Here is a 64143-nt window from a genome sequence, read left to right as displayed (position 1 = left end):
CCTGCCTTCATACCTGCCACAATGGCCGGGTTGTCTCATATCTCTTTGCGCGCATCTCAATCAGTGAAACTGCAACTGCAAACTACTCGGGTAAATGGATAAAAGCGCGAAAATTGCATGCCTTTGCTTTATATATCCTGTTAATTATACCCTTGAGTGTGGCTCGGTGGCTTGCCATGCCTTGTGCCTTGGTTATGGTTATGGCTGTCCCAAAAATACGACAATGACAATGGCAGCAAAGTAGAGAACACACAGTGTGGAGCTAGGGTAAAGAGAAGCGAAAGCGGGAGCAAAAGCACCTTGCGTATGTCCAAATGCTGCAATTTACGACATAATCCTCCGCTTAACCAGTTCCTCAGACAATGGTCTACCCTTGGAACCAAAAAAAAAAAAAAGAACGCAAAAAGACAAAGGAAAGGAAAAGTTGAAGCTGATGATTTCATCGCAGGAATCGAATCATGCTACTGCAACGCTGCTTGATGCCTGCTGACTGCTGCTGCCTTCTGCCAGCTGCCTGCTGCATGATGTTGCCTGCCTTTCGTCCTGCACTCGTCCTTTTTGTTTGCCGATTGCATTACGTTGTCGCTGCCGCTGTCGTTGTCGCTGGCGTTGTCGTCCTCATTGTTGTCGTTGTCGAGTGCCTTTTGGCAGAGTGCAAAACTTTTAAATTAAAAGTCTAAAGCTGGCTTATGGCTCAGTTTATATCCGCTTAAGCCGCTTCATTACGACTAACTCAAGCGAGCCCCACACTCCTACACATAAACACACACATACTGTGTGGCAGTAGAAAAATACAGAAGTTTCATATTGCAGCGTTGGGTTAGTCGGTTACTTGGCTTAGTTATTGTGCAGCAAAATGGCGAAACAATGCAATTAGCTGGCCAATATCGATAGCTTGTTAGCTTGTTTTCCACCCGGAACAACAACAACATTTTTTATGCAAACTAGCCAGGGTAAGCGCAGCCATCGCCCGCACGCTGCCTTCGGGGCTAAACTTTTCATTACCCTTCACAACAATGATTGCTTAATTGCTGATGCTTAAAGTGAAGTGACTGCATCGAGTTATTTTCAACTCGAACGTATGATGAATTGCAAAAGTTTTCAACAACAACAGTCCCAAATATTGTACATATTTATTTATAGAACATTTTGTCAGTTCACTGCGACCGAAAGGAGAACTCTAAAGCCAAACATAAGAATAAGAATAGGCTCGCTTTAAGGCATTTATTAATAAGAAGAAACATTTATAATATGAGCCGGAAAAGGCTGGGCCACGTGTGTGTGTTTATTAGGCAGCTAATTTGACATCTGTCGTTGTGTTTGTCTTGCCAAAAATAAATTAAATTCCTTGTGTGTCAGTTAAAAGAACATTTAACATTTGAACTTCGACCCCAACAAAAGAAAGTAAAACAGACGCTGCTGCCAGCAACTCGCAACCTGCTGTGACACTTGTCAAAATCAGGGCTAAAGGTCGAAGCTCTACATGAGCTGAGCAACCAAATGGGTTCGCTTTACGCACACACAGTTGCACACACATAGATACGATACACAAAGCAAACGCTACTAGACAGCAGTATTTATATCAAATGTGCGGACGCCACAACCGTTGACAGCAACAGTTGCAGCTTGCCACATCAAATGGCAGCAACAGTTACAGCATTTGTGCATGCCTCAAACCGCAGTTGAGTTCTGGGAACCAGCATGCAAAACAAGTGGACGTCTAAGTTAATCGAACGACGCTGACATACCCTGTAATAGCTGCTGACTGTTAAGCAATAAGACAAAAAACTTGGCAACATGTTTAAGAAACATTCTCGCTACCTCCAATTAGCGATAAGCGAGAGCTTTTAAAATTGCCTGACCAATTAAATAACATTTGATACTTGCTAACTTTTCCTTATCTTTAAAAAGCTTTTATCAACAATGTATGGCAGTGAAAGAAATATTGCAAAACTTGTTTATTTATTTAGCGTTACCTATAAATGGTTTACAAAAGAGAAAGGAAATAAAAAATTAAATTAAATTAATGTTATTTCCTTACAACTAAAATATATTTTAACGATATTAAGTATTTTAGTTTTAAATTTAATGCATATTAAAAATGAGTCTGTCTTTAAAATATTTCAGATCTTCGCAATTCCCATTGGCTTAAGCTATAAGTGGTTGTCTAAAGAGAAAAAAAATAATAATAATTAAATCATAGCCATTTGTTTAAACTAATAAATAATAATTTTTTGTATTAAATATTGCATTAGCATTTAAAAGCGGATTCACATACCAGCTAAGAATTTCTCAGACTTTTTATATTATTTATGTATTTACTTTAGATACAATTGGTAGAAAATTGAGAAAAAAATAAATCAGAGCCATTTATTTTCATAAATAAATAATTCCAATAATATCCAATAACACAGAATACAAATAAATTTCATTTTCATTAGATATAGAACGTAAATTTTAAATACATGAGACCGTCAATTAATAAACGTAATAAATTTAAATTAAAGTAAAAATATTTAAAATTAATTTTATTATTCTAAAACTCTTCCAACATTAGGTCACATATTCCTTAACAACACTCAATGTGTTGGGTATAGAAAAATGTGAAAATCATCAAGCTGCAGGCCGCTTACAAATGCAGACAAGTGCGACTGACGATGTGGCCAAGGGCAGGGCAGCAGCTCCGAGACGAGCAGAGCAGAGCAGCCTAATTAGTTTTCATTGGGATGCACACGTGTCCGCTAACCTGACGCAATGGTCAGCTGGTGAGACAAACATTTGAAGGGGCAAGATAGAAAGAGAGAGAGAAAAAGGATGTTGAGGCAACCAGGCGATGGGGCATCAACTGAGCGTTTCCTCTACGTGGCTTGGCGCCTGCCGGAAACGGATGAGGATGCGGATACGGATCCTGCGTGCTGCACAGCTGCAGTCGCAGGTTGCAGGTTGCACATTGCAGTTGCAAGTTTGGTTTTTCGCGTCGCCAAGCTTCAGTGATTGCGCACACCGGTTCAGGTGCCACAATGGGTTAGAAACAGAGAGGGAGAGAGAGTGAGAGAGAGCGTATGTGTATTCGTTGGTTTAAGTGCAAAACGCATCATGTGGTTAATGGACTTTAATTGCTTTTAGCGGACTGATATCCATGTATGGGGTGCATCATCTAGGTAGGCAGCAAGTGGCCTCATGCGACCCATTTAAGTTGATTAAAGTTCATTGAAAGCAAACGCAACTAACTAACTCAACTGCGCGGCTGAGCTTTAAATGCGCTTAAAATGTAACAAAAGCAACGCACTAAAATGTAATAGCCCCTCTTATCCAGCCTGCAAAATCAACTGAAAACTCGAATAAACTCCAACTGTAAATCTACAACACACAAAGGCCATGTTGGCACCCTCTCTACTTCGCTTCGCGTTATCCTAGCAACCGGTTCTAGGTCCTAGTCCTAGTCCTAGTTCCAGTTCCCCAACGTGCAATGAAAGCTTTAATAAATTTCCCGAACGCTGCTCGCATAAAAACGCGCGGCGCTTTCAAATGCAAATCTCATTTTGAAAACAGCTCCTCTGACCCTCGCAGCTCTCAGCCCTCGCATCTCTATCATTCTCTCGAAGGCTCCTCTATTGGAAAATTTAAATCACATTTTACAATCGGATTAAATCTAAATTCAAATGCCGTTTTGCCATTAGGCCACAAAATGTTGTGTTGCGTTCTAACTAAATCAGATTCAAGCAACCTTTACAGCCTTTAAAAAAATGTTTGCGTATTGGTTACCCAAATTTCCACATTTTTTTTAGGCACACACACATGTGGCGCATTGTTGTAACTATTTAGACGAACATGCAACACGGCTGGGCACAGCAAATGTTGTATTGAATTAACATACAACAATTCTATTACATTTCTGCTAGCGGCATCCGAACAAAAGTTGCGTGCGTACAACAAAAACAAAACGACAACGAAAAACGACAACAAAGCTACAAGTTACACATTTTAAATGTTTTGCATTTTGCATTTTACATACCCTGTAAAAGGGCTAAGCATTGAGAGAAGGTAACAACTTTAAAGTTGGAAAGTACACTGAGCAAAAAGAGAAGGTAAATACATTTTTTTAATTTAAAAATCACTAGTTTTAATTTACATGATTCGTAATTACAATTGTTGAAAATGAATTTAAACACATTTTTTTATATTTATGTTTTCCATTTTTTAAATAATAAATATATAAAAATATTTAATATGACATATATAGTAGTCTATATAATATTTAGCATATAACATATAGTTCATAAATATACAAAATGTAGTAGTATAGTATTTGGTTGTAAATATAGTATATAGTAGTATAAATAGTATACCAATTTCGAAGAAACGTTAATAAATATTTATCAACCGCAAATCTTATCAGCAACTTTCCCTTTCTTAAATTTATAGCATTCTTTAAATAATAAAAACTATAAAGTTATCAGCCAAAGTAGTTCATTATTTGATAATACGTTTATAATTTATTTTGCGCACTTGTTAAGCTGATAAGCGAAAACTAATTGTCTCAATATGTTTTGAGTTCCCATTAGTTCGATTATCGCAACAATCCATCAAATGAGTGCATAGGATATCAACATGTCTAACACGCAATTGCCAAAAAAACGTTGCCACATTGTTATTATACTTTATAGAACTGGGGGACAACAAAAAAACAAACTCGCATAGTATAGAAATAATTTACAATGAAATAAAATGTGACAGTCAAAAGTTTTACACGCCAACGCCGCGAGTAAATTTGCATAAAAAACTCATTATGAATTTCAATTTAGTGACCGGCAGGAACTTGCAAGGATGCAGCAACAATACCAGCAGAACAAAAAAAAAGTGCGCGAAAAATCCCGCAGTGAAAACGTGAAAACTCAATGTCGTTTGCATTAGCGCATGTAATAAAGAAAAAAGCGAAACGAGAAGAAATTAAAATAAAACTGTTAAAATATGTTTTATAAATGTTTGTAATTGTGCAAAACAAGATATATAAAAAATGTTGTAATGTTGGCTTTTAATAGTGAAATTTATTTGTTATTTCTGCTAAATTGAATTACGTTGAGCTCTTTGTGGGTATTTAACAGTCACAAGTTCATTTCACAAATGTTTAATAATTTAAAGTTGTGCACATTTTATATACAGTATCTTAAAGGCGGGCGAAAAGTGGTGATTATCAGAACAATGGCAGCGTACATTTTCCATTATCTAAACACAATAGATATGTATATATGTATAGGTAGATGACTATAATCGAAAACTTTTTTTTTGTGTAAACACACGATTTTTTGAGTTGCTTTTAAATCGAATTTAGCTACGCTTTCAATGTGATTTTTGTTTTTTTATTGTGTATGTATTTTCCGAATATTTATTCTATTTATTAAACTATATAAATTTTTTTTTTAACTGCTGACAAAATTCGCTCTCACATTCCTAGTTGTAACAACAATATTCGCACTACTTGTCATTTTGTTGTTGCTGCTTTTTTGTTGCAGCTGCTGTTGCAGCAACGCGGCCGACTGGCAGGCACTTTTCAAATTAAAACTGCCATTGTGCGTGCCCGTCTAGACCGCCCATTTATTTGCATACAAAGCTGCAGTAAACAAAAGCGAGACCCCATTGAGAGCACCAGAAAGAGAGAGGGAGAATTTGAGTGTGTGACAACAACAACAACAGAAATGTGCAATGTCAGTGTTGCTGGTCTTGAAAATGCGCAACACTTATAGCGGTGTGTGTGTGTGTGTGTGGCATGTGAGGCATGTGAGGCATGCGGCATGAAATGCCATTTTTTAATGATAAACTGGCACAGACCAAAGCCGAGTCCGAGAGAAGGCTGAAGGAGGAAAGAAGGGAAAAATAACTGAAGGAGGAGGCGCAGAAAAGGAGAGGTAACAGGAACTGGAGAAGGTGGCTCGTTGAGAGAGTGAGCATTTAATCCGCAGCAGCTCGCCGCATAAATCATTGTGCATTTCGGCGTGTGTAATGAAAATGCTTAACAGCTACTTAAAAAGCAAACAGCGACCCAACCGAAAAAAAGAGCCACGCAAGCGGCTGGCAGCTGTGGCAGCCACAATACAATGCGCGTGTAAATGACACTTCAAGCCGCATTACATGAGGCCCACTCGACGCAATGGCAAGTGGCAAGGTGGCAGGCAAGGTGACAATGGGTGTCATTAAAAGTGTCAGACATTGAAAATCAACAATCCTCTAACGGAAGCAGCAGCTGTCACATTTCAAGGGTCTGACAGCTCCGCCTAATAATCTTGCACTCCAACTCAAACCCTGGCAACACTGGAAATTAACCAAGATTGGCAAGCGTCGGATACATGTGGTTTTTGCCTTTTTTTTTGCTTGCTTTTTGTCTAAGTTCAAGTCTTAATTTGCTTCGCTGTCACTTTCCCTGTTGCCGTCGGCACTTGAGTTAAGCAGCTGCTCGTGGCATCCACAGAGCTGTCTCCATTCCTTCCGCACTCTTCATCCACCCCTTTTAAACAAAAGTTGCACCCCGCTTGCATTTTATACTTTTGATTAATCGTTTGAGTTATGCGACGGTGCCAACCCGAAAAATACATTTTCTTTTTGGCCTGCGTCGACTTTATTTCTCAAGAGGTACTGCTCCAACAATGTTTTACCTTATAAATCTTGTTTGGTGTTGTCGCATGATATATGAGACTCACTCACACATCTACATATGCCTTCCGCATACGTGTATGTGTGAGTGTTGTGTGTGTTTGCGTACTGGCATGTCGTGATAAATTTGTTGGCAACTGTGAATTCAGCCACTTTTCAAAATTGTTTTGCCAGACTTTCACATCACAGCTATCGCTGGCACTGATTTCTACACCCCCAAGCTATGAAAAATGAATTGAATTTCCTTCCTTTAGCGCTTTGTTTGCCAATTGAACTGAACATTGAAAAGGTAATTCTTCATTCAACTAATGAGTTAACACACATCCTGATTTATAGGCAATGTTACTAAATTAAAGTCTAATTGTCTACATGTATAAAGTTCGAATGAATTTGCAGTGACAGCATAGAAAAAGGTTAGTACAGTTGCTTTCCGGTTTTACTGAGGTTAAATATCTGGGAATAAGGGTAGATTATTTAGACATATATAAGTAACTTAACAATTTACAAGGAAGACATTTCATTTCACTTCTTTCCCATTTAATTACATTTAATGAAAATGTGCCGAGTTCGTTATATGCTTTTAATTAAATTTAGAATTTAATTTTAAAGAATTAGGGTAACTTTTAAAGGCGGGGTTTACTAGATATGAACTAGCATTTTAAGCAATATCAACCATATCGATTCACAAATAAACACATTATTTCATAAAAGTTTTATCTTATAGCTGTGTATCTATATATAACCGATAATTCCTAGAAAAAATTGTTGGCATTATCTGCACTTGAACAAAAAACTGACCAGACTTTGCAGGCTTTTCATTAATTATGTTGTGAGTATCTTAAGTGGTCTGTGTAATTATCAATTGATATCCGGTCAAAAAGCAAAGTGAAGCCGTATTTTCCAATTGCTCATTCATAATTTGATAATTGTAAACATCAGATGGGGTCCCGATTACAACGACAAAAAAAAACCCGAATACAAAATGATAAGGAAATTCATGGAAATTATTTTTGCGGTTATCGTGATTAAAGCTTTTAAATGAGTGTTATCATACAATGGGCCTAGTGCTATCAGTTCTGGGAAAGCTGCTTGATAGCCGCTTGATTGACGTTGCAAGCGCGGGGAACGATTTCATCTAATTTATGACCCAATAATGTAAGTGCTTAAAACTTTCAATTGACACTTGAACTAAGCGATTTAGTAGACTACTGCCACATTTTGTTGTGACCGGGTGGGTGAATCACCGACTTGGAAATAATAGCTTAAAATAAATTCTTATATCATATGTTTGTTTACGATAAGAATGCAGACATGCAGACACCATATGGCAGCACCTTTGTCTACGGACTGTACATGATAAGACCCCTATTGGGACATGAGCACTGATTAGTCCCCACAGACCCCACAGTTGAAAATTTGTCATGCCTAACAATTTGGAATACGACGAATAACCTCGAAACAAGTGTAATCATCTTAAAACTGCAGAAAGCCAATTAACTTGTACATCTTCGCATTTATCTTATCACAATGCTGCAGAATTTTCTGCACTCTACCCAGCGAAAAAGTTTGCTATAAAAGCCAATCAATTTGGAGATGAGCAATTAGTTCCCAATTGATACTAACTGAAGCTTCATCTTCAATTCAATTCCATTCTACAAAGATGCAATTAGTCACACGTGTTCTTTTATTGGCCGTTACAGTGCTCGGTGTAAGTATATGGCGTCAACGCAACCATTTCGAGTGGCACTTGAGAACTAATCGAATGAACTGTGATTACAGGCCAGCGCGTGGCCACGTATGGCCGATGAGCAAAGCCTCTTTCGCATGGTGATGGCTCAGGTGAGCTCCTCCATGATCGATGAGCGCGCTCTGTCGCCAGCTGAGACCGCTTGTCTCAATGCCTACAACAATGCCACCAACCACATTGGCAACAATTTGAGCAACAGCACCAACAAATGCGAAGACGCTGCCAACAAGACCGCAATTGCCAACAACCAGAGCTCCAACTCCACTGTGAACTCCATTCGCACTCAGCTTCTTACTCTACAGCAAAATGTGCAGCGTTGCCTGAACGAGAGTGATGCTAACCTTCTGACCAACTGCACCACATCTTACGTAAGCGTTCTGCAGGAAAACATATTTGTGTAACATAAAGTAACGATTGTCTCTGTCTAGTTCTCTGCCAATCTGCAACTCTTGGACACCACTAACTCGAAGAGCTATCAGGTCCAAGCCGAGTCTGCCGCCAACTCGACCAACGCCAATCTGAAGCGTGAAGCTTGCATTTTCGCTGCCGCTGATGAGGTCAAGATCCAGTACAACGGGGCTGTCAATGACTACAATTCTTGTGTGAAGAAAATCGCATACCAGCGTGATCAAACTTTGCAGCAAGATAAGCCACTGCTGCCCAGCGAGCAGCGACCGGTGCTGCCAAGTGAGCAACAGCCAATCAGACCAGTCCCGGCTCAAACTCAGTCCCAGTCCCAGGTTCAGTCTCAACCTCAGTCGCAGTCACAGTTCGAAGTCGAGGACCTGCAGCCCGTGCAGCAATCCGAGAAGCAGCCAATCAACTAATTGAGATAGGGTATAAAATATGGTACCAATCTTAATTTTAATGAGCGCAGTGAATAAAGAGCTTTAAAAATCAATTTACTTGACCTTCTCAATATCCCAGCAGCTACCGCAAATCTTGATATCGCTCTCAATACTTTTAATGGCTGCTATAAATATTTCTTGAGTGCCCTCACGTTCACAAACGAGTAATCTATATAATGATTGTCAAAATTTGAGTGTCTTGGCAATCTCTATTCCCAGAATTTGCCTATAGTCTGCGTCTTACTCACCCAGAAGCAGATATGATATCTTTATACAGTCTATATGTGAATTATATATACATAAGGCTCTGGACTGGTATGCAGATAACTATAATCACTCATCAGGTGCTTTTTGCTACCTTATCGCTGAGCGGAAGAACCTGAAAAAAAATTCTATTGTGTGTGACTTCAAATTGTTATTGATATAAACTAATTGAAACGTCATCATTTTATATTGTTGCGAATTTGATTTAAAATGGACGGCATAGACATTGGGGAACTCAGAAACGAACCGAACCGCCATTATGGAGGTTCTCCGCAAATTTTTACTGCTTTGTGCAGTATTCAGTGTAAATGTGAGTATTTTGACTATCAGTAAAACTTTTCCATTGCATAATATGACTCAAACTATCTTAATTAATGAATTCCATTGTTTTCATAGACCTTTACGGCTGCAGAGCCCGTATACTCGAATGCCATCACCAATGAGTTGAGTTTGGGCAACTTATTGTTCGATGCCATCACTGGAGATTTGATTATTCCTGGTCTTGGCATCTTGAACAATCTTGATCAATGCGTCGCAAATTATGTCTCGAAAGATTTTGAGATCTTAATCAGTACTGGCGCCAAGATACGTCGTTGCAGTAATCTGAAACGAAATGTCCTGCAAAACTATTTGCAACAGAGCAGCTCGTCGGGTGTGAAGACCTCCTTCAACCAACAGTCGGCTGCCTGTAACTCCCATAGTTCCTGCTATACCGATCTGGTAAGAAATAACAATGAATTATTTAGTCATTAATTTTTTTACTCACGAAATAATATCACCTTCAGGTGATGAACCTACTCGGCAGTGTGCAAAACCTGGAAAAGAATTATGGACAAATCCGTCATTGCATCCACAAGCAAATTGATAAAGCTGAATTCCATTTGAGAGTCGAGTACATCAACTTGCAAAACTGTTTTTCTGGTATAACAAACTTGAACGTTACAACCCCAGCACCGGGTACACCAGCCTGGAATGTAACAAGCCCAGCACCCGGAACACCAAGTTGGAACTTTACCACTCCAGCACCAGGAACACCAAGCTGGAACGTTACAACGGCTGCTCCTGGAACTCCAAGCTGGAACGTTACAACGCCAGCACCTGGAACACCAAGCTGGAATGTCACAACCCCAGCACCCGGCACACCCAGCTGGAACGTTACAACCCCAGCACCGGGAACACCAAGCTGGAATGAAACAACTCCCACCTGGAGCCCTCCAATCTGGAATAACACTACCCCCGGCTGGAACAACACCACCCCTGGCTGGAACGAAACAACTCCCACCTGGAGTCCTCCCATCTGGAATAACACTACCCCCGGATGGAATGAAACAACTCCCACCTGGAGCCCTCCAATTTGGAATAACACTACCCCCGGCTGGAACAACACCACCCCCGGATGGAATGAAACAACTCCCACCTGGAGCCCTCCAATCTGGAATAACACTACTCCCGGCTGGAACAACACCACCCCTGGCTGGAATGAAACAACTCCCACCTGGAGTCCTCCCATCTGGAACAACACCACCCCTGGCTGGAACGAAACAACTCCCACCTGGAGCCCTCCAATCTGGAATAACACTACTCCCGGCTGGAACAACACCACACCTGGCTGGAACGAAACAACTCCCACCTGGAGTCCTCCCATCTGGAATAACACTACCCCCGGATGGAATGAAACAACTCCCACCTGGAGCCCTCCAATCTGGAATAACACTACTCCCGGCTGGAACAACACCACCCCTGGCTGGAATGAAACAACTCCCACCTGGAGTCCTCCCATCTGGAATAACACTACCCCCGGATGGAATGAAACAACTCCCACATGGAGCCCTCCAATTTGGAATAACACTACCCCCGGCTGGAACAACACTACCCCTGGTTGGAATGAGACCACTACCACCTGGAGCCCTCCAATCTGGAATAACACCACTCCTTCCCCAAACTGGAATGAAACTACCTGGAGTACACCAAGCTGGAACAACACCACCCCTGGCTGGAATAACACCACTCCAGGATGGAATAACACCACTCCTACTCCGAACTGGAATGAAACCACCTGGAGTTCACCAAGCTGGAACAACACCACTCCTGGCTGGAATAACACCACTCCTTCCCCAAACTGGAATGAAACTACCTGGAGCACACCAAGCTGGAATAACACCACTCCAGGATGGAATAACACCACTCCTACTCCGAACTGGAATGAGACAACCTGGAGTACACCAAGCTGGAACAACACCACTCCTGGCTGGAATAACACCACTCCTTCCCCAAACTGGAATGAAACTACCTGGAGCACACCAAGCTGGAATAACACAACCCCCGGCTGGAATAACACCACTCCAGGATGGAATAACACCACTCCTACTCCGAACTGGAATGAGACAACCTGGAGTACACCAAGCTGGAACAACACCACTCCTGGCTGGAATAACACCACTCCTTCCCCAAACTGGAATGAAACTACCTGGAGCACACCAAGCTGGAATAACACAACCCCGGCTGGAATAACACCACTCCAGGATGGAATAACACCACTCCTACTCCGAACTGGAATGAGACAACCTGGAGTACACCAAGCTGGAACAACACCACTCCTGGCTGGAATAACACCACTCCTACTCCGAACTGGAATGAAACAACCTGGAGCACACCAATCTGGAATAACACCACCCCTGGCTGGAATAATACCACTCCAGGATGGAATAACACCACTCCTACTCCGAACTGGAATGAGACAACCTGGAGTACACCAAGCTGGAACAACACCACTCCTGGCTGGAATAATACCACTCCTTCCCCAAACTGGAATGAAACTACCTGGAGCACACCAAGCTGGAATAACACAACCCCCGGATGGAACAACACCACTCCAGGATGGAATAATACCACTCCTACTCCGAACTGGAATGAGACTACTTGGAGCACACCAATCTGGAATAACACCACCCCCGGCTGGAATAACACCACTCCAGGATGGAATAACACCACTCCTACCCCGAACTGGAATGAGACTACTTGGAGCACACCAATCTGGAATAACACCACCCCCGGCTGGAATAACACCACTCCTACTCCGAACTGGAATGAAACAACCTGGAGCACACCAATCTGGAATAATACCACCCCCGGATGGAATAATACCACTCCCGGCTGGAATAATACCACTCCCTCGCCGAACTGGAATGAGACCACCGTTAGCTGGAATACCACCACCCCCGCCTGGAATCAGACAACTCTGACCTCGAACACCACCACTCCAAGCTGGAGTACTACTACAGAGGTTCCACAGACTACAACCACACAGAGCTGGTGGGACAAGCTTTGGCATGACATCTTCTAAATGATGCCATAAGCGCTGTGGCAACAGCATTTTGAAACTCAGCACTGAGTTAACTAAGTAATAAATTGATCAGCATTAAAATGTATATAGTAGAATAATCTTAATTACGAGTATGCCCAAGCGGGCCAATGAATGTCCAATAATATGATAAGTTATCAGCTTCAATTGCAAAGAACACACAATCAAAACGAATGGTTAGAAGGCAAAAACGAAGAAGATGGCGACTACGATGAAGAGAAAAAAACTGTTTATGGCAGTAAAAGCCACAAATTGGCAACGCCCACATAGCTGTGGCTTGACTTGGTCAGCGCCTGATTAAGATTTATTAGCCAACTGAGAACCACGTGTCGCAGACGGCTGCACAAAATGATGGATCTGAGTGAACCGTCAGCAAAATATTGCACAATGCGAGGGGTAAGCGGAGAAATGCTAAGCCAAAGGAATTGAAAGGCATGGCAAGGCAAGACTGTCAATAAGTTGAGGAGGGAATAAAGGGAAAAAGCGAAAGCGAGCAGCAATAATTAGTTACACTCGGCGAAGTTAAATAATGAGCTGGCTGTCAGCATCTTGCGGCACAGCCTGGACATCAGATATTCTGTTAAACGGCTAAGCAGTTTTCCCTCGCTTTGCTCAAAAAAACCAAAAAAATAGAGAAAAAGACCGATAAAATAATCATAGTTAAAGCAAAAGTTAAGAGAGATGAAGTTGCAAGCATGGCTAAAGTTTAATAATTGCGGACAGCATTCAACCTTAGCTGAAGGGCTACCATATTATTCAACGATGTCTGACAGGACACCACGCAGAGCATTTGCATAACCCCAGCACGTATGTGTACCCATCCAAATGTGCGCGTGTATGTGTGTGTGCGTATGAGTTTGGTTGCAAGCATTGTGCATACAAAGGCAATCTGACCTAAACAATGAGAGTATGCGCAAAACTTTTAACCTCAGCTCTAGTAGATAAATCAAGCTGGATCATCACCCTCGGCATTCATTGTCCGCACCACAGCGCCATTGTTTCTCTATTCCTCCTCTCGTCTCTCTGTGTCAGTCTTCGTAGGTGTAAATTTCACAATGTGTGTGCTATGTAGTAATGCGTATAGATGTGTGTACAGCAGCTGCAGGTGCTGCAGATAGACTGCGATTTGCGGCCTGCTCTGGTGTTAAAGTTGCTGCCAACATCACTGACCACCACATAGACAGCGTCCAACATTGTGAATCTGTGACCTGGCCAACAGGCTATAAATTATGCCAGGACCTGTTCAACTCCCCTTCAACCAGCAGAACTCTGTGAAAACATTTTTTCTTTTATGCCTTTGGATATGTATTTGTGTGATGGCAACTTGAGTAAAGTTTTAATGAAAATGCTTAAATTAAAGTGATCAATTAACATTAATTGCAGGCAAAGTTCATAACATAAAATGTGATTCGCCAATCACAAGAAAAAAGTATTCAATAAAAAGAAAAAGCGATTAGATTATGCACAAAAGGGGTTTTTGCTTCGAATGTATTTAGATAAACAGAAAAAGAAAAACACAAAGAATGACCACTTGCTTTTGAGGGTAGCCTTCAGACTACCCTGTAAGCAGACAGCTATCATAACGTAAAAGATATTCTACATAAATTGTAGCGAGAATTCCAGTGTAAGCCTAGCAAACGCAACGAACAGAGCGCTTATATGATGAAAAATTAAGCAATTTTTTTTGTAAATCAAAAAAACTTCAGTGAGTCAAGCATAACCGTAAACTTTAATGATATGACTAGCCAGCGGCTAGGCAGCCATATCTCTTAAATGACCAATTAAAATTTCTTTTTTCTTTGTTTTTTAAATGCTTTGCACTAAGCGACGACAGCACAAGTTAAAAACAGCAAACTGAAAATTAGTAAGTCATTAAAGTAAAAACGCCTGCCCGTTAAAAAGGCCAACAGCAGACTGAGCAAAAAAAAGCAAAAAGTTGAGAAGAGCGTCGACGTCGAAGCTTAACCAGGTGGCGGAGTGGCTGCCGCTGCGCGTACTGACAGACTGACGTTTAGGTAACTAATAGGCCTTATTTGCATGTTAATTGCTCTTGACTAAGTCAACAGCAGCAACGAGTCGACGGAAACGACGAGCGTAAACGACAACAGAAAAGTATTCTAATAACGGCAGCGCAACGCGAATAATGAGAAATGGGGCAAATGGTTGAAGTGGCAACAACAGACAGCGCAAAAAGACAAACGCGAAATGTTGCATGAATACATCAAGTACTACTGGTGGGCAGGCAGAGAAAATAACGCGGCGCTTAAAAGTAGGCAACACTCATTAAACGAAGCCATTACATATTTGAGGCCGCCGTAAAGTATGCAACACTTTATTCTACTCGAGCAATACATGCCTTGCTCGGCATCGAGGCTGCCAGAATGTGTCGTGTCATTGCCATTAACAGTTAAATGTGCTCAATGCGCATGCAAATAAATTACGGTTATGTATGTAAGTTGTAGGTATTGCGCTTCCCCGTTTTACCAAACGTAATTGTTTTGTTTGCATTTTCGGGAATGCTCCGAATATTTATGCATTTTTCGGGCGCAATCAGCCAAGCGTTAAACATTTGATGGGGCATGGTAGAACGGAAAATGTGCAGCATTTTTGCATTTGCAGCAAGTATTTGGGTGCATATTTAAAATACGTTATAACCGTCACCACACATATACAGAAATGCAAATGGAACTTTTCCAAATACTATAAATGAAAAGTTGTGCACAACATTATTCAAATTATTCAAGATATGCAAGTGGAGCTACAACAAATATATTCGTATAGAATATGCCATTATACCGCAAATAGAAACGAGTTTGTAATATGTATAAATCAAAGCTACTGACATTCTAATTAAATTTGATTTCGTATGCTTAACTTTTATTGTTGTTGTTGAGTTCTTTGATAACAAGCGCCCGATTGTCACATCACACAATCAATTTGCCGGCTGGCTCTCGGCTCACGGTTTTCCGGTTACAGCGACAATCACGAGGGTCGCACTCATGGCGGTTGCGGTGGAGTGCTGGTAACCACATTAATTGCTCATAAAACGTTTCCTCCCATTTTGTTGAATCGATCAAAGTTAATTGGTCTGCGACCGCCATTTGCATGTCATGCATATTTAATAAACAACAAAAAAGTCGACAAAAAAAGCGGAGCTCAAAAAAAAACTGCAACACAGCAAATTAACATACAGAAACGACAAACGACACGCAATCACACCAAAAAAAATTGAATAATTTAAATGATAACGGTTCAGACGATCAAAGCACACCCTGTACAGAGTAATAAAGAAAAAGAAACTGATAATTATAAATTGAAAAATAAGTATATGTCAGCATGTCAAACAATTGATTTATTTAATATACCTTCGAATCATTTTTTATATACACAACTTAATTATACCCTATTGGCTCGATTGACATGCACAGGGTATAATGTACTAATAAAAAAATTGGTACCCTGCGTGCTTTGTTGCAATTTGCGCATAGCTTTGAATATGTAACTGTGAAAAGAACTACAAAACTAAATTATGCCGCATAAAACTAAATGTCCCCCCATCCACAATCCGAAAAAAAATATGTTGCTTATAATTTGGCAACAATTTGTGTGCACGGAAAAATCATTTGAGAAATGGCGATGAGCAGCAGGGAAATCAAAAGAACACAAGAACAAGCCTGTAACTACACCGAGGTTGTATTCAATTTTAGCACATCATAAATAAACCATTAATTCACAATAAGAGAACAACAGGAAAGTATTGAAAAGGATAAGGAGGGAAAATATCAACCCTTCTTGCAGGACGTTGGAAGACAACTGCCTTTGCAGTTTTAAGTCTTCGGTTGTTGCCACGTGTCGTGGTCGCTTTTATGTGCCGCATACATTTTTAAAAATCACATGCTATAAAAATTGCAATTTGTATAGTGTGTGTATGTGTGTTGTTGCGCGTGTGGCAAGGTGTAGTAAGGTGTAGCAAGGTGCGAAGCCTGCCAAGCCCATAAAATAAGTGCGAAGCTGCTAAATGTATTCCACACGCAGCTCCAATACAATCACAACAATATACGAGAACTTGAACGCTCAAAACTACTTGCTACTTGCGAGGGTTGCTCACCGAGTAATTAAATTAATTAGCACAAGAGCTTGTGGGGCAACATCAAGATTGGAAGAAGTTAGCATGCGAATATAATGCAACAAAAAAATAGGAATAGGATATAGCTACTCCATGCAGTAAACAAATTAAATTAAATAGAAAACAGACAAAGCTAATTCATTTGTTTAATAAGTTAAATTATATCAAAGCTATGTATGTTAAATATGAACTTAATAATAAAAAAAGGTATCTATATCAAAGCAAGTTTTATAGATTACCTGTTTATTCAAATTTTATTTTTTTTACTTTACTTAAAACAATATCTGACTAACTGGCTTACTTCTATGTAAATCGACATTTCATTTGTTGAAACTTATTATATTCGAGCTGCCCTCGTTGTCCACCGACAAACTTTCTTTAGTTCTTCACGAAACTTTGAAGGCCTCCATGCTTCAAAAGATTCTGTGAGACTGCGACATTTAATGGGCGCACTTGTGAATTTATGGGCATGACCGGCAGCTATCTTTAGCTTTTAAATGCTTAAACAGCGGATGAATAAAACCATTTGAAGAGTCGTTCCTTTTCGAAGCTCAAGCTCTCTAGTGCTGGACTTTATCATGAACATGGCTGGAAGCAATGTTTATAAACTAGTGGGAAAAGTGCTCATTGATTAATTAACTATTTAGAGAGCCATCTGTGTGGTTTATCAGCTGATTGTGCATTTGAGCCTGAAGACCCCCGCAGGCAGTGTCCATAAATTCACAAGTGCTTGGCTCAGACTCAAGCTTCGCGAATGTCTCTTAAAGCATAGTGCTCGTAGACTGTATTTGCCGCTGTGACACCGTTGCTGCTGCTGCTGCCGCCGCATTGCCATAAATTTGCGAGCTTAATACAATGTCGCCTCAGCCGGGCCCATATAATGGCCTAAGTAAGCGGTTAGCGGTAGTCAACACTTGCGGACCGCCATCTTAGCCGCAAATGCGCGAGGCTTCAACTCCATTAAATCGCGAAGGATGCGCATAAGGAGGCAGCAAGCAGGAGCAGCAGCAGGAGTGGCAAACAAAGTAAAAGAAAATTAATGCCATTGGATTTAAATGCGCAACAGTCGTAATCGTAGTCAAGTCCAAATGGGAAACGAATGAAAAAGACAAATAGCGCAGATGCGTGACTAAAAAGATATCCTAGGAAATAAAAACTAGATCTGAATACTTTAATATTTTTGAAGTATAATATTTTGTTATTGTATCTAAATAATATCAAAGAGAGCTTCTATACATACATTGGCTTTATTGCAATTGTAGAATACAAAAAAATATGAATGGTAAAATAAAATACAAAATTTCTTATAACAATAAATCATACATTTATTTATTACTACGATTTATTCATTTAAAATAGATACTCCATTTGTTTTTAGGTAATTTAGACTTCCACACAAATAGCGCTTAAATTTAACTGTATTATTTATTATATCAAAAAAAAACAGTGTAGAAAATGATTACGCTCACATTACGCCGCTAACGCCTGCTCATTAAATTCACTTGCCCTGTGCACAGTACCACAAAAAAATTATATAATACGTAGTACGTAGTATATCCTACCGCATGCATATCGAATCGAGCGTAATTTAACTTTACAACTGTTTAATTTACTGCAATTTTATGGGTCCAGAGTCCAGGGTCCAGGCGTGGCGCAAATGCTGCACGTTGATTGAAATAAATCGAAACTTAATGCTGCTGGCATTGAAAAAGTTATTTCACAGCCCTGGCGAATGTACAAGTATATTGAATTACGTATACGCCGCATGGCCCACACGAACCATTTGCTTTGGTTCGACGCGCATTGGTTTTCAATTAAATCATAAAATATTATTATATATATTTTTAGCCAATTTATGCATAAAAGTATTAATCAAAATTCATGTGATTAGCGCATAAGCTGATCGAATTATGATTTTCCCCCGTAATGAGAGCACAAAAGTTTCAATCAACAAAACCGAGAGAGAAATCTGCTCATAATAATCAACATCGACATCATCATTATGAGCGGTAACAAAAGGTCAATTGAATCACTTTTAATAGATGGATAACTAGTTTCAGGTTCTCTCTATGTGAATTGTGAACACACACAGAGAGTTTCACATAAATTAGCGAGGTTATAACTGCAACGCGGTAATCGCTTTTTGGTAATGTGGTTTGATATTTGTTATTGTTCTTCTTCTATGTTTTCCCCTCTTTCAATTGTAACTGTAATATATGCGCTGGTGTGGCAGACTTTTTGTGGCTCGTGTGGCACAATAGAATAGTCGTCGTCGTCGTTGTCTGCCCGGTTGTTGTATGTGCATGCGGTTGACTGCATTTGTTTATACTATTTTGTGGATTGCGGCCATTTATGGTTCAGCTTTGAGCCGACTCAGCGGAAGCCATAATGTCCATTTAATGTGCCCGCAATAATCGTAATGCAACAAAATACATGATCCCCACCGTTCACGTTCACATTTGCATTCCTATCATTCGCACCCATTCATTATCATTCACATTTCATTGAAGCACTTTACCAAAAATATGCCCACTGAAGCTGCTTTTATTTTCACAAGCTTAATTCAACAAATATTTGTTGCATTATTTGCATTCCCTTTAAAACTTAATGGCATTATATTACAGTTATATTTGTTTTAGGATTGTGTATAAAATTATTTTAATTAGCTTTAGTTAATTTTAATTAATTAATTTTAGTTTTCAAAATGTTAAAAAAAGGGTTTCGAAACTAACTAAAATAAAATAAAAAAAAAAAATCGGAGTTAATGATCGCGATTATTCATAGCTGTCTCCTTGTTAATGTGAATCGTGATTATTTATATAAATTTTGTTATTTTGTTCTTGTTAATCTACTGAAATATGCAGATTAATCTCATTTATTAGTTTCAGTTCTGATATTAACGTACATTTTGTTGCTGTTATTTTAAGAAGGTAGCTCGAGCTATATTAGTTGTAATATTTCCTTCCCATTAAAGTTTAATAGCATTATTGTAAGGATAGATTTGTTGCAGGAATTTGCATACTATAGTATTATTTTAATCATAATAAATGTTTCAACATTCTAAAAAAAAATTGTTGAAATAATTCATAAAACAATAATTAAAGTTAAAGATAATATATTGCAATATTCACATTGAACTCAATTATTTATTGCACTTTTCTTGTTAGTGCACATTGTAAGGAACTTGTAAAAATCAAAAGGCTGCTCGATTAACGGGCATTTTTGTTGCTGTTATTTTAATTAAAAATTTGCTTGCTGCTGCTGTAGTTGTCGTTGCTGCTGTTGCAAGTAAAGGACAAACTGAGCAGCAGACTGACAGGCTGTGCAGTTTGCGCCGAGATTAAAATCAATGTCCTGCCTCATCACACCGCTCTCTCTCGCTCTGCGACCAGTTTGTCAGGGCCAGGCGGAAGGCCGGCTGCCAAGCTGAAGGCTGAAGGCTGAACGCTGATGTGGCACAGTGGGCCAGAGGGACAGTGGGTACAATGGGGTGGTACAATAAATTTCATATTGCCATAGGACATAAAAGGGCGTGTATAATATGCAAACACAATCAACGCGTCAGGACAGTTGTGTTAGCTGCACACGCACTGCGGGTCAGAGAAGGGGTTACAAAAAGGGACTCGAAATGAAAGAAAGTCGCCGGCAAACACACACACACACACGCACAGAAGAGTGACAGGGAGAAAGAATGTGAGAGAGTAAGAGAGGTAGCATGACAATTCAAATGGAGCTGAGTACGAGGCAAACACACAGATAGAAAACGAGAAAGAGAGAGCGCAACATAACACACTTACAACTAACTGTAAAGCTAAACTTTGAAGTGCCCAAGCAGGCACATATTGTGCTTATATATGTATGCATGAGTATTAGTAGTATGTGCGTGTGTGTGTAAGAGTGTGTGCGCATAAAGCAAAGCAATATAAAAGGAAATAAACCGGCGACAGCGCTGCCAGGCAGCCAGCCTGAATATGAGCAGAAACTAAACGAAAGCATAAAAAAAACGAGAAACAAGAAAAATATATAAAAAAAAAATATAAATGCAGAGAAAGAACGACAGAGAGAGAGAGAGAGATCCAGAGAGAGTTGGGGAAAGAGGAGACAGAGAGAAAAAGTTTTTTATGTAGAGACGTGCAGAAATTTTTAATTTGCGGTTTGCTGCTGTTGCTGCCGAAGGAAAGGGGGAGGAACTCAGCCTTTATGCGTGCCCAGAACTCCGAGCAGCGCCCAAAAGTAAAGCCAGTACCAAGAACTTGACTCAGCTCAAGCGGTGGGCGTGGCGAGCGAGAAGGAAGAGGGAATAGTATGCCGCTTATTATGATTTACATATTTTCTATGCCAAGCTTTGCCCAGCGGCTGCCTTCGAGTGCTTGAACACACACACACACACACACACACACACACAGCCAGATGGGGCAAATGCAAAGCGTAGATTGTAATTAAAGTTCACGAGGTCAAAGCAAGGAGCAAGCTGCTGCTGTTAGCATCGATAGACCAGTTGCTGTCCCTGCCCCAGCTACAGCTTCATCTCGCATTGCATTGTTGCATCCTCTTGGCCTGGCATATTCATAGCATACATTCAGGCGCGCTATGGCACAATATCCTTCGCTCTGCTCCTTCTTAGCTGCAAAACGAGTTAAGTGCACTCTAAAATATGTGGCCTCGCGTTGAGTCCTTGCTGTTTGGAGTTGCAGTCTGTCGTCCGTTTATCTGTCCCGTCTTTCCGCTCATCCACCACGCAAGAAAACGCAACTCAACTCAACGCAACTATGCGGGGTGTCTGCTTCGCTCTCTAGCTGTCTGTCTCTGTGTGTGCGTGTGTGTGTGTGTGAGCGTGGCATGTGCAACTTCCGCAACGTCTGTCATTTGCATATTTAAATTGCAGCCAAGCAGATTGTCATCAGCGCGTTTTAAATGTTGATAAATGCGTGCCATAATTTTATGTCTCACCAACAGTGCAGCTCTGTCTTCCGTCCTCTTCCTCTTCTCCATGCACATTTTAAACACTCAACACAGCGTATGAGTAACTTGCGCAAACAGCTGTCATTGCCAGCACCGCTATCGAACCCACATGATGCTTCGTTGATTAACAAACTCGAAACTTATGCCATTTACTTGTAAGCAGCATCGGGAAGTAAGCTCTCTAAATGCCAATAAATTGCCTTTAGTGACAACAAGCTGACATTGCGTTTGATTAAAGCCAAATATTTGCACTACACCAACAATCAGAATCAATAAGAAAGTATTTAAAATTGAAAGCTCTGCGACTCTTAAATACTCTTAAGTAACTAACTGACAAACTGAAAATCAAACAAAATTAAAGATGATTGAGGAAGCAACACTTCTATACAACAAACTAAATAATATATAAACGCAATTGGGACACTTACAGCGGCCTAATTTGCTCAAGAACTTTGCTTCACCAACAAGTAAATAATTTTTAGAAAATATTCATAAAACTTCGGGCGCAACCTAATTAAAGAATATTACTTAGAAGAGATTCTTAGCATTTAAAATTCTAAATATTATTATCACGAAATCAGAGATAATTGTGGTAGCAACACTTATCACACATAACGCAAGTTGGGCACTTACAGTGGCTTAATTTGCTTAGAAACTTTGCCTTACTAACAGGCAAATCATTTTACATAACTTTTGGGTGCAACATAATTAATGAATATCGAGTTAAAAATATAATATATTACTTAGATGTATTTGAAATTAATAATATTATTATTCGCAAAATTAGAGATGATTATGGAACACTTGAAACCAACAAATTAAATAATTTACAAGCGTAGTTAAGACTCTAACGAAACCTTAATTTGCTCAATAACTTTCCTTCATTCATTAAATTTTAAGTTCAACTCAATTAAAGAAAATTAAATTATTGCTTCTATGAAATTCATAGTATGAATCTAAAAATCAAAATATTAAGAACAGCTTCTAAATTTTAAATTCGAAATATTATTTATAATAGCTTCTTCTATATCACAAACTCCTTTTTAAAGAATTTTCCATGACAAGCACCGCCATCAAAGTTCATTTACAGTCCCTAAATGCCAAGCTCAGCTCGTTGTGTAAACTGATAAGATTTTCTCGGTGAGGGTATAAATATGTCATTACCAATTGCAGATTGCTGACTGCAAAACAATCGACTGTCAAACGGCTCGCGAATGCTTGGCTGCTGCCACAACGTTGTTCCCTATGGCGAAATGTGCTTTGAAAAATTATGCAGACATTGTGTTAGGTCCTTGGCGCTGAGTCCTTAGTCCTCAGTCCTTGGGCGCTTATTTAACAGTTGTGACAAAAAAGTTTGTCACGTCACAAAAAGCATTTCAAGCAGCAAAAATTCAACACTTTGTTAAAATGTCAAATGAAACATGTCATTTATCATGCCGGCGCTGGCACTTACAGTTGCCTCCTTTCCACACACGTCCCATGCCGCACATAGAGCGCTACAGAGACACCTACCGCATTGCGTTGCGAGTGCATATATCCTGTGTCGCTCTTATCTGTTTTAACAAGCGTTACACTTTCAGCAAATACGTTTATGCCTCGCCGAGGAGGACAACGACGACGACGACGACAACGATGAGGACGACGTCGACGACGACAAACAACCGCACGCTGTTCCGGCTCTTCCGCTTTGTATTTCTTTTGCTGCCGCTACTAGACAGCTTCAGTTACAGCTACAGCAGCAGCTAGGATATATGTAGTAGGAGAGAGGTAGGTAGCCGTTGCCATTGCCGTTGACATTGCTTAAGTGCGGGGCCAACCTTTTCGCACTCGAACGCAGCGTCGAAACATTTTCAGTGGTAATTTTTTTGAGTGCGCAACAGAAGCAGCAACAGCAACAGCAGCGGCAACGGCAGCGAAATGCCAGCGCAAAGGCACAAAGGCACGCCCACACACAAACACACATACAGCAGAGTGCCCGCTAAAACTATACACACACACACACACACTCAGCGTTTTGTACCGCAGTCAACATTCAACATTGAAGCAGCTGCTCGTCGTCGTGTGCTACCCGCGACAAGGCATTTAAAATTGAAACAAATTGTGAATGATGCTGTGGGTGAGCCACCACGACCAGAACCAGAAGCAGACCCAGAGCCATAGCCACAGCCACAACTTCAGCTGGAGCTGAAGCTAGGACCCTTGTCTACTTTCTCTCGCCTTGGTTTGCCTCAAAGTATACCCCATTCAGCTGGTGTGTCCTTGTACTCCTCGTGTGCTGGTGCTCTGTTTGTTTCTCTAACTCTCTTGACGGTTTGCTTTATTGCTGTTTGCTTTTTGTACACCCGACACACACCCGACACTCACGCTCTTAACACTCTATGAATATGTACGAGTACATTCATACTATTCATTCATTGCAGCATCGTTCCGCCGTTTGCTGTTAACTTGAAGAACTTTGTTACACAAGCGCAACTCGGACTTGCGTAATTGCGAATTTAGATTACAAAATGTAACACGAGAAATTTGAAAACCTCAAGAACTTACTCTATATTCGTGAATATTCATAAGCCACTCAACTCACTCACTCACTTACTCACTTACTCATTCGTTTGCCAGCTCGTTCGCTGCTTTCTGATAACAAGCAAACAAGACAAAGCATGTTCCACGTGCAATACACTTTTGCATTGTTGATGTATGTGTGTAAAGAGGATTCCCTGTCCGTATCTGTTACGTGAATATTGCGAGTGTGTTGACACTTGTTCATTTGATGCTTTCCATCGCAGTCTATTTATTTTCTCTTTTTCTTCCAACATCAAAGTTACCAAGACAGTGGAATGAATGTCTTATGAAAACATCAAGTTGTCTAGCCCAAAAGTTTCATAAGCAAAAAGGAATAGAATAGAATAGAATAGAATCGGGAACTTACAGCGAAAGCCGTAATGTGCTTGCAAAGCAAAATTATAAAAAGCTTGTAACATGATCTTGAATTTCCTAAATTTTTTAAATATAAATAATGTTTGCAATACAAATTTTATTTAGGTTGCTTTCCTTCGCTTACATATGTATAATCATTAGATGTATAAGCTAAAAAGTGTCCCTTATTTTCCAACTACTGCAAATAATCAATTAGCCTAATATACTCTTCAATAATTTTAAAACTTTTGATATGAGCATTTTTAGAAACAATGAATTTCATATAATGAAGCCATATTTTGTGGGAAATATGCATTTTTCAAGCACTTTTAATCGCTGGCATTCCATAAATGCCACAAATGACACTGCATACCTATCTGACTAAGCCACCAACTCAACCAATCACAACAACAGCAAGAGCAAAAAAATTGAGAAAAACAAAAATAAAATCGTCTAGGCTATCGCACATTTAATGCACTTCAAATTGACAAGTAAAACCGCAAACATTTGCTGACCCAAAAAATTCATAGCCAATGTGAAAAACGTTTGGCCAATAAAGTAAAAATTGCCAAAAACAAAAGAACCGCCGACGACAACCAGAAAAATGAAATGAAAGTGCGGTACAGTTTAACTGGGCTGCAAATACGCTTACAAAAAAAAAATGAAAAGAAAACAGAAAAAATATAAATAAAGTCGCGCGCACACGCACATTCACATACACATATTTTGTAAAATGGGCAACAAAAAAGTGCAAACATTTAAGTGGCATGAGGCACACACACTGAGGCATAGCGACTGATGCTGTGGCAAAGACTGTAGCTGAAACGTTGCCAACTCACTAAAAATGTTGAATGCTGCAAATAAAGCGCGAAGAGACACGCAGCGTGCGCTGCATTGAAACAAAGCCAAGCCATAAAAATAAATATAAATTTAACAATTCAGCTTCCCTTTTTTGTTGTTGTCATTTTTGGGCTCGAGGTGGCTCGGCGGATGGGAAGGAGGCACACAACACGCATACGCAATGTAAACGCTGGCGGCAGCTGCCACGCCCCAACTGTCGCAGCCGTAACGCCACATGGCAGTCGGTCAGCCAAAAGTACGTAAGCCTGCCTATACATACTTGATAAGTAAACGACTAACAGATACCCTATTTCTAAAGTTGATAAAAGGTTATTGAATGGAAAAGAGTTACAAATTTAATTTGCAATAGAAAAATAATCAGTTATTTTAAAGAAAAAGATAAAGCCGTTTAACAAAAGTCTTACAGGCTACCCTATAGTCAGTTCCTGAAGACACAAGTCCGGCTTAACATCGAGAGCTCGGCGCGAAGTCACGCCTCAGTTCACAGAAGGGTCGTCAAATAGTTCAGGACTTTCTTATATCCTAGGGTTAAATTTACTAAATTTTTCATCAAATTTATGACGTTTACTTATATAACGTGAAGACCACAACACAATACTCATTTTTTAATTTATCCAAGAAGTAGAACTAAAGGAAGCTACAATTAAGCTTAAAGGTCGTGATAATTCTTTTCCCCTAATAGTAATCATAAATATCTAGTGTCCATAGAATTTTAATTAGCTTAGAATCTTAGCAGCTGTCATTGCGATGATATACAAAATATATATTTATAAGGTACTCCACTGAACGTATCCGTATAAATTCAATATTACAGAGTATTGTAAAAACCATTGCTCACCTGAAGCACCGGGCGGCTGCGGGCAATGGTGTGAAGCGTAGCCACATGCGTTTTTATGAATTATTTCATAATAAATTTTCAAAAGGACTTTTTCGTTTATGGCAGGGACAACACGTTGTGGCCAGTCCAGTTGACACCGAGACCAACACCTGCACTTCCAACACCACCGTCACCAACAACTACGGCGCGATGGACGACGATGGACAATACCAAAAATTTAACAACGCATTGACTTTGTTGGTTCCACAAGAAAAACAGCAAAAGCTAAAAATAAAAACAAATCAAAAAAAGAGGAAAACTGACAGCGGGCATTTTTGGCGCGACCAAAATGTGATAGAGTGGCGTTCGAGTGCGCCACACAAAACAAATATTTAAATTTAATTAACTATATTTACAAAATGCGAAGCGACGGCTATTAAATTGCCACACGCATATGCAAAGTGTTGATTCTAAAACTTTGCGTCAATCAAAGCGAATCGAAGCTATGTTGCAAAGGACAAAAAACAAGCATCTCAAGGGGAAATGGATTTTTATGCTGGCACACGCAGAGTTACAAAAGGTGGCGATAAAGCACGGCTATTGCATACCCTGTTGAGTTCGATAATATTTATTGAGTTGTTAAACATGTAACGACAGGTTTATTATGAGAGCTTTATCGATAATAATTTTGTATATGCACTTATTAATCTTCATGACTTCTTTAAGCACTGCAGATTACGAATACGTATTTTAAGTTCATCAAGTTAATAAAATAAAGTTTACTATCAAGAGCATTGTTAATTCGGAAATGACTTTTTAGATATAAAAATTCCTTTAAAATATTATTATATGTTTTTCATTGATATTTTCCGATAAAGAATACGAATTGTAAGTTTTCACAATTAGCAAAATAGAGTTTGATTTTAAGGACATACCTTAAATATGGTAATCAGAAATAACTTTGCAGATTAAAGTTAAAGTTTAGTTTTGTTCATGTACTGTACTCGCAATGCTCTGAAGTAAAAGTGTCGTATATTGAGTAATAGATTTAATAGTTGATGGGTACTGATATGATGGAACTTGCTCTGTTCATTTACAGACTAAGCAAGCTTAAGTTTCACACTTCAGAGTGCACATAATGAACAAGATGTAGTTTTCTTTTTACGACTTCTTATCTCTCCATTTATGTTTCGTCACTAATTTAGTGGCACAAAAGAGTATCTAAAGTGGCTGAAATTTGGTTTAGAGTAGCGTCAGCTCTACTTCTATTAGCCTGCCAGCCTGCCGTATGCATAAAGGATACACAGAATTAGCATTAAAATCAAATGCAGGATATGGGCTGAGCAAAAATGTGTGTGTATGTGAGTGTGTGTGCGTTAAACAAATAGGCAGCCAGGCGGGAGGCTAACTTATCCCTTTGCCATAAATGTGCGTTTTTGGACATTTGGAAATTGTAATACATCCGTTCGAACGCACACACATTTCTACACACATACGCAGACAGTTGTGTAGACTCGGCATTTGTTTAACTCAAAACTGTAGCGGAAACGGAAATAAATGCTGTCAGCATTTTATTTGTTTGGAAGTGCGTGATTTTTATGCCTACGCCCAGGCAAACAAAGCACACCAAAAGGACTACAAAATACAACATATAATAAAAAAATCGAGCGAAAAAAAAAAACCCAAAAGAAATAATAAACGACTGAAAGACGTAACGGAAAACGGAAAGCGACTTAGTCAAAGCCAAATGCTGCTGGTAATAGAGATGGTGCATGGAAAGGGATGAAAAGGGGGGAGGGGAAACAGCTGGGACCATTGTACACAGCCCGAGGCGTCACTTTAAGCCGCCATTTGCGGAAATGGTTCTCATAGTTTGCAGTTTTTGTTGCCGAGCCAAAGGCTTGACATAGTTTTATATGATTTCATTTTCATTTTAGAAACTTCAATTTACCCATCTGCCATTTGCAGGCACTGTAATCAGCAATGCAAATGTGAGCCCCTCCTCCCTTTTGTCCCCTCCAGTTACCACTTTTTCGCTATATTTTTCACACATTCTATCCTGCTCTCGCTTGCTGCTGTTAAACTGCAATTGATTCTGAAATTAAAGCCAGTTAGTAATGCCATAAAAAACAATTTAGTTGCTAGCGCAAAGTGTGTGAAATGCAAACAAAACGTGCAAGTATGCGACAGTCGAGCATGCTCTCAGCTAAGAGATACCCAGCATTAAGTGTGGCCAAAGCACACAACTTCAGTTAAGATTGCAAATTTAATCAAGTGGATTTAAACATAGTTGTTGCTGCCGCTACACGCTAGATGGCGCCAGCTTACTCTCAACTGTGGCAACTCTGTCATCCACCTATTGCCCACATGCTGGCAACACCAATCGATTAGTGGTTTAATCGTTAATCGTTCGCAGCCAACTTCACTTAATTTTGTGCTTTCAATTTCATCAGACTTATACGTATATATTAATCAATAAAGTTAAGTTGAATACAACGGCGTTTTCATCAAATCTCTCACACCTATGAAGACGCCAAAGTGGTGACCCCGAATGCAAAAACACAACTACAATTTACGTTCAGTGCAATTCCAAGCTCAAGACACTGAAGACGAATTTTTTGACGCAAACATGCAGGCACACGATCAAGACCTCGCAGAACAACTGCGGGATGTGAAACAGCAACTCGAGCAACTGCAGTCACATGGCCAACCAGCTGGATTGTCATCGCAATGCGTGCAACTTCGCATTCCGAAATTCAACAAAACAAATCCTCAGCTTTGGTTTTCTCAGTTGGATCGCCTATTTCATCTGCATAATGTCACTGACGATAACAAATTCGACATTATATCTGTGAATTTGGAGGAGGATGTCATTGCCAAACTGGAGGATCTGATCGCATCGCCACCGCTGACAAACAAATATGCCATTTTAAAGCAGCGCGTGCTCGACAAGTTCGCAGAATCATCTGACTCAAAGCTGAAAAGACTTTTGCGTGGCGGCGAAACTGTTGGCAAGAAACCGTCAGACATCCTTGACCACATGCGGCGCTTAGCACCAGCCACGGGCTGCGAGGCAGTTATTCGATCGTTGTTTCTGGCGGAGCTTCCAAACTCGATCCGACCGCTCATTTCGGTATGGGACGAGAACAACCTTGACAAATTGGCGGAGATTGCAGATAAAATGCTTGAAGCTAGCGAGCCAGGTTCTGCATTTGTTGAGTCAACGGCACTAACAGAGCAGCAGCACCAAGTTGATGCTCTGAGCGGCAAGCAAACCGGCATGTCAGAAGTAACATCGGCATTACGAGCGCTCACTACAAAAGTCGACAAGCTTCAGGGCGAGCTACGCCAATCAAAACATGCCCAATCGTCACGGCATCCACATGATAGCTCTAATGATGTCGGTTCGAAACTATGTTTCTACCACACTAGATTCGGTGAGAATGCTCGCAAGTGCCAGCCAGCATGTCCACGCTACCAGTCGTCAAACTAAAGATGCTACCGTTGACTCAGCTGGTAAACGGTAGCGCAGTAACCACCAGCAGCCACAAAGCTCCAAACATTCAACAAATTGGCCTGGACCGGCGTCTACACATCAAAGATCGCTTGTCAAACCAATCATTCCTTATTGATTCCGGATCAGTGGTGTCAGTGATTCCACGCAGCATGGCACCGCACACACGCATCAACGGCAGACTTTATCTGTATGCCGCCAACCAATCTACAATCAAAACCTATGGAAATTGTACTCTTCAGCTCGACCTGGCCCTGCATCGCTCGTTCACATGGCCATTCATCATCGCTGATGTACAAACACCTATAATCGGCGCAGACTTCCTTGCCGCACATCATCTCCTCGTCGACGTCAGTGAACAACGATTGCTTGACAACTCAAAGTCAACTCCTCACCATGGCACCACTGACCCGTCACACGACTCTGGATCTCTGGAACTCAAGTCCTCGAATATGTCAGCTGATGTGCAAAAGATCGACAAAATGGTTTGTCTCGAGCGAGTCCATGCACACAACGTTTGTCACTTCATTAAAACAAGCGGCGCACCTGTAGCTGAGCGACCTAGACGATTATCTGGCGAGAAACTTGCTTCTGCCAAATCGCAAGTCAATACGCTCATTGATAAGGGAATTTGCCGTTACTCCAAAAGCCCATGGGCCAGTCCCTTGCACATGGTGGCTAAAAAGGATGGATCTTGGCGCGCCTGTGGCGATTACCGCAAGCTGAATGGAATTACGGTTCCAGACCGTTATCCGATTCCACACATTCAGGATTTTGCTGATCGCCTTCACAATAAGAAAATTTTCACAACGCTAGATCTCGAAAAGGCTTATTACCAAATTCCCATGGCGCAGGAGGACATAGAGAAGACGGCTATTTGCACTCCATTTGGCTTGATTGAATTTGTTTTTATGCCATTTGGACTAAAAAATGCAACGCAAACGTTCCAGCGGTTCATTGACCAGATCTTCCGTGAAATTGATTACGTGTTTTGTTATGTTGATGACATTCTCATCATGTCGAGCTCGGAAGAGCAGCATAAGCAACACGTGCAAAATGTTCTTAACATTCTTAAGAAACACGGATTGGTCATCAACCGAGACAAATGCAATTTTGCTCAGGCAGAGGTACAGTTCCTTGGCTATGTGGTCAGCAGCAAAGGCATAAAACCACCACAGGACCGAATAAGCGCGATGTTGAACTTCCCACAGCCACAAACAATCTGTGAATTGGGCCGATTCCTGGGAATTTTGAATTATTATCGACGCTGCATCCCTCACGCCTCGCGAATACAGGCTCCCCTCAACGACTTAACACGCAACATGAAAAGAATGATAGGCGTCCCATTGATTGGAATCCTGAAACTATAAACACTTTTCTGGAATGCAAAAAAAGCTTGGCAAACGCAACCACGCTCGTCTACCCCAATCCACGCGCTGATCTCTGCCTGGTGTGTGACGCATCGGACACAGCAATTGAGCTGTTTTGGAGCAGAGCTCTGAACATGGTTGGCAACCTCTTGGATTTTATTCCAAAAAGCTCAATAGTACAGAACGCAACTACAGCACCTACGACCGCGAATTGTTGGCAATCTACGAGGCGATAAAACATTTCAAGCATGTGTTGGAAGCAAGAGTATTTGTGATCAAAACTGATCATAAGCCCCTAATTTATGCCTTTTCACAGCGACCGGAGAAGGCGTCACCTCGCCAATTGCGACATCTTAGTTTCATTTCCCAATTTTCAACCTCAATTTGTCATTTGAGTGGCGACGAAAACGTGGTTGCAGATGCATTATCGCGTTTAAACGCAATATCCATGCCGTCATCACTCGACGCCAAAAGCATTCAAGAGGCGCAAGCATCAGACGGCGAGTTATCTGCACTTCTAAATGGAACAACTTCGCTGCACCTGCAACCTGTGGAGCTCACCAAAGAAGTCTTTGTGTACTGCGATGTTTCGACCGGATCCGTTCGTCCATACATTCCTCAGTCATTGCGACACCGCATTTTCTCCCAAGTACATGGATTGTCACACCCTAGCGGCAGAGCAACGCTTAAACAAATCCGGCACAAGTACGTGTGGCCTTCTATGTGTAAAGATGTCCTGTCATGGTCAAGGAATTGTTTATCATGTCAAAAGGCGAAAATCCACAAACACAATTCATTGTTGCCTGAAAAGATTGTGATTCCAGATCATCGATTCGAGCATGTCCATCTGGACATTGTCATTATGCCACTGGTCGACGGATACAGGTACTGCCTCACAATGATTGACAGATTCTCTCGCTGGCCGGAGGCGGTCCCTCTTCGAGACATGACTGCGGAAACTGTTTGCAGAGCTTTTTGGAACTGCTGGATAGCGCGATTTGGTTGTCCAAGGATCATAACGACAGACCAAGGAACGCAATTTGAATCCGCACTATTCAAATCATTAGCGAATCTCGTTGGAAGCAATCATATCCATACAACTCCGTACCATCCACAGTCAAATGGTATGATCGAGCGCTGGCATAGGTCCTTGAAGGCTGCGTTGATGTGCGACTCCGAGACACCGTGGTTAAAAGTGCTTCCTACCGCCCTCCTTGGCCTCCGTACTTGCATCAAGGAGGACTTACAAGCTTCGGCTGCTGAGATGCTTTATGGATGCACACTTCATCTGCCTAACGATTATTTCGCAGATTTAAATTCGCCGCCAAGACCAGCTGAGTTTGTCAGTGAATTTCGAACCAGCATGCAAGCGCTAAGGCCCATCTCGGCAGCACACCACAGCAAGCCAAAACTATTCATTCACAAGCATATCCACGAATGTTCCCATGTGTTTGTGAGAACCGATGCCGTGAAGCAACCGCTGCAACCACCATACTCTGGGCCATACCAAGTGATCGACAAGCTTTCAGATCGAGTTTTTGTTATTCGAATGAATGGCAAGGACACATCTATTTCAGTGGACAGACTGAAACCAGCATACTTAGAGAGCAACGACCCTAGCAACGAGACGGAGGATTCCTTAACCACAAAAACTCGGTGCACAAAAACTTATGAAAGACGTGTCTAGAGGGGGAGTACTGTGGCAACTCTGTCATCCACCTATTGCCCACATGCTGGCAACACCAATCGATTAGTGGTTTAATCGTTAATCGTTCGCAGCCAACTTCACTTAATTTTGTGCTTTCAATTTCATCAGACTTATACGTATATATTAATCAATAAAGTTAAGTTGAATACAACGGCGTTTTCATCAAATCTCTCACACCTATGAAGACGCCAAACAACTAATTCGCAGTGTTAAATAAAATGATGAAAAATTTCTGTGCTTACTAAGACAAACAATCAGGATCGTTAAAAAAGTATTCAAAGTAAAGCTAAGGCTAAGTTTTGAATTTAAACTTTTAAAATTGTGAGTTTTATGTTCAAGTAAACTTTGTCAAATTAAATATACTTGCCACATCGCAAGTAGCTAGCTGCTGAATACAAAAGTTTACAGGGTATTTATAAATGTTTATATGCATTTGGAAGCGGAAAGGAGTGCAGAAAATGAAATAGAGAGGGAAAGAAGAGAGCGAATAGGGAGCTAAAAACCTGTGTGCCACTTTGTTGCCATAATACTTTTCTATTGTTTATCAGGTCGAAGTGGCCAGCCAGCCACAGAGGCGACGATGACGTTGCATTGCACGAGCGCATAAATAACTGTAACTGCGAGTGTGCCAGTCTGTGTGTTACAGTGTGTGTGAGGATAATGGTCTAGCACTGCCTTACGGCCACTCAATAGACAAACACACACAAACACTCACACACACACACTCACACACGCTCGCCTGGCGCACAATGAGCAAACAAAATTATTGCTTCCGGTTTTTGTTTTCATAAATTACGCCGCATAAATTCCGCATTCAATCGTGTGTGTAAAAGGCAACAAGAAGCAGCAACAGTAAGTACGTGGTGTAGACCTCAGGACTACGACCATGTGTATGTGTTTGTGAGTGTGGGGAGTGCCGGACTCATGTGCTTCCTGCGTCCTTGCTTTACGATGTTTTTATTTACTTGGGGCTGGGCGCGTGTTTGCGCTTATGTTTAACCCGGCATCTACAATTCAATTGATTTTTAGCTGTTATTTGTAAAGTACGCAACGGCCTAACACTTGGCCAATTATTTAGCCAACTCACTAAAGCAGGAAAATGCTGCCATTGTGTGTGTGTGTGTGTGTTGCTAAATGTGCGTCAGGTGGCAAAGTTTAATAATGAAACACATAAATTGACAAAGGTTAGCACCAAGCCTAGCCAAGGAGACAACACACAGCCAACAAACACTCTCTCATTGCTGCTGTTCTTGCCACATAAAAACTTCTCCCTTTGTGGCTGAACTGACCCCACAACGGTCTTTGATTTGGACAGCCAACCAGCCAGGCTAACTAAGCTGGCGGCAAGTAAAGTGCCATCGAAGCCCTAAATAACTACAGGTGCTGGTCACACTCTTTCTCTCCCTTACTCACTAGCATTCTGTCTACTCTCTCGCTCTATTGGGATGGCTGGACGCTTTAGCTTTTCAATTTTATGTTGTGCACACAGTCCCGAGTAAATTAGCAGCTAGTTTATTATAAATGTTTGTGTTAAATTTTGAGCCCAGTGCCGCAGGCTTTTGCGGCATATTGTAAAAACTTTCCTATATTTAGTATAAATATATTTTTTTACAACAAATCCAATTAAAATACTTTGGCAATGGCTGCCGCAAAGTTAAGCCTAACATTTCGTCCCAGCAATACTACGATTACTCCTTGTGTTGCAAGGGGACCAATGAGGGGACAACTAACCATAGTTGACCTCATTTCTGCAGCGTGTTGACTGTTGGCCATATTGTGACGCTTAGTGCCATATGGCGACTGCTCACTGGAGCATGCTTCCGTCCCCGTTGCCACACCCGTTTCGATTTGTTTCCCATGCCGTCCATTTCTTGAGGGACGTTGACAAATTTGCCACTAATCTTCGCATATTTTGACTCAACTCGCAATGAACGTCAACTTCTTGAGGAGCTTACTTGAACTACGCACTGGGTCAAACAGTCAAACAACTCAGCAAATGAACTCTGAGTGGTTTCAAGTGTGTGTCCATGCGAGGTACGTTCCATAAATAGCAGATCATTAAATGTAAATATTAATTAAAAGTTTTTGCCTACCTTTTTGCACTGATTTGTTTGCCGCTTAATTTTCAGCTTTTCATTAGCGTTTCTTATTCACTTCACACAACAAAACACAATATTGTATTGCTAGTTAATCAGTTCATCATTAATTCACGTATTTCGCATAACAAATTTACTGAAATGCACTTTTCGATTTTCACGCGTAATTAATTAAAATTGCACTTTCGAACTAGTGTGACCAAATTTGCTAGGTCTGCAAAACGTGTGACAAAATACTATGCAACATTGTTCGATAAGGATCGACATGTTATCGTTATCGCAAGCCTTCAGTGCTGTTCATTTGTTGCAATCAAATAATATGACAAGTACAAAGCTGCTCGATAAGTATCGTTATCGTAAATTTTCAGTGTTGTCCATTTATTTTTGTGAAATATTATATTATAATTCAAAACTAAGCAATATTGTTCGAAAATAATGACAATGTTGCGGCATTGCTGTGTTTATTTATTGCATTGAATAATTCCAACTAACGAATTTCAATTTACGCGAATCCATGGAAATAATATACGAATAAAATATTCAGCTGGCAAATAATTTAGGTGAATGCAAACATTTTGATTGCGTAGTTTATCACATTTTATGGTTTATGCCGAATGCGAAAATTTCTAAAGCTGCCTGTGATACAGAGATATGCATTTTTCGAGTATTTCATTAAAACAAAGCGGGCAACGGCGAGTTGCGGACGGTGGAGACAAAAGAATTATAAATAAATTGTTAAGCGTTAACGCAAACGTTACGTTAACGTGGTCGAGAGCAGTCTAGACCAAATAAATCAAGCAGCAGATGGGTTCATTAAACGTTCAGCACAAAGCACAACTCAATTCGAACACACTACTCAAGCAAATTTGACCCAAACGAGAGAAGATTGACTGAAGTCCAAAGTGCAAAACTGAATCCCAATACGCAATGGTAATATTTGCACATTATCAATCAACATCAAAATCGAATTCAAGTACCTTTCTCACTCTCTTTTTCTCTCTGTCTCTTTTTGTGCTCAGCTCAATATATTTTTTTGCTATTCATGGTGGATAAACGAAACGAAAGCACGCAGAATTCACAGGATGTGGCAGGACATTGAAGTGGCCATCACGAACCACAATTACCGCACTTTATAGCACTCATAATATTACTGCTTATCCAGGCAACTACTATTCAAGGTAATAATTGCCACTTTTTATATGTACTTACGCTCTCTCTCTCGATTTCTGTATGAAAGGACATTGTTATCATGTTATCCCTGTACAAACTCTATTGCGTCCGCTGGCAATATTTGCATTTCCGTTTATATTTGTTTGCTTAATGAGCTTCGTTTGCTTTTATGCTAACGGCCAATTGGCTCAGATATCGTATGCAGAGCTAACTACGTCATATAGTATGAGTATTTACCGTTAACCAATGTATGAACTGCTTCTATTGTTGCGTCCACTGCTCGCCAGGTGGCAGTCCATTAAAGCAGTAATTGAAAAATAGCAAAGTGTAAGCACATGTGGCTGCCTTTCGACGTGCGATACTTAGCCAGGCTTATGCCACCACAGCTAGCATATCATTTAAGCCTTAAATGGCCATAACTAGCCTTCACTTAAATGCCCTATGACTGCTAATAGCAGGTGAACTCCTGCTGGCGCCATCTACCGTGCGTTAGTCTACAACTTGATTGCAAGCTGTTTACTTTAATGAAATGTTAACAAGAATTTAAATGTAAAACAAACTCAGAGCGTATCGTGTAGTCGTATACTTTCATTGTTGTCTTGTTTGTTGATAAGTATAAATTTGTACAATATTTATGTGTGATTTAATAGTGGATTTTGTGGTCGAGTTGCTGCCAAACATTTATTGCTTTATTACTTGGAAAACTCTCTGGCCAACTTAGAGTGTGATAAATAGGGGAGGGTGGGGAGGAGGAGTGTGTCGATGTGTCGATTTCCATTAGAAGCGTTTGCATTAATGTATGTGAAAGAGCGGCAATTTCTTGGCCAGGGATAATAGGATAACAAATGACAATTGTTGTTGATCGTCGTCATTTATTTTGATTTTGCGGCCCCAAAAAGCAAAAGTTCTAAGCCACAATCCACAACACACACACGCAGACATACATAGAGCATAAACACCAAGCAAACATAGGCCATTGGCCATAATAATAATAATGGCAATATTTGGTTAAAGTAACTAAGCAGCTGACAACGACAACGACAACTGTCTGATGTCCTCTCGTCGGATCGTCGTCGTCCTTCCATTGGCAAACATGTGTATAGCTTGTTGTTGTGGTTGTTGTTGTTGGTGTTATTGTCTTTGAACTTTGGCTAACATGAAATCCGCTTGTTGTCATGTGATTTGGCATTTTATTGACATCCCCACTGATGCTCAATGTGAAATTATGTGCCTAATGTTGCTCGCAAACTCATATATTATGATGACCAAAGTGGAGAGGGGAATTTGTCAGTAAATTTTCACAGATTTAACGCTGTCAATGAAAACTAATTGCTTCGGCTTGAGTTGCAAGAGATTTACGATTTTGACTTAGACTTCAGCTTCGACTGATGCTGCTGCTTCTGCTGCTGTTGTTGCCATTAGCAGCGTGCCACATAACCACAATTTAATTACGTGTATATGCAACGCGAAGACGGGCTGCAATATTAACAAGATTGTTGTCTGTCGATGTCGGCTGTCGATGGATGAGCTTGCCTCTCGAAGTGAATTTAATTTCAAAATATTCGCATGTATTTACGTTCTTTTAAGACAGCCAAAGTCTGATAACATCACACACACACACACACATACACTCATTTCGAGCTCACATTGTGATGATTATGGGCGCCACATGTTTCATCAGTTACATTGCCACGCCCCCCGCCGACTACCCCCTTTTTCATCTCAATTTCTGTGCTGCCAAAAACATGAAATTACATGTCAGGGCAGCTGCTCTAAGCACTTGGAGCGCAAGGTTTACTCAAGAAATTAATTTCCTTGGCCCACTAAAATCTAACGATAATGTGTACAATTCGATAAGGCTGTTTTCGGTGTGTGGGCGTGGCGTGTCTGCCTGCGGGGGTAGATGTGGGCGTGGGAAATCCGCTTTTAAGCATGCGATAAAGCCAGAAATCCTCCGCACATACAGATTTTGCTGTTTATTTAATACGAGCGCGTCACGCGGCACTCACACACATACACACTCTTTTATACATCCCCACACTCACTCTTACATTTGCTAAGCCCTGTCGCAAGCAACAGGAAAAGCTGTGAAGCTCGACTAGGCGGCATTTCCCTGACAACGCTGCAGACATTTTGCCGCTGACAGCGCTAAAATTGGCGCCGTTGGCGCGTTGCGGTTTACACCTAGCCCCACAATCGCCCTTTAGCTGCTGATCTGATTTTTCCCCTCTCTTCTCTCTCGCTCTCTCCCCTCCTATATCTCTCTCCTCCCTCGCTCTTTTACTGCCACTGGACTTCATCATTGGATGGATTCAACTCTCGCATTGCATTCATAATGCGTTCGACTCGTATTGCGCGCTAAATTTATTGGTGATTCATTTGCCATCATCAGCTGGCACGTGGATTTTGCATATGACATATGCAAGACAGCTTATTTCGCGTGTGTTAAATGCGAGCGACAGCCAACGCGGCGTATACGTAATAATGCTGCTGCCAGCTCGCGGGTTTCTCGCTATCGATTTAGCCGTTTGTCGACTGCAACTCAGCTGAGCTGTGTGTGTGTGTCTACTAGTTGTGCTGCATATGCTGAAACGTGTGAAATTTATGGCTTGATTTCGTTTTGCCAGCTTCTGTCCCCCCTTTCGTCTCTCCCCTTCTGGCAGTGTCCGCGTGTCGTGTCTCAAATATTTATGGCTAATACGTGAGCACATGTGCCGCATGCAACGGCAGACATAGTCACTGGAAGCAGGTTGTTGCCTTTCCGCACTCTTTGCTAAAAATCTGTGGCCAGCTGGAATGATTTCAGCAGCAGATCATACGCCAAAGTTGACTCAACTCAACTCTTCTCTCGCCCTTTTTGGTTTTTCTCGCCAGCTTTTTAGTGCAATTACTGTGCAAGTTGCACGTAAAAATCACGTAAGTTTAAATTCAACTTAACATCATTAAGACAAAGTGCGCTCTGCTTGCGCTGCGGTTTTAAGCCAAGGCAAGAGATGCTGTGGGTGGTAGCTCCCCATCATCCTCCTTCTCCCACCCCACGTTGCTTGCCACACACTGCTTGCCACCCTTTACTCGCTGCATAGTCAAAGAAAGCAGTCTAATGAAAATTTAAGTGGTGCATGCTTGATTTAGCAAATGAGTTGAGTGCTGAGCCTGAAGCAGCCAACTTAACCCTTCTCCCTCTCCCCTAGTCCCTCTCTATCGTTTTCTCTTTCCCTCTATTCCGTCCCGCCACACGGTGCACTTAATATGAAACGTAATTTTCAAATTAATTAAATGCGCGTTGCCTGTGCGATTTTAATTGCATGTTGCATGCAACTTCACATTACATTTCATAAATGCACGCAACATGCTTTTTCCTTCTTCCTCTATATTCACCTTCTCTTTCTCTCCACCAGCACACTTGAGTGTGTCAAGTTTCAGCGACTCTTTGCTTAATTGTGCTAAAAGATTTCGGGGGCCTTATCGACTGCGCGTCATAAGCCTATTTATAAGTTGGCCTAATCTGGCCGAGGACTCTCCTACGCCATCCACCGACCCACCGTTGTGCACAGTTGGTCCTTTTTTAATGGGCGTTGCGGCCATTTTGAATGCAGATGCTGTAACAGAAAGTGTAGTTGTAGTTGTGGCCGTAACTGACCGCTGGCAGTGTCGCTCAGCGGGCGACAATGTCGGAAGCATTGTGACTTGTCTCCGGACTCCGGCCTGGACTTGTGCGTAACCTTTGAACCATTAAGATAAGCGCCACCAGCAAAAAAAAGCCCAGAGAAATCTCCCAAAGTGAGCGCAAGAGAGCAAAAGAAAGAGACGAGAAGAGAGCGGAGCAACATAGAGAAAAAGCAAAAATCGTTGGGCGCAAAACGTGGCTGACAAACAAAAGCGCAGAAATGAATTATTTCACTCGCCAGGGCTTTGTATACTCAGCAAATAGTCTGGCAGATGGGCATGCACGACTTAGTTGAACAAAATAAATTTTGTTCGTAACTTACGATTGGATACGATTGTTATATAATATTAATTCATATGAATTTGCAAAATGTACACTTCTTATAAATATACTAAATTGATCTACAAAATTAAAATCTAGTTCCATAATTCCTACTATTTGTATGTGAAAGATTCTGATTTAATATTCACGAATATACAAACTTGGAAAACAAACAGATTTAAACTTTGATTATTTATATAATATAAATAAAGATGTTTTATTATTCAGCTATGACAGTTGTTGTTTATATTGAAATTAATGATTATTTTTTGATTATAGTATATCTGTAAATAATCAAATATTTCAAGGATATGATTAGTTTGAATATAATTTGACCTATAACTAAGTAACTAAGCATTACATAATAATTATGTTAATTTTAATTAATTAAATACATAGACTTAAAATGTAAATATTTATAATTAATATTTTTTACTTACTTATCTTTTCCACATACATCACATTATTGACAGAGTATCTGCTAGTTGAATTGCTCTTTTTATAGCCACTTATATTGTTTGATAAGCGGGCCATGGCGGCGTCTCATTAGCGCCGCTTTAAAAACTTTGTGCCGGCCACAGTCGGCGCCAAAGTTTTGTCATTTTTTATGCGCCGACCAACTTGTGGCCATATATCTTCTTCTTCTCTTGCTCTCTCTTTCGCTTCGACCCAATCTCCGTCTCTGTTACTGTGGAAGTGCAGAAAGTGCGGCCACTAGATCCAAATCGAAATCATAGAACCGCACATCGCACATCCAAAAACCAAATGCGAATACGAAATGCGAGATGCGAAATGCAAATCATTATTTTGGCTGCGACTTGCAGCTTGCAGAGCATCTGCTGCAGGCGGACGTGCTTGCTGCCACTTGGCTGCTACGTAGCTAGAGGGGGCATGCCCCAATCGACTGAGGCACCTCTGCTGCTGCTGCTGTCCACGTCTCATTGCGGCACATTTCGCCTAAGTATCGCACTCCGGCAACTTATTGATGCGCATAAATCAGTGAAACGAGTCGACAAAGTAGGAAAAGAAGAGAATCTAAAGGGAAAAATCGGGAAAAGCAGTTACGAGTTGCGAGAAAGTCTGCCGATTTCCACTATGCATGCCAAATCACTGCAGTAGAAAATTAGAAAATTTTCGCAAACAGATACGTCAGCTGACAACTGAAAGTCACAGAGTTACAAAAGAGTTTTTGCACTAACCGCAGCTTAACTCGACTCAATCCAACACGTAGCCTGATATCATTCTTTCTTGCTGCCGTTTTTTCTTTATTTCAAACAGTTGAAGATTTTCCCTCAATGAAGTCATAGAGCAGTTGAAGACGTGACAGCTGAAGCAATTGGTAAGCCCAACAAAACGCAAATTGCAATTAACTTTGTCAGCGCTAATTAGCGGCAGCGAATAAGAGCGAGCTATGTGTCAGAGCGTTCCTTTTAAGTGCACAATTAGCCAGGCTAACAAAAAAATAGCTGCAAATTGAAGGGAACGAGAGCAACGCGAGTTTGCAGCTAAAACAAAAATATATCTGTGAAAAAATTGACACTAAAGCATGCTTAACATTTTTAAGCAGCTCTCGCGCAGTGCGTTGACTGTAGCGTCAATTAACTCCTCAACCGCACCACCTACCGGAGTACTCACCCCGCACCCCGCACACAGCACCCAGTTCAACCATTCAGGCGTCGTTCAAGTGGTTGGTCTCACATTATCAATTGCTCACATCATCAATCAAAGGTTTAGCAGGTGTAAGAAGGCGCTCACAACGTTCGTTCTCTTTCTATCTGTGCGTGAGTGTGTGAGTGTGCGTGTGTATCTGTACTTGTGTGTGCGTGCTGGGTAGTCGAGTGTGGCTGTCTCTTTTGCACTCGCGAATAATTTGTTAAAAATAAAAAAATACTGACTAATGACAAATGAAATTAAACAGGCGTGGCGAGCACGCAATTTAAATATACATAATTCACACACTTCAAGTGGGGACATAAAAGGAAGCGACTAAGAGATACCCTGTTAATAATATATTAAACAATACTCTATGAACAAAGTTATAAACTAAATAAGTAAATACACTGAAATGTGAGGTTGATAATAGCAACCAAATTTCATTACTCATTCAGACCTTAAAAAAAGGTAATATCTAATTTGCTTATATAGAATTTTTTGTTAAAGTTGTTTGAGCGACAATCAATATTTTAGTGCTATTTATTTTACTGTAATGATGTATTTTACTGTAATAATAAGAAAGTTTACATTTTTTTAATGCTTGTTAATTTGTAATAAGGCTTAATTTTTTCTATTTTTTCCTTTAACAAAAAAGTAGAGCTTTACCTGTCTTACAAGTACCATAACAACTTATTAAAAAAAAGACAACTTACTGAAGCTTAAATTAAAAATCAAATTAATTGTGGTACTTCAAATACAAGCAGTTTCAAATGAAAGCTGAGCAACACTCTTCAAAAATCCAACTTTTGTAATGAAGTACTATTAAATTCAAACACAACTATATTCTCGTAATTGTTCCCAAGAGTATTTAATTCAAATTGTAGGGTAGCTCTTTACGCTATCGTTAATTGAAACTAAGCTGACATATCGCCACAAATAATATTCGAACTATGCTTTTGATTAACACTCCACGTTTTAAAAAGGTGGAAAGAAATTCAAATAAATATAATATAATAATTATTCAATATTACTGTTGAAAACAGATTAATACTTGCCAAAGTTAACACGGAAGAAATAAATATTTAAGTTTAATAAATGACTTCACTTAAGAAAGAAGTAAAAATAAACCATTAAATATGGTTAGCAACAACTCTGGTGTTAGAGCATTTAAAGTTCAGTGGGCTGCAAAGTGACTTCTTGTTATCAAACATTTCACTTGATATTTGTTATCTTATTATTACAGTACGAACATGTATAAAATCGTGCGTAAATGATATCTCGTGATGTCTTTACTTTAAATCACAATTGTGATGTGACAACCACAATGTGGTTGGCTGTCATGATCGTTCGTTGTGTATTTTTAAATTCATTTACAATTCCGTACTTCAAGAGGTTTTTTGTTCTTTGAAGTGCACTGAGAGAGGCAACGTCTGTGGCCACAATGAAAAATGTCGTTTTAATTAGCTCGTCTTTTGTTGGACACTGAAAAACAGTAGCAGCCATAATACTGAATAAGTTAAGAAATAATATGCAGATGTATTATTATTATTGCCATAGCCAGAGAAGAGGAGAGGAGAAAGCCAGAGGAGAGAAATGAGGAAATAAGGACTTCGTGGGTTGCGGTAGAAATGCAATATTTGCGCTGCACTTTCATATTGTTCGCACTTCATTTAAAAATAACTTTTAACTTGATTAAAAACGGCGACAACAAGCGAGGCAAGCCAAAAGAATGACAGTAGGCAAAGAGATAAGGTGGGGAGGGCAAGAGGAAGCGAAAAGGAAGTAAGCAGGCTGAAGGATGCGTCGGCAAGTGCAAAGTGAAATCTTATGCAATTAACTTAAAGCCAACTTGACTTGGGCCAAAGAACAGCAACAACTACGGCAAGAAGTCGCGTTTGAAAAACTAATTGACATCGTCGCTCTGGCAGCGCTGACAGCTGGCGCAGTAAGAGAGACAGAAACAGTGACAGAGAGAGAGTGATGGAAAAGGGGGAGAGGGGAAAGGTTCACACAAATATTTTCACAGTTTCAACTTGCCTCGCTACGGCTACGGCTTCGCTTTTTTTTTTTTTTCTTTGGTGCCCTGCTGTATTTTTGCCCGACAGTTTTAATTTAATTTTAGCCTGAATTCAGAGCCATGTCGTTCGTTGCAGGGGCCAATTTTTGCGCGTCCTTTTTGCGGCCTGGCTGTCACACGGAGTACCTTACGATGGCCCCTCCTGCCTTCGTCTGCCTGCCTGACACTTCGGCAGTTGCAGGAGCAACTATTGTCGGTGCCATTAAAAAAGTTTAGTCCGATTTAAGCGCGCACGCTTAATGGCCAAGATTTTAATCAGAAAATGAGTTAAAAGCCAGCTGACAGCACAGACCTGGCTTCGACACAACAGTCTCTCTCTCTCTCTCGGGTGGCACTTGCCACATGCTGCATGCCACCTGCCTCCCATGAACATTGCCCTCCCGTCGACAACGACTGACTTTGATTATTGTTGCGCTTATGTACTATTAGTTGCATACGCTGACTGCCACATGGAAAATTCTGGCTTTCCTCCTTCAAAACAGACGGCACAGCTCAGCCGAAAGTTTTAGGGCATTAAAAACTTTTATACACGCTGCAGCCCAAAAAAAATATATTATATAAAGTGGCATTCGCTGCAGGCGCAACTTGCAGGCAACTAACGAAGGCGGCACCTAAATCCAGCTACAGTTTCCTTATGACAATATCCGAGTAATTAATAATATAAATAAATTACGTATACGTCAAATAAAATTATTTTCAACCAGATTAAAAGTGAAAGACACTTAGATTTCGAATATTTGTGTGCGTTCAAAGCTAAGGAATATTGCGTCTTTAGAGCTTTAACACTTGGAATTGAACATTTTCGTAAACAATGCCAGACAGACTGTAATCAGTGTAACAATTCTTATCGCCGTCTATAATAAGGTAGACGGAACTTGGCTATGCATGTTAAACATGAATATTCCGGTATTTACGTGAAATATCTAGGATCTTCAAAAATCTAAAAATTCCATGAAACTGTTCGACTTAGATGCCAAAACAATAAGTAGACAGCATTAATCTGACAGTTCAAAAATATTCCACTTGATCTGATTTGATTAATTATGCGTTGCACTTAAGGGAATAAAGTCTGTTAAAGACTTAGGCAAACTATTTGCTCCTAAAATTAAATTCGCTAATCATTGAAGTAGTGAATAAGAGTTATAAGTGTCCTTAAAATAAAGTAAACGATCATAACATAGCTAGAACTGTATTGGTTATACTTTTGTTTTTCATAACTTATCTACTGAACTCATTTAAAGGATTAAGTTAGTGCAGAAACAATTTCTTATTTTCGCTTTCATAATTTATATTGAAATCCCTATCGTAAAGGATTGTTCTTACGGAATCCTCCTTTTTGTACTGACCGTAAAATCATACAGTGTTCTGAATATAATAAATAGTGAAGTTTATTCATCAGAGGTGTTAAGCCAAATGCATTTTCTTACTCTGTTCACCACAGCTGGCAATTTTGTTTCTTCTTTCTCTTCCTAACAATGCTAGTCCTTTCGAATTGTGAATGAAATAAATACTATAAATTGATTACTCAAACTAATATTTTGATTTAAAATGATTTTATGATTTTTACTTTTTTTGATTATAGTAATATAACTTTATTATTTGTTCCACGTCCATTATTATGTTAAAAAATATTGCTCAATATATCTGGTCTTCCATATTGTAGTGGCGTAAGTACATCAAAGTGCATATATATTTGAAAATGAAAAAATGTAAGTCTGATATAGAAACAAGCTATGCGAAAGTTGATTTAAAAGTATTCAAAGCTCGGAGATGCCATTTTATTTCGACTTTTAATTACATGAATAAATATCCATATACAAATTTGCTTTTCTTTGGGAAGAAGAAAAAAACTTGAAATGTATTTTCTAAAAATCAGAATTAAAACTAGAATTTAATCTGTGCATACATCAAAAACACAGTTCTACCTCCATCAGTTATTCTTTGGCAAATAGCAAAAAGAAAACTCTTTGATACATATGCTACACAATACATCAAAAGACAGGCATAGGAAATCCAAGCCAAGCCGAGCTAAGCTTTAATTCCATGGCTGCATCTGCATGGGTGGAAAAGTATTCCATTCGAGGGGTCTCATCGTGTTCCATTCGAGGGGCTTCATCGTGTTCCATTCGAGTGGCTTCATGGTGAACAGCGGAGGAAGGGGACTGCAGTCGGGGCCACTGCACTGAGTTTGGCTCTGAGTGCCGCTGCCAGTTTGACTCTGGCTCTGGGTCTGCTGTCCATCATCGGACGTTTGTGTTTGACAGCCTGGTCCAGTTTGTGTCTGCGTCTGAGAGCCATCTGCCGAAATCTGAGTGTCCCAAATTGCTGTGCTGCCATCACTGCACTGCACCTCAATTGGTACCGCCTGTAAAAATTCTTACAATATGACGCTCAGCAGCCAAAAGTGTTGTTGTTGGTCAAGTCTCATTACCTTCACGACCAGCACGCTCATGGTCAGGGCCAAAGCTAGCAGAGAAATTGCGTTTGTGGATCGTCGCATGTTGTGAACACTTGAACAGACAGCTTGAACTGAGTGAAATGCCGCCTCGAGTCAGCGCCTTTTTATAACGAAAAGCAATACACGGTCAGAGTATGATTTTGTTTTGAATTTGGAGCAATCAGTGAAGACCATGCGAGGGGTCCGTAAGTCGTCTGATAAGGCGACAATTTGTTTCGAATTCGGAGTGGAAGATTATTTAATTGTGCTACAGGTGGAAGGGATTATTTGATTTGATTGCGAATGCGTAACTTAGGTCGGAGATTGTGTTGTGGGTGGTGTCATGGGTGCGTATCGCAACTATCGAATTATTTATCGATAACGATTGCCCGCTGCGTCAAACATAATTCAAATTAATGACACTTTGACTTTGTGGATCATTTCTGGATTACATTGTTATCAACGCCAAGGTGAAACGAACATGTTGCTCATTTCATTAATGGAATATGTCTCATGTGCTGCTGATAACGAGCAGAGTTCAACAAATTACAATGCGACTTCGCTAGAGTGTTCACTATTCAATATTCAATGAGTGGCGATCAATTTCAAAAGAAACAATTCTTTTTCGTAGTTCATTTATGCGCAAATGCTTTGCTTTGAGGCCTTTCTTGCATCGTAGATATTTCAATAAAACGTCAAATTTATTAAAAGCACTCAAAATTATAATCAAAGTTTTAAATTGATAGCAATAATTTCAAATTAGAAATCCAAAACATTCAATTAATTTTTATTAATTGCCTTATGCTTGTCACTCTTCGCTTTTAAAGTAAAGTAAAGTACATCTAATATCAAAATCAGTTCATAAAACATCAATTTTAATTAAATAGCTTTTAAATAATATATAAAAATTTATGTTCAACTCTCGCTCATTTGTGCTTACTATTCTTCGTTGTGAAAGTGGAGCTCTTATAATATGCAATTTACCTTCAAAAGTAATTTAATTTAGTATGCAATTAATAACAACAATATTTATACCATTATTTATTTATTATTATTATACAGTAAAGGAATTATAAATATTATGTATGCTATCAAGAAATTGTATTTTTAAAGATTTAACTACAAATCTAGTTCACTGATTATTTTTTCTTCATAAAACTAAGGTACTAAAGTAATTTAGTTTAATTCATAATTATTGACGATTGATTTCCGAGAAGATTTCAGTTATCTATAAAATTTGAAATTCATGAAATAATATTATTCTCTCTAAACACATATCAGTTATAGGCAGTTGGGACTGTTGATATTTGTGGGCCTTTGGTTTCCAAGAAGATTGCTTGTTAGTCACTATATTAGTGAATGCTTCTCTCTTTTAAGTTGCTAGCAATAGACAATTTCCACTCTAATATTTTAAAGGGGTTTCTACATAGAATGCTTTCCTCTTGACATCCATTTGTTATAGGCAGTTTTACCTGTTAATAATTGCTGGCAATTGATTTCAAAGAAGATTTTAGTGTTTTGAAATATAAGTAATAATATTTTAAAAGGGATTTTCCACTGAATACTTACCTCTTAGCAACCATTAGTTGTAGATACTCGTAGTTGTGACTGTTGATAATTGTTAGCTGACTATTTTGTATAAGATTGTTCATAATAATATCAAAGGTTGCTTTACTGAATAGTTCTCTCTTAATGCCAATAAGTTGTCGGCAGTTTCGGGTGTTGGTAATTAATGGGAAGTAATTATTAAAAAAGATTTATATTTAAATTATGTTACATTTTAACGAATAACTTCGTAAATAATTTAATCACTGTTCTTAGCTATAGTTAATAGTTGTAAATTTAACGATTAATACTTTAACTGAATTCTTCCCTTTTAGCAGTTACCCCCTCAGTTATAGACAGTTGCAGCTTTTCAATAAATGCTCATTTATTTAACAACTTGAACTACAACTCTTGTTACTCTTGCTCTTGCTTACTTAGTGGCAGCTGCGGTGGTGACATCAGCAGGAGCAGCTGAGCTCACAGGGACGGCATCAGTGGCGCCGGTGCTAGCATCAGCAGCGGCAGTAGAAGCTGTAACCGGACTTTGGGTAGTGGTTGGCACAGCGACTGTGGTCACTGAAACAGGAGCCGCAGAGGTGGTTGGCACACCGTTCTTCAGGCAGGTGTCCAACAGATCGTAGGTGGCAGCTGTGTCGCGGACATAGTTGCTCTCGGTGGTGTTGGTGCACTGGTATTCCGTGTCCTGGGTGGCCTTGATGGCCTCGGCCAGAGTGTTGGCGGTGCTGGCGGCATTGGTGGCAATGTCGTAGATCAGAGACACATCGCCTTGGGCCTGAAATAACAGTTGAATTCATTCCTTGATCCACTTCGATTTCACTAGCTACTTACAGCATTGGCATAGCAGTTGAAGAACTTGGTGGTGTCGTTGCCGGTAGTGTCGTCACAGCTGGTGAAGGCGCTGCAGAGACCAGTAACATCCTGCTGGTAAACGGTCTGATCCTTCTGAGCCTGAGTGGTCAAGTTAGCCAGCTCAGCGTTGGCCACCGAAATGCAAGCCTGATACGAGCTAGAGAAGGTGGCAGCCACCTCGTTCAACATAGGCAAGTAGAGGGAAAAGCACTGGGAGGTGATGTCCGCAGAGACGGTCAAATCCAGATCGCGAGCATTGGCATTAACCAGATATTTATCGAGGGCGCCCTGCAGCTGAGTTTGCACCGTGCTCGGCTTGGCCTAGAACGCAAAAACACAAAACGAGAAAGTTCAATTTTTCACTGTTCAACCGATTTTTCCAAAAATTACACAACACAAATTGCACTTATCGTTCATTACTTGAATCATGAGAGCCAAGGCGGCCAGGATTAGTACACTGCAGAATTGCTTCATGATTATTTTTGGTCGAGTTTTTGAGTTGGGTTCGCAGGCCTCGAATTGAGTCGTTGGACTGTTCGTCAAATACTGTTACTGGTGGCCTCAATGCTCTTGCCTAATGCTTTATATACCAGAGTCGCGTAGAATGTTCGCGCCAAATGATTGATGCAGCCAAAAAAGTATGTATGAATTTTTGTTGTCAAGTTCCGCACACAGCGCAAAACGAAAGTCGCGTTGTTCCCCCTTCGATTTGTAGTTTGCTCATTAGGACAGTGGAGAAGGGCAGAGCAGAGCAGAGGTACGCATTTATGGGCAGCGATCAATTAGGTGGGATTAATTCTCATGCCCACAAAAACACAAAACGACTTCAAATTGCTTTGCATGTGCATTTCGATTGGATGCCAAACGTAATAATTTCCAGGGTCAGCAAACCAAAAATAGACTACAGAACTCACAGTCTGATAGCTGATAAGCGAGGAGCGTGTTTCAACATGTTGACTACTATGTGTGTGGTTTTGGTCTATTCACATGCCTCCTAGTTGTTAGCCTAGCTAATGAAATATTAAGCCAATATATGCGCCAATTTGTCTGTCTACTCAACGGCTGGCTTATCGGCTTAGACCGTATTGTTAACGCATTTATAATTAGGCCTAATGATGCAAAGACAGCTTCGAAAATCAACAACTCGGCACATTAATCATCGACGCATTAATTTTATTTAAATATTCAAATTTAAATAATTTATAGTTTTCGCTTCGATTATTTAAATATTTCATAATCTCCTTCAGACGTTGTTTTCCGGGATTTTGCATTCTCTTCCTCGTGCAGACTGTTTACTCTTTTTTGGGATTTTCCAACGATTTTTGCTTTCTTTTCCTTCCAGAAACAAATCAAATTAGTCAAAGTGTCCAGGGATTTATAATTTCACAATTGATGTGAATATAATTAAAATTAAATGAATCAGTGCCTAATTCCTAGAATATTATCAATTAAATAATTTCAATCACGTAATGACGAGTCACTAGAAATGTCGTTCACTGATTGTAAGTGAACTTGCAACTTTTCAACTGTCTTACTGTAAGTTCAAGGATTAAATTTCAAAGTGCAAACTTAATTTTATCTACAAATTTCACATATGTATATTTGCAAGTTATATTCATTTATATTGGTATTATTCATGAATGAACACTGACCCCAAATATTTTAAATACTATTTGTCTCTTGCTAAAATATTTAACCAGCATGACAACATTGGTAACTTTGGAAGAATTTTACAGTACGTAAGGCTCAACTCATAATTCATAATTTTCTATCCTTATCCTTATTCAAACCAATAACAATTGAATTCGAATATTAAAAGTGTAATGAAAATATATGAATAATTTTGTTCTAACATTTTGAATGATCCCATTAAACTATTAATTATTATTTGTTGTCTTTAAAAGGCTTTACAACTCTATATCGATTTTATTTGTCTTTTAAATATTGTTTAGCGCCTCACGTGAAATTATGGGGTACAAAGTGCAAAGCCAAAGTCATCGATTTTAAATGTTATTAAATGACAAAGAAAATAATAAATAATTTCTTACAATTAGCTAAAGTAAACACTTGTCTATATTTATTTTTTATATCCCATTCTGTTCATTCTTGACAACAACTGAGGCATTCTTAATGCAGGTCATATTTTAGGCAGCATAAAAGGGCGACTGACCTACGCACACGTAGATAAACTTCACAACTTTTATGCAAAGCGATAAGTAAAAAGTATGTGTATGACAAGTATGTAAAGCTACAAGTAGCGTCATAAAACTGAAGCGTGCTGAATAAAACACATGGGTTTTAATATAAATGTGATAGGCCTAAGGCGCATTTCATAGTAAATACATAATGTAAATCTAGATAGCAATAGTTTCAAGGTAATACGATTTAGTCAGAATACGGATTCCGTTTTGCAATGAAAATTTACGAAAATTGTCATGTTCCTTTTTAATTTTGGTTTGACAGATTTTAACCTTGTGCTTCAATATCATTAGTTAAATCTACAGCATGGCTAGCAAATAATAGTTACACTACTCGTATACGTAATAAAGCAGCCACCATTAAGCAATATTGATTTAATTAGACAAATGCACGAAAATATGCAACAAATTTTTGCCAGCGTTACAGTTTTGCAAGCACAGAGCTTTGTAACTGAGGACGCATAGTGATAAGCGAAATATTATCGAAAATGCGCGAGCAAACAAACGATGCATCAATGTGGCATTTGTCAATAAGCCCTAGTATTGGACCTTAACAATTTCTGCAGTTTATTGGCAGCCACAACACAAAACGGACATGAAAATTATATACTCGTACATAACATTGCTATGGATACAATTGCTGGTGAGATTTTTTTGGGAGAAGAGGAATTTGTTGTTGACTTGTCTGATGGTTGAACCACTTTTACGGTGGCAGGTGGCAGACGCATCACGGACTCTGGACAGCTTGTCGGATTATTTGGAGAGCCATGATCTAACCGGAGTGGGTAATACTAAGCACTGCTTTGTCAGCTATTTGCCGCAGTTGGAGCAAGTGGGCGACACCTGGTCGAAGGAGTACAATGCTTGTGTGCAGAATGCGACCACAGTGCGTGGCGATGTGTTGACCAAAGTGGATGGTGTGCAGCAGATAATAAGGAAGAGTGCACAGGGAATAGACAGCTACATTGAGAATTGCCTGGCTATCGAGGATGTCTTGGATTTCTTCAATTGCTTTGGCAGTCTGGTAAGAATACGTAAGCACGTCTGTGCTGTGCGCTACTTCAGTATGCTAATAATGGTTACACACTACACTCGACAGTCGAAGCAACAGTTGACAAACATGTACGAGATATCCTTCAATGCCTCGGAGAATGCGTTGAGCCTTACACAGCAGCTGAATGGCATCGAGGCGGAGCGTTACCTCTGCACCAATCGCACCGAAGAGAACTATGTCCTGGGCACGGCAAACGTTTTCGATGCTCTAGACAAATGCCTCCAGCAGGCAGCAGCAAATGTTGTGAAAATTGTAGATTAAAGTAATGTTTTTGCTTTTGCTAATAACTAATTTGGCTTTTAATACTTTAGTTGAGGTGTCAGTTCTGCGAGTCGTACAGTTGCTGGCGGCATTCCTGCAACTCTGCGTACGCCTCTCGCATGTCCTGCATGTAGGCAACTTGTGCCTCCAGCGTGCACAACACAAACGTCTGCTGCAACTCGTTGTAGTCCTCTCGAAGACGTGTGTATGCACTTGTGGCATTGTTGTTGATCTCTAACATCAATTCCAGATTCCGGGTGCCCTGCAGATTTATTAAATATTCAGTTAAAATCATTAATATATTATAGTATACAGCTTATTGTTGTCTATTATTTACAGTATAACATTATACTTAAGCTTAATTTCGGAGAAAGCTTTCGAGAAGGATATTTATTTATTTTTAATGAATCAACAACCTTCAAACTTGTAGTTTTCATTTAAACAATAATCGACTAGGTTCACGAACGAACGAAAAGATATTTTTTCTTTATTATTTAGAAATATTAACAAACAAAACAAGGAAATAAGAATGCAGTTGATCTATTTCAGAGATCAACTGCATTCTTATTTCCTGTACATTTGATTGATTTGTTGAAAATTGTCTTTTTTTGTTTAGTTCTTTAAGTTGGTTCTTTAGTTCATTCTTGTTTTGTTGCTCATTTTTGAACTCTAGTTTGTGCTTGATCACTTGTTCCATTTTAATTAGTCATCAAACGAGGAACATTACGACAAGAAATTCGATCAAATAACGAATTTTATCGAATGATGAACGAACCAAATAGCAAATTTAGTTGAGAACTAAATGGATAATCAAAAGTGGCCGAATGAACTTATTCAGTATACTGAACGATGTAAGCATGACACTATTAAAACTATTATTTACGTCGAGAGACTAAATTAATATTTACAAATTCCTTGAGAGCTTTGCTTTAAATAAGAAATGTTTAATCTCTAAACTTTTAATTGCATTCAAAGCTATCTAAAATTATACACATGTTGATCATTAAGTGGCCAATTCAATGGCTGCTAATCAGCGTTTGATTTAAATATTTATTGGCTAAAGCCCAAAGCTTTTAACAGCTTTCACAGCTGTGGAAGCCGGCCTACTCGACAATCGAATACTGGTACTTACGCTATCCCTGACGCACGCAAAGTACTCGAGATCCGAGTCGAGTGTTTCGCATAGCTCCAGATTACCGCACGCCTCGATGCGGCCCCGTTCGATTTGCTCGCGCTCCAGCTCCTCATGGATGGTCAGATCGATCTTCGTTTCGTTGGCCGTCAGCTCGCAGAGTTGAAAGCTGAAGGCGTAATGATTGGACGCATTCGCACTGGCCACCTGATACTCATCGTGACACTCATCAAGTGTCGCGTCTGGCCAAGCTGTGGGCAATGTCAATGGCACATCTAAGCTGCGGGCACCATGCAAATATTGCAGTGCCAGAGGGAAGAGCAACAGCGTGAACAACCGCCATTGGCGACGTCGGGTCTCATACTCCAACCGCGTTCGCACTTCTTCGATGCCTCGTATTCGTACCGCACACATTTAGCTATAATATTTGAATGACGCTACAAATCAAGTTGGTTGTTCAGCGGTTGCTTCGCATCAACGATACTTGAGTTTGTTATTATTGTGACGCTGAGTTAATTGAGCATTTCCTACTAATTTCTTACAATCGATTTTGATAGTTTTGTTGGTCAGTCATATAAATGACATAGATTAGCGTATCAATTGACGCTATCTTTACTCGGCTGTCGTTTATTGAATGCGATTGCTCACTTTACGCCCCCTTAGACTGCGTCTGATCTATTAATATTTACAACCGACAAAATTCAATTTGAAGTGCAGCGTTCTTTTTTATTACTAATTACACCGCAGCGACTTATCACGCCACATATATCTTTAGTCTATATATATATATATATATATATATATATATGTATATGAGTTATATTGATTAATTGCGATAAGATAGATTTTTTGCCCAATAACCATTTTTAATTGAACCCTACAAGTATGCAACAGTTATAAATATATTTTCATAGCATCGATTGTTAAAGTTTGCTTTTCTTTTTTAAATGTTTTGAGCTTTTATCGTAAAAGCTCTTTTTTTAGAAGAGGTGGAACATCTTCTGCAGTCTGCTCGTGAAAGACAGCGGCATGATCTTTAGATCTTCTTCGGGAGCTCGCTCAGTTGTTGGCTCCGCTTCAGTTGGGGCATTGGTAACTGGGGCCTCGGTAACTGGAGGCTCGGTAACTGGAGGCTCAGTGACTGGAGGCTCAGTGACTGGAGGCTCGGTAACGGGGGCATTAGTTGGACCCTCAGTTGGTGCCACAGTTGGAGCCACAGTAGGTGCAACGGTTGGTGCAACTGTCGGGGCATCAGTTGGTGCGTTAGTAGGTGCAACGGTTGGTGCAACAGTTGGGGCAACAGTTGGTGCAACGGTTGGTGCAACTGTCGGGGCATCGGTTGGTGCGTCAGTAGGTGCAACGGTTGGTGCAACGGTTGGTGCAACGGTTGGTGCAACAGTTGGGGCAACAGTTGGTGCAACGGTTGGTGCAACTGTCGGGGCATCAGTTGGTGCAACAGTGGGTGCGACAGTAGGTGCAACGGTTGGTGCGTCAGTAGGTGCAACGGTTGGTGCAACAGTTGGTGCAACTGTTGGGGCTACGGTTGGAGCAACGGTTGGGGCAACAGTCGGAGCCACAGTTGGGGCAACAGTCGGAGCCACAGTTGGGGCAACAGTCGGAGCCACAGTTGGGGCAACAGTCGGAGCCACAGTTGGGGCAACAGTCGGAGCCACAGTAGGGGCTACAGTTGGTGCAACAGTTGGGACGGTCACACAAGAGTTGAAATCGGAATCGCACTTTTCCAAATTCGAAGCATAAGACATGCGAGCAGTGTCCGTACAATCGATTTCCTTGACGGTGATCGTATCATAGGCGGCCTTAATGTTGTTGTAACGGGCGTTGGCATCGCTGTTCAAGGTGAACATTTGCTTGTAGCTGTTCATGGACTGAGAGAGGAAGCCGGATGTAGTGAAACCGAAAAGAGAACTAGGACTAAAAGGAAACCTACCGCATCCCTGTAGCAGAAGAAGAATTCGAGACCATCGTAAATGTCGTCACAGGACGAAAGAACAGTGCACATACTTGTGCTGCGATCCTGCAGATCGGTACGTTGAGTCTGACTCTGAGAGGTCACTTCATCACGAGAATCTGAAGCTGTGTCTACGCATTCTTTGTATTCCCGGTTGTAGGTGGTCAGAGTGCTCGTCTGATCGTTGAGATAGTTGCTGAAGCAATTGTTAATCACGTCTGGATCGTTGGAGATGGCAGTCGAAGAGATCAAGTTGCGCATAGCCTTTTGCTGCAGATCCAAAAGATTACTCAGATATTTGTCCTCGCTGGTCAACGAGGCGCTGCAGCTGGCGGCCAGCAGTAGGCAGAAGGCAACTGCGAACTTCATGTTGTTGGTATTCCAGAAAATAAATGTAAACTCCAAAAAAGTGGGGGAAATTAGGAGACGAAAACTTCACTTGCCGTACCGAAATGTTGCGAATTAACTGACTTTCGAGGTAGGACAAACTCGACATTTTATAGCCGAAAAATAAATGGCATTGGGGGAACTATCTGCTGAATATTGATGCATGATTAAAAACCAATCAAATGCTGCAAGAAAATATCGAGATCGTAGCGATTGCTTTTAATAAGTTTTTAACGCATTGCAATTAAAATATTATAATTATAATTATTATTTTGTATAGTGCTAACTCACACTGCTGTTTGGAATAAACTACAACGACGGAAGGCAGGCGATAAGATTGACTTTGAGTTCCATTGAAAGCCTTTATCTTTAGACGGCAGTCGCCAATTCATGCTCAGAGGTAACACTGTACTTGTTATTTAATCGACTACACTGAGTCATTATCAATACTGTAGTTATCAACTTATTCAGTTCGAGAGCGGAGAGCGTTTCTTTCTATTCCTATTTCTTATACAATTTCGATTTGCAATTCAAACTCAAGTGCCTTTTATTTAGCTAACGCCATAAGTCAAGTTCTACTATAAATTAATCGTGTATTTATTGTGGCTTGTTAAAATCCACTTCTCTTATTTATAATACTGACTTAATTGCGATTGAACAGCTTCTTGAAATCATCGATCATGCTCTTCAACTTTGCTTGCTCTGCAGCGAAAGTCGACAGATCCTCTTCGGGCAAGTTCTCCTTATCGGAATCGGTTGGCTCAGATGGCGCTTCGGTTGAAGATTCAGTTGGAGCGGCCGAGGAAGAGGTATCTTCAGAGGGAGCGGCTGAGGAAGAGGTATCTTCAGAGGGAGCAGCTGAGGAAGAAGAGGTGTCTTCAGAGGGAGAAGTGGGAGAAGAGTCCGTTGACTCCTCAGTAGTGGATTCACTTGAGGTGGGAGCTTGTGTGGTTGTGCTGGTGGTAGTGGTAACCTCGATACCGCGCAGACAAAGGTCGAGATCGTCATAGACCTGAGCTGTGTTCTCCACATAGGCGCGCTCGGACTTGTTGGTGCACACAAATTTCTCATTATCGATGAGACGGTAATCCTCAATCACGACGGCCAACAACTCAGCAGAGTTGGCTGAGATCGTGTACATGATCTTGGCATCATCGGAACCCTAAAAGAGTGAAATACAAATTTAATATGCTGTCTCCTTTATCCGTGCACCTTTAACTTACAGCTTTCTCGTAACATTCAAAGTAATCGAGAGCAGAAGTTTTCTGACTGCAAGTGGTCAAAGCAGCGCAAGCCCCGGTGGCTGAAGCATCGATGGCGGTGCGATTATCCTTGGTCTTATCATCGATTTGCTCACGAGCCTCCTCAGCGGTGTCCTCACAGGCGATGGTGTCAGCTTTCCATTGCTCAGCCACATCTTGCAATTTGGGCAAATAGATGCCGAAGCATTCGGTGCTGGTGGAGCTGGCTTGGATGAGAGCACTGGACTTCATCATATACTGCATGAAGCTCACATCGGGATCGACCTTTGAGGAAGCAGCCTGGCTGAGGCCGATGGCCAAAAACAACACGCACAATTTAGCAAACATTTTGAAAAGGATAGATTCACTAGTGATTGAAATGTTAAACAATTGAATTTGTGATTTGATACGTTTGGTTCGAACGTCGGATTCGTTATAGGACTTTAACGCTAGCGACTTTCATATTTATAGGAGCGTTTCTCAAGTGGCTGGGTCCATAAAAAACAAACATGAAAAATGGTGTACATGACATATTATTGCCATTGTTATTACGTTAGATTTGGTTCTATCACTTCGGCTCTATCACCTTATCAATGCCGGTTGTCGGCTGTTGGCATTATCATTCTTATCGTTCGACGTTAACCTGCGTATCGAGTCGGGTGAAAAGCATTTCCACGGAAACAATTCCATTCGTCGCTGCACAAACCCTTTCTCAACACACACGACGTCAGTCGACAATCTTGGAAATCTTTATGGTCTTGCCACACAAAATATTTGCTCAAACCCAAATAGTTTAGATTTTTAGCAAATTCGTGGAATAACTAAAGTCATTGAGAACATCTGAAAATATGTCTACCGTCTCGTGCTTAATAGACTATGCCCTAGTCTATTTATAACCTATCATCTTATCTGGGTCTCAAGTGCATGTTTTAAATAACAACATTTTTATATACTGTTGTGATTCCAAGGAAACTCAATGCAATTAAATTGCTAATCAGCCAGGCACTTAATAGTTGGTTTTTTGCTTAGTTTTCTCTAATCAATATCAATATTATTGAGCACGTCATCATCGATCGTTCGCCATTGGCCAGTCGAATTATCAGTATTTTGCTTCGGTATCTAGCACGAGTATTGCGTGAACGAACACATTTATTATACACATTATAGTAGTGCAAATAATACAAATTATTGAATACATTTTTGAAATTTTTCTACGCTACAATTCTAGGTATTAGGTTAGCTTTTACAAACAATACAACTCGGATAACATTGCCAATTGAAGGTTGTCTTTGTTTACATTGTTCTTAACCTCATTGAAATCTAATCTCATTGGGTCTTCTTCAGTTAGCTTGATCCACGTGCTGTGTTCGAGAATGATATAAACATTGTGGTATGAATCACTTGACCATTTTAATTGTTGACAAAATCAAATCAAAACTGCAATTCAATGTGATTAAACTGTTTTTTTTCCTGCGGACTATGTATTCAATTTTGCTGGGAGTTTCTTTCATTAAGCCACAATCGAACGACGATCTCTAAACCTTGAACAATATATATTTCTGCTTTAATCGGCAAATGTTTAGATTTAAATACATTTCACAACTCGGATAAAGAAATAGACACAGCGATCGAGATAAAACGGAGCCTTGCAAATAACAAACAGAGCGCATTCTATAATTGAACTTGCCTGCACGTAGTTCCTTTTTAATTATTTTATTTATATTTCCAAAAATTATTGTAGGTGACGAAAGGAAAAAAATCTCATCAGTTTGCTGAACACACGACGCTCAAAGAGCTGAGCAGACCAGAGCAGGAACGGAGCGTGCCAGGCTGCTAATTTGCATATCTTAATTGCGTTCTTTGTGCGAGAACTCTTCTCGCCGAGGCAGCTGCAGAGGTAAACAGGATTGGCCGCGAAGCGGCAACTGCAACGACAACTGGAAGTGCATTAACATTGCACACACACTAGGTTGAGCATTAAAATACACCGAAGGCTGCATCCCTTGGCAATGACACACCCCACAGCAATTCCCTTCATTTTGGGAGCATGTGTGTGTGTGGGTGCGACAACATTTCTAATTTGTTTTAATTGCAGTGACAACAATGCCGCCGGCCGAGCAAAGGCGGCAATCAAAAGGCACAAACGAAAACAAACAGAATTAAATTTAAATGGGAAAAACCTTGCAGGCAAAACAACTCACTGTTTATTTAACAGTTGATGACCTTAAAGTAACCAATTGCATTTGTCTGGACACCCAGACTAATCAGACTGTAATTAAAATAAAATCTAGTCAAAACAAAACTTTGCGCCAATAGCAAACTAACCTAAATATTCCCTAGACTAATTACTTATAAAAGGTGAGTCCCCATTTCTAATTCAAATACAAATTTAATTATCATCAAACTACGTACATTATTATTAAAAAAAAAAGTATTTTTACTGATTATCACTAATAGAAAAGTTTTTAATTATTTAAAAGTGTTGTAGTTTTATTTAAATTTGTTTTCTTTATATTAAAATGTTGGTTTCTTTTTGTATTGACTCATCAGCTCCACATTTAATGATAGGCTCGTCCACATATGTATATTTATTATCTATTTACGTCACATAATAAAATATATATATTTTTACTCAACTTTTTTCTTTCAAATCAAATTTATGATTTGTTTTAAATATATTATATACCAAAATGTTTAGTTTTAAAGTACTTATACATTTTTCAATATTTGCATTTATTTATTTCTTTATATAGTAATTTTTTCTATTCTAAAAATTTTCATATTAATTACAAAAGTTGTTCGCGTCGAAAACATGGGGTATTGCTTAGTCGATCAGTAAGTGTTAAGGTTGCCATCGTTAATTATACAACTAATGCTCTTTGCCTTGCAATGGGTTCATTCAAGTTTTGCTGTTGAAGTTGTGTCGCCGTCAATATTTGACCAACATTCATGTAATTCCGATTTCATTTCTTACTTAATTTTGTCCTTTTATTTATCTTGAGCAGATTACAAAAGTTGGTCGGCTAATGTTTTTGCTAATTCAGATCTTGTTGTCGAGCCTAATAAGTCACATGGTTTAGTGGCGGAGCGAATGCAGCAGCTTCTTCAGCTCTGAGCTGAAGCTGTTGCTGGTTGTGGAAGTCGCCGAATTGGTGGTGACAAAAGACGTTGTAGTTGTGGCAATTGGTCTAGGCGTGCGTCTAGAAACTGTCGAAGGTGCAGTGGATGATTCGATGGGTGTTTGTGTTGAGGTTTTATAAGTTCGTGGCGTATCGCTTTGAGTGCTTGAGCTGCTTGGTTGGATTGTAGTCAACTCCGTGGTTGTGTCACGCTCTGTAGAGCTTGATGCAATGGTTGATGTTGACCGTGTTTGTGGTCGTGGCGTAACTACTGAAGTGCTTGAACTGATTACTTGGGTTGTAGTCGAAAGATCTGCCGAGGGAGATGTTGATGTTGGTGTATCATTTGCAGTGCTCAAGCTGGTTGAAGTGCTTGTCGAGGGCGCAAGTGTTGGCACTGGATCCGTGCCCATCAGACATTGTTGCAGACTGATGTAGGCTTGATCAGTGTCGAGTTCATAGCGACGCTTTGAGCTATTCGTGCATTGGTTCTCAATGAACTGTATCTGCTGTATGAGCTGCTCCAAATCGCCATAGTTCTCGCTGGCAGTGCTTGAAATATTATACATGGCTCTGACATTATCACCAGCCTGCAATAAGACATCAAATTTTATTGAGTATTGAAGTGCGTATTGAACTCTAACTTTTACTTACCACATCTGAGTAGCAGGACAAAATCTGCAGATTATCAGCTTGAGTCGCGCAATCGATTAATTGATAGCACGTGTTAATGGAAGACACATTCAGCGAATTTACGACTTGAGAATATTGAGCATTCAACTGAGCAGTCTCCAGCGTTGAACTGTTCTGGCAAGCAGCGTACTCTGCTTCATATTTCTTCAACAACTGATCAAATACTTCGCTGTAGTACTGAAAACATTCCACCGAACGCGAAGGATTATTCAGTTGCAGTTCACTTGTGCTACGCATCGCTTGCATTAGCTTCGATTCCCCCCAAGTGGGATGAGGATTTGCCCAGGCAGCACCAGCCAAGCAAACAATTAGCAACAGGATTGAATACATTTTCGTATATTTTATTAATAATATTTTATTGACAGGGCGTCAGTCAATGGTCGTGCTGCTGTCCGTGGTCGAATTCACTGCCAACCGATAGTGGGCAGAGTTTTTATAGTCGGCAAATAAATTAATTGTCAAAATCCTAAGGCTTTGGGCTTGAAGCCATGACGGACTGATATGATATAACCATCATTATGCGCTACAATATTGTTGGTAGGGAATGGTTCATTTGCTAACTAAAACATGTTGTTATCTCTGAACTGATATCATTATGCTAGAGCTACCAACTATGTGGTCTAATTATAAATAGCTCTGTTATAATCTGGCATCCATTTAAAGCTGCAAAAGCCAATACAATAGAAAAATAATTATAATTTAAATCCATACCACTTTGTATTAAAATAAAATCTCTGATCTCTAAGCAAACATTAATAGCTAAAATATTCAATTTGATTTTCTTTACTATGTATCTGATGTTTATTTTCGGATCTATACAAAATATGCTGACATCAATAAGTATTCATTATGTTTTGCCTTATTTGGTTAAGCCAACTCCTTGTCTATTGCATTAGTTAATTTCAAAATTCAAATCAATGGCCACGTCAATATTCTGCTGACTAATAAATTCTGCAAGCTGATATTAATTCCTAATGTCATCCAAAGCAAAATTATTTACTCTACACACCGAAAACAACGTGAGTAAAATCGTGACATTGTTAGACTTTGTATTGATTTTCATTAATTTAATTTAAATGCCATTTAGTCGTCAAATGAGTTGTCCTTCTTATCATTCTCTAAGCCCCTGGATATGTTTATCAGGCATTAATAATTACGCAAGTATGAAATCAAACGAAGCCGGTCAGCGGCCACACACAAGCACGATATGAGTATAATTGTCTCTGACTAAGCACTCGAGAGCTTTCCGTTCCGATGCGAGTCGAAATGTATATCAGTTTAAGACTTATCATGCAATGAAATGTCAAATCTAAAACATTTTTGTTTTTTTTTTCAAAGATGTCAAAAACCCAGAACAATAGATTGTGCAATATTTCGTAGAAATTGTTGACTCTAATTTTTTTAGGGAAAACAACTTAAGATTGCCGGCAGAAGCACTTCATAAAATGCGTCGCTCGCGATGACAACGACGAGAGTGAAATACGCATCAAGTTTACAGCGAAAATTCATTTCCATTCTCTCACGAAATGCCAGCAATTTTTCAGCTGTTTTCACAACTACAACTACAACTCCCTGTGTGTGTGTCAGCTGGTGTGCAACGCGAACAATGCATTTTCAATTTTCCAATTTCAGCGCCCTCGCTGTGTTTGATGCATGTCGTGAGGTTCGTAGTACTCCGCCAGCGAGTGCTAGCCAAACGTTACACTGGGCGTATGATTAATTTTATTTACTTAAAAGCAAATGCGCTGCCGTAAGGCGAAGCCCTGCATACTAAGCGCAATTGCAACTCTGCAGAGCAGCTAACGAGCTGCTTGCCAAGTGCCTCAAGTGCTGTCAGCGAACACAAAATGAAGTTGCGTGTGGCATCGTGCAACCGGCAAAACCGCCGCCGGGATCGACATTGAGTTACGTTGAGTTAACTCCTGATGGATTGCCCGACATCAAGCGTACTAAGCAGCTGAATTCTTATTCTTCGCATTGTAATTGCTTGCTAAATGGTCCAGTTTAACTTACTTCCTCTTTGCCTAGTCTTTATTTTGCGTATGATTCATTCGAAGTCCGAAACAAAAAATTCACATTTGATAAGCGATCATTTCTTCGCAAAATCCAATTTAAAATACCATAATTAAAACCTCCTGCTGTGACTAACGTGCCACTTTTTCGTATTGCTTGTGCTATCATTTTGCTGATTGCGATAGCTTATTTCCGATTTCAATGCCTAGGAATACCCATGACCAGAGGTAAAACATACTTTACAACTGAAATTGTCGATAACAAATAAACAAGCAATTGATAACTGGGCACAATTATTTTTTATAGAATTTATTACAACCTATTTAGATTCGCATTCTAGTTTTTTCGCACATTATCTTTGACTTTCGAACACCACCTTAATATATAATTGACAACGGGGATTTGGGATTCCCAATTTCAGCAGTTCTCAGAATTTTGTCGATAATGCGCTAGATATTTATGAATATTTTTAAGTCTTTCAAACAGCCAATAAAATATCATTTGATGTCTTTCTATTATCTTAATGGTTGTCTTTGCAATCACAAAGCAACAATATAAATAATTTTTTTAGTTATTTAATATTTAACAAGATTTTTTTTGGGTGTATCAGCAATCAATTTTTATTTTAAATTTCCGGCAATATCAAAATATGGTTATAGCAAAATGTATCATTTCCTCATCGTTATCTTAAACTTGTGTGTAAATTTCTGTAGAAATTAAATAGCTCTTCAAGAGGCTAGCAATTAAAAAATATTCATTTTATGTGTGCTATAAACAATCATTACTCAATAATTGAATTCGAAGTGTTCAGTTTCTATAAGATCTTAATAACCCATTAACTCTTTTCTACAAATTTATTATTATTAGCAATCGATTGCAGAACTGTTTAAGGAACTACCACATTATTTATGAGCTAGTAAATTCAAATTTTCAAAAATACAAAAGCTCAGCAGCTTTATCAGTTGACTGTATGACGACCGTATTATAATTATTTATGCCTCCACAATAGTTATTGATATTTTGTCGATAATAGGAAGCCGATGCTTATCGGCGTGTAATTAAAAAGCAAATATTAAATAAGGCAGAGAGAGGAGCTAGACA

General features: G+C 39.9%; 10 protein-coding genes and 1 long non-coding RNA gene across 11 annotated transcripts; 5 read left to right on the top strand and 6 right to left on the bottom strand.

Moving 5' to 3' along the window:
• The first annotated feature begins 8225 nt into the window (after nucleotides 1-8225).
• On the top strand, nucleotides 8226-9296 carry LOC132790301 (putative mediator of RNA polymerase II transcription subunit 29). The gene is made up of 3 exons (XM_060798789.1): nucleotides 8226-8356; nucleotides 8428-8763; nucleotides 8824-9296. Exons 1-3 carry the CDS (start codon nucleotides 8309-8311, stop codon nucleotides 9220-9222), a joined length of 783 nt encoding a protein of 260 aa, XP_060654772.1. The 5' UTR covers nucleotides 8226-8308; the 3' UTR covers nucleotides 9223-9296.
• A 443-nt stretch (nucleotides 9297-9739) lies between these two features.
• LOC132790923 (mucin-2) lies at nucleotides 9740-12935 on the top strand. Its single transcript, XM_060799682.1, has 3 exons — nucleotides 9740-9817; nucleotides 9904-10227; nucleotides 10293-12935. Exons 1-3 carry the CDS (start codon nucleotides 9767-9769, stop codon nucleotides 12747-12749), a joined length of 2832 nt encoding a protein of 943 aa, XP_060655665.1. The 5' UTR covers nucleotides 9740-9766; the 3' UTR covers nucleotides 12750-12935.
• A 16241-nt stretch (nucleotides 12936-29176) lies between these two features.
• Nucleotides 29177-30040, top strand: LOC132793385 (uncharacterized). Its single transcript, XM_060803301.1, has one exon. It carries the CDS (start codon nucleotides 29177-29179, stop codon nucleotides 30038-30040), a length of 864 nt encoding a protein of 287 aa, XP_060659284.1.
• Nucleotides 30041-35877: 5837 nt separating this feature from the next.
• Nucleotides 35878-59571, top strand: LOC132788786 (uncharacterized). The gene is made up of 3 exons (XR_009632656.1): nucleotides 35878-36165; nucleotides 36255-36413; nucleotides 58959-59571. It is a non-coding gene; the product is annotated as an uncharacterized LOC132788786 (long non-coding RNA).
• On the bottom strand, nucleotides 45866-46664 carry LOC132790878 (uncharacterized). Its single transcript, XM_060799621.1, has 2 exons — nucleotides 46555-46664; nucleotides 45866-46488 (listed from the first exon to the last, which is right to left on the bottom strand). Exons 1-2 carry the CDS (start codon nucleotides 46621-46623, stop codon nucleotides 46159-46161), a joined length of 399 nt encoding a protein of 132 aa, XP_060655604.1. The 5' UTR covers nucleotides 46624-46664; the 3' UTR covers nucleotides 45866-46158.
• Nucleotides 48473-49541, bottom strand: LOC132790604 (uncharacterized). The gene is made up of 3 exons (XM_060799185.1): nucleotides 49396-49541; nucleotides 48955-49296; nucleotides 48473-48898 (listed from the first exon to the last, which is right to left on the bottom strand). The coding sequence occupies exons 1-3, from the start codon at nucleotides 49447-49449 to the stop codon at nucleotides 48536-48538; spliced, it is 759 nt and encodes a 252-aa protein (XP_060655168.1). The 5' UTR covers nucleotides 49450-49541; the 3' UTR covers nucleotides 48473-48535.
• On the top strand, nucleotides 51597-52503 carry LOC132790606 (uncharacterized). Its single transcript, XM_060799187.1, has 3 exons — nucleotides 51597-51816; nucleotides 51889-52197; nucleotides 52273-52503. Exons 1-3 carry the CDS (start codon nucleotides 51769-51771, stop codon nucleotides 52486-52488), a joined length of 573 nt encoding a protein of 190 aa, XP_060655170.1. The 5' UTR covers nucleotides 51597-51768; the 3' UTR covers nucleotides 52489-52503.
• LOC132790605 (uncharacterized) lies at nucleotides 52503-54104 on the bottom strand. Its single transcript, XM_060799186.1, has 2 exons — nucleotides 53621-54104; nucleotides 52503-52750 (listed from the first exon to the last, which is right to left on the bottom strand). Exons 1-2 carry the CDS (start codon nucleotides 54032-54034, stop codon nucleotides 52547-52549), a joined length of 618 nt encoding a protein of 205 aa, XP_060655169.1. The 5' UTR covers nucleotides 54035-54104; the 3' UTR covers nucleotides 52503-52546.
• Nucleotides 54505-56062, bottom strand: LOC132790602 (protein TsetseEP). Its single transcript, XM_060799183.1, has 2 exons — nucleotides 55569-56062; nucleotides 54505-55506 (listed from the first exon to the last, which is right to left on the bottom strand). The coding sequence occupies exons 1-2, from the start codon at nucleotides 55956-55958 to the stop codon at nucleotides 54601-54603; spliced, it is 1296 nt and encodes a 431-aa protein (XP_060655166.1). The 5' UTR covers nucleotides 55959-56062; the 3' UTR covers nucleotides 54505-54600.
• On the bottom strand, nucleotides 56499-57664 carry LOC132790603 (protein TsetseEP). Its single transcript, XM_060799184.1, has 2 exons — nucleotides 57200-57664; nucleotides 56499-57138 (listed from the first exon to the last, which is right to left on the bottom strand). Exons 1-2 carry the CDS (start codon nucleotides 57563-57565, stop codon nucleotides 56620-56622), a joined length of 885 nt encoding a protein of 294 aa, XP_060655167.1. The 5' UTR covers nucleotides 57566-57664; the 3' UTR covers nucleotides 56499-56619.
• Nucleotides 59572-59975: 404 nt separating the features above from the next.
• LOC132790093 (location of vulva defective 1) lies at nucleotides 59976-61431 on the bottom strand. Its single transcript, XM_060798526.1, has 2 exons — nucleotides 60991-61431; nucleotides 59976-60926 (listed from the first exon to the last, which is right to left on the bottom strand). Exons 1-2 carry the CDS (start codon nucleotides 61357-61359, stop codon nucleotides 60294-60296), a joined length of 1002 nt encoding a protein of 333 aa, XP_060654509.1. The 5' UTR covers nucleotides 61360-61431; the 3' UTR covers nucleotides 59976-60293.
• Nucleotides 61432-64143: the final 2712 nt, after the last annotated feature.

This window comes from Drosophila nasuta, chromosome 3 (genome assembly GCF_023558535.2).
Source record: "Drosophila nasuta strain 15112-1781.00 chromosome 3, ASM2355853v1, whole genome shotgun sequence".
NCBI classification, from domain to species: domain Eukaryota; kingdom Metazoa; phylum Arthropoda; class Insecta; order Diptera; family Drosophilidae; genus Drosophila; species Drosophila nasuta.
This window is presented reverse-complemented; position numbering and strand designations above follow the sequence as displayed.

Excerpts from the sequence above, each read along its gene's own strand:
- LOC132790923 (XM_060799682.1), top strand. The coding sequence starts at position 9,767 with ATGGAGGTTCTCCGCAAATTTTTACTGCTTTGTGCAGTATTCAGTGTA. Across the intron at positions 9,818-9,903 it reads GTGCAGTATTCAGTGTAAAT|ACCTTTACGGCTGCAGAGCC; the intron begins GTGAGTATTTTG and ends TTGTTTTCATAG. Across the intron at positions 10,228-10,292 it reads GTTCCTGCTATACCGATCTG|GTGATGAACCTACTCGGCAG; the intron begins GTAAGAAATAAC and ends TATCACCTTCAG.
- LOC132790093 (XM_060798526.1), bottom strand. The coding sequence starts at position 61,359 with ATGTATTCAATCCTGTTGCTAATTGTTTGCTTGGCTGGTGCTGCCTGG. Across the intron at positions 60,927-60,990 it reads TGTCCTGCTACTCAGATGTG|GCTGGTGATAATGTCAGAGC; the intron begins GTAAGTAAAAGT and ends GTCTTATTGCAG.
- LOC132790878 (XM_060799621.1), bottom strand. The coding sequence starts at position 46,623 with ATGCGACGATCCACAAACGCAATTTCTCTGCTAGCTTTGGCCCTGACC. Across the intron at positions 46,489-46,554 it reads TGAGCGTGCTGGTCGTGAAG|GCGGTACCAATTGAGGTGCA; the intron begins GTAATGAGACTT and ends GAATTTTTACAG.
- LOC132790602 (XM_060799183.1), bottom strand. The coding sequence starts at position 55,958 with ATGAAGTTCGCAGTTGCCTTCTGCCTACTGCTGGCCGCCAGCTGCAGC. Across the intron at positions 55,507-55,568 it reads TCTTCTGCTACAGGGATGCG|TCCATGAACAGCTACAAGCA; the intron begins GTAGGTTTCCTT and ends TTCCTCTCTCAG.
- LOC132790604 (XM_060799185.1), bottom strand. The coding sequence starts at position 49,449 with ATGAAGCAATTCTGCAGTGTACTAATCCTGGCCGCCTTGGCTCTCATG. Across the intron at positions 49,297-49,395 it reads CCTTGGCTCTCATGATTCAA|GCCAAGCCGAGCACGGTGCA; the intron begins GTAATGAACGAT and ends TTTGCGTTCTAG. Across the intron at positions 48,899-48,954 it reads TCAACTGCTATGCCAATGCT|GCCCAAGGCGATGTGTCTCT; the intron begins GTAAGTAGCTAG and ends CTGTTATTTCAG.
- LOC132790301 (XM_060798789.1), top strand. The coding sequence starts at position 8,309 with ATGCAATTAGTCACACGTGTTCTTTTATTGGCCGTTACAGTGCTCGGT. Across the intron at positions 8,357-8,427 it reads TGGCCGTTACAGTGCTCGGT|GCCAGCGCGTGGCCACGTAT; the intron begins GTAAGTATATGG and ends CTGTGATTACAG. Across the intron at positions 8,764-8,823 it reads CCAACTGCACCACATCTTAC|TTCTCTGCCAATCTGCAACT; the intron begins GTAAGCGTTCTG and ends GTCTCTGTCTAG.
- LOC132790606 (XM_060799187.1), top strand. The coding sequence starts at position 51,769 with ATGAAAATTATATACTCGTACATAACATTGCTATGGATACAATTGCTG. Across the intron at positions 51,817-51,888 it reads TGCTATGGATACAATTGCTG|GTGGCAGACGCATCACGGAC; the intron begins GTGAGATTTTTT and ends TTACGGTGGCAG. Across the intron at positions 52,198-52,272 it reads TCAATTGCTTTGGCAGTCTG|TCGAAGCAACAGTTGACAAA; the intron begins GTAAGAATACGT and ends TACACTCGACAG.
- LOC132793385 (XM_060803301.1), top strand. The coding sequence starts at position 29,177 with ATGCAGGCACACGATCAAGACCTCGCAGAACAACTGCGGGATGTGAAA.
- LOC132790603 (XM_060799184.1), bottom strand. The coding sequence starts at position 57,565 with ATGTTTGCTAAATTGTGCGTGTTGTTTTTGGCCATCGGCCTCAGCCAG. Across the intron at positions 57,139-57,199 it reads TTGAATGTTACGAGAAAGCT|GGTTCCGATGATGCCAAGAT; the intron begins GTAAGTTAAAGG and ends TCACTCTTTTAG.
- LOC132790605 (XM_060799186.1), bottom strand. The coding sequence starts at position 54,034 with ATGTGTGCGGTACGAATACGAGGCATCGAAGAAGTGCGAACGCGGTTG. Across the intron at positions 52,751-53,620 it reads TTGCGTGCGTCAGGGATAGC|GGCACCCGGAATCTGGAATT; the intron begins GTAAGTACCAGT and ends ATAAATCTGCAG.